This window comes from Mus musculus, chromosome 13 (assembly GCF_000001635.26).
Source record: "Mus musculus strain C57BL/6J chromosome 13, GRCm38.p6 C57BL/6J".
NCBI lineage: Eukaryota > Metazoa > Chordata > Mammalia > Rodentia > Muridae > Mus > Mus musculus.
This window is the reverse complement of record NC_000079.6, coordinates 60,452,259-60,524,347: the sequence shown is the minus strand read 5'-3', so window position 1 is coordinate 60,524,347 and position 72,089 is coordinate 60,452,259. Positions and strand designations below refer to the sequence as shown.

Here is a 72,089-nt window from a genome sequence, read left to right as displayed (position 1 = left end):
AATGTCTGGTCTTGTTTTCCCTGTTACAGCACCTTTGCCACACACCCCACAGCTAACGCTACCATTGGCAATGTTACCGCAATATCTCATGGATGTCCCCACATTTGCTTTTGCCTTTCATTTCTTTTTACATTAACCTCCTTGAAGCTTATGAGGATGCTAGCAATATTTCTCAGTGTTCCAAGTTTTATGTTCTACTGTCTTTTATTCCTTGTATCTGTACCTAGCTTTTCATTTTTAAAAAAGTTAATAAACTGGGATCCTGAGATCATATAAGACTTAAGAGTGCTCAGTTGATACATCTGCTCCTGGTCCCAAGTGACATGGAACTTGAAACTACTGAGATGCTTCTGGAAAAAGTCATTTATTTAGTGGATCTTTTAGACAGTGGAGTTTTAATGCAGAGGTTAGATGTTCCCTATAGAAGTACTCCCCCATCTCCTAGCCTACTGAGTTTCAGACTGCTGAGTTCTTTTACACAGTAAACTTCTCTCTCTCTCTCTCTCTCTCTCTCTCTGTCTCTCTGTCTGTCTCTGTCTGTCTGTCTGTCTGTCTCTCTCTCTCTTTCCCTTTTTGAGACAAGCCCTCATTATGTAGCCCTGGCTATCCTAGAACTCACTATGCAGACCAGACTGGCCTCAGACTGGAAGATATCTCTTTACCTCTGCCTTCCAGTAGCTGGGACTAAAGACTTTGTACCACCATGCATGGCGTATACAGATAATTTCAACCAAAGTGCTGAAAATTACACATTTGAGTCCAAGGAAAGTCAGGAGGCACAAGAAACTTCTATCACGACTCTGTGTTTGGAATCTCTGGTTTCTATAGAATAAGATTCCCGGTGGGGACATGAATGTGTCACACATTAAACCACTGCTTGGAAATTTCAGAGCAGCCTTCAGTAATGAAGCTGTGTCACAGGGATAATTTGGCTGGTTCTTAGGAACAGTTAGTTACGTGGTACAGCCAAAACTGGTGTTTGTCTTCTAACAGATCATAACACCAGGTGGCACAGGGAAGGGAGGAAAGCAGTGTGTTTCAGAGAGGGTGGTTGTGTTATGCAAAAGGCATGGATCCCAGAGGAGGGCACGTGTCTTCCCTACTGTTCAACTGGGACTTGTCTGGCGCTTGGTAGCAGTAACTGGGGGAAATAACAGATTGGAAGAACCTACTTGTAGGGAAAGGACGGTCCGGTTCCATTTAAGAATCCATCCCCAAAGATAAAAATGCCTGTGGGATACAAAGTAACTCAGACCTGGTTGCAACATTGTTGCACGTCTGGACAGAGCCCTGGGATTTCTGTATCAGCAACTCTGGATTAGAATGTGAGACTTTACATCCTGAACAACTTCCCTGGTGAAGCTGCTCTGTCATCCAGAAGCTACTAGACTGCATCTGCTCCTCTTTGTTCACATCTTGCGACAAGGGAGTTGGCCACTATCACTTGCATTTTGGCAGAGACCGAAAGGCAGACAGAGAAATAGAAAAGCAATAAATAGAACAGGCTTGCTTCTGGAGAGGTCTCATCAGAGGCTCCTGCTGGCAGGGGGGGGGGGGGTGAATTAGCTGACATCCTGTATGGGATCTGGGGTACACATGGCTTTCTTGGGTTCTCAATCAGAATTGGGAACAAAAATAGAGAAACTGTGAGCTGCTATTCAAGTCTAGATATTTGGTACCAATTATCATAAGGTTGTTGGGCTTCAGCTGATTGCTAGAGATCGTGATTTGACTTCCTGGTAAGTTGATTGACATAGTTTTCAACTTTTTTTTTTTTTTTTTTTTTTTTTTTTTTTAGATGGTGGATTGTTCTGCTGTGAATGGTATTTTTACGTATGGTTTATCTACTGGTTCATTTGCATATGGAGTTTCTCAAATTTCCCTTAAAGAAAGCCTCGTCTCTTAAAAAAAAGGACAATCAGGCTGGAGAGATGGCCCAACAGTTAAGAGCACTGGCTGGTCTTCCGGGGGACCTGGGTCTTGATTCCCAGTGCCCACACGGTGGTCCACAACTGTCTGTACCCCAGTTCCAGTGAGCTCAACGTCCTCTCCTGGCCTCTGAGGACACCAGGAAGACACAACGCACAAACATGTATATAAGCAAAATACTCAAATACATAAAATTAAATAATAAAAGAAACACAAATAAGAAAATCATATTGGCAACTACAATGGCTAAAACTCAGTCCCTTTTTTGTTTATTCAGTCTCAAATATTGGCTTAGGATGTGTTTGATGCACATGCCATGCTAGCATTGGGGGTGTAGTGGGGCAGGGGGTGGGGTGGGGAGGAAAGCTTAGCCCCTATGAAGCTTTTCTGAGGTTTAGGATAGGATAAAGTGCCGTAGCTGAGACATTTTAATGGACTATGCTGAGTGAATTCAGTGACATATGAACCCTTCTGTGAAAGAAAATGGATCCCAGAGATTTCTACCACAGGAATTCAGTGAGGAAGTGTCAGCAAGGTGACCCGTGGTTGTGGTACACTTGTGCAGACCCTGGGTCACTGGAGAACATCCTGCCATAGTGAGCAAGCTCTCCCAGGTTTCAGGGAGGACAAGACAGCTTTCCTACATAACTCTCTTGCACAGGGTGTCTCTAGGACTCATGTGGCTTCAACTGTGAACCCTGTAGCACTTTACTTCTAAGTATACAGATAGTGTGTGTGGTGTGGTGGGGGATGGGAGAGACAGACTATAAACCTCATACCATAGGGAACCCATATGCCTGGGAACAGAGACAGGTGGAGCATAATAGACAGGTGGTAAACACTGAATTTTTTTTTCTTTCTGAATTTATTTTTATGTGTAAGAGTGTTTTGCCTGAATGTTTGTCTGTGTACCATGTGTGTGAGGTATAGGCAGAGGCCAGAAGAGGGCATCAGATCTCCTGGGACTGCCATTACAAATGGTTGTGAGCCACCTCATTGGTGGGAATTGAACCTGGGCCCTTGCCAGAATACCCAGTGGTCTTAACTACAGAGCCATCTCATTAGACCTAGCACTGGCTGGTTCTGAAGCTGTTAACGTTGAAGCAGGAATTGCTAGAGCATTTGGATAAGCAGCTAAGTGTCCCAGGATATGAAGGGTCGACGACATACATTGTAGCTGAGGAGGTAGACAGGAGGCCAGATAATTTGGTAACAGTCATGTGGAGGCATTGGGCTTTGTTTGGAGGACATTGGGAACAACTGACAAGTTAATGGAAGACCTTCTGGAGGCTTATTAGTGACTTCTAGAAGATTTTGATAGTTTCATTCTGGGTCATGGGTTGGAGTCAGTCGAGAATAGGGAAAGAGAGAACAAAATAATTCATAGTTTTATAAAATAGTCTGTTTGTCCATGTGCTTGTTTCGAGACAAGATCTCACTATATAGCACTGGCTGTCCTGGAACTCACAGTTAGACCAGGCTGGCCTCAAACCCACAGAGATTCATTGGCTTCTGTCTCCCAAGTGCAGGGATTAAAGGTGTGTGCCACCATGCCTGCCTTAAAAATACAGTGTTAATGGGTTCATTTTTAGCTGACAGCACATGCTTAGTGTTCAACATGAACACAGTATTAAGCAATTTAAAATTAGCTTCTTTATTTACTAATTCTTTTGATTGTTTAATCATGGTTCTTACAAATCCTCAAACACACACACACACACACACACACACACACACACACACACAATTAAACCTTGCTTTGAGGGTAAATGCATGAGCACTGTGATGTCCCCTACTCCCTTTTCTTGTGACACAGGATCTCTCTCTCTTTGTAGCCCTAGCTGTCCTGGAACACTCTATGTAAACCACAGAGGCTGGACTCATCTGCCTCCCTGAGTGATGGGATTGAAGGCATGTGCCATTACTCCTGGCCTGAAAAACTTTTCACAGGGAAAAGATGGGACCAGGGCACTCACTAGGCAACACCATCAGAAATGTAGCATAACCCAACATCAAATTTGTTCTGCAGACATAGGAAGGGAGAGAAGGGGAGAGGGGAGGAGGAAGGAGGGAGGGAGGGGGAAGGGAAGGTCATGGTAGATATTACTGGAAGTCAGTGCAATCTAAGACATGTTTGCTACAGAATCCAGGGAACATAATCAGACCAGGGTCTGAGAGTTTAGGGTGAAGGTCTGGCTTGTTTGCCTGCCCCTCCCTCCATAGTAACCTCATGCAGGATGTTGGCTTATCCTTCCTTAAGCACAGAGCATCTTGCTGCACTGTAGAGCCTGGTGCTTTGCCACATTTGTGAGTTCGGACAGCTTAACTTCCTGTATTCCACTGCCTTGGCATGAAGTTGCTCATGTAGGAACTTATTTAGGAAATAGTTAGAACGAAGACAGCAAGCAGACACCAGCTCTCTGCACCCTCCTTTGAAATCTCCTCAGAGCTTTTCAATATGCAAAGAAAAGAAGCTCTGAGTATCTGTATTTTGTCTTTTAAGTCAGAGCAGCCAGAGGAAATCCAATCTGTGGAGAAATCTGGATAAGCCCCGTTGTAGTCCCTTATGCCATCTCACTGTCAGATCTTGGGAGGATCAGATTCCTTTAAAAATGCCTTTTCTGGATTGTTTTAAGAATTCTTGATCTTGGGAGGATCACATTCCTTTAAAACTGCCTTTTCCGAATTGCTTTAAGACTTTTTGAAAAGCACAAGCTCACACATGGATAGATTATGCCTGGGATGTAGCTTATAGGGGGTGCTTGCTCAGTCAGCCCAAGACCTAGGTTCAGCCCCCAGGACAAGAACCAAATACGCAAAGAACCAATCAAAACAGACCAAACAGCAGTAAGAAAACCCCACAAACTCCAAACCAACACTAAGAATAAATATGTGAGAATTACTCTTCCTTACCCTCGAGAGGCAGTCCTCTGAGGGTGCTCAGCGGGGAATATGTCTGAGATTAAAGTCACATGTTAGCAGAACTTATAGCTGCTATTCAAAAGCCTCAGTATAAAAGCACTATGGGTTAATATCCACAAAGACAAATAAAAGCAAGCAGTTGTATTTGGAATTAGTTTTCAGACTGTTTTTTTATTTGGTGTTTCCCCGAAATCTCTTTCTTTGTGTCAGTAATGTTGCCCTGAAAGACTCTGCTACCACCTAGCATTCTGGTTTATGAAATTCCCATACTTTGCCATAAAATGTATCTATTGGTTGATGCTAAGATTGCTTTGAGCTTTAATCAGTTAAATACAATTTTGAGGTATCCATCTTTAATCTCTGTAATTTCCATACATCCTATAGATTTCTATATATCTGTAATGGCTGGTTTTATGTCACCTTGACACAAAATAGAGTCATTAGAGAGGAAGGAACCTCAGTTAAGGAAATGCCTCCATAAGATCCTCCATAGGATATACCTAGAAGCCCAGTGTGGGTGGAGCTACTTCTGGGTTGGTGGTCCTGGGTTCTGTAAGAAGGCATGCTGAGCAAGCCATGGGAAGCAAGCCAGTAAGCAGCGCAGCGTCTACATCAGCTCCTGCCTCCAGGTTCCTGCCCTACTTGAGTTCTTGTCCTGACTTCCCTTGGTGATGAACAGTGATGTGGAAGTGTAAGCTGAATAAACCCTTTTGCTCCCAATTTGCATTTTGGTCATGATGTTTCATTGCAGGAATAGAAACCCTAACTAAGACAATATTCTATGTGGTCTCAGGAATCGTCAAAGTCAAAAAACATGAACATTTTTCAGGGCCTCTTTTCTGTAAAAGTGAGGAAGAAGTTTTGCTTATTTAAGTTGCTGATAAAATTAAACTTGTTTTAAAAATAATGACAGGAAGGGGAGGAGATGTGGCTCAGAGGTAGAGTGCTTGTTTAGCATGTATGAGACCATGGGCATACATACACAGACACAAACACATATACACAAACATGCACATATACATACACAGACACACATGCATACACACACATATACATATACACACATAGATACATGCATGCACACATACATACATCTATGCACATGTGCACAAATTCATGCTTGTATATAGACACACATATACACACGAGAGAGAGAGAGAGAGAGAGAGAGAGAGAGAGAATGTGCAAGCTCTGCCCCCAACATGTTCAGAAAGTTAACCTATGCTGGGTACTGGTTAACTCTAGAAGACTCAAGTTTGTGTGGTGAGCATTAACAGTTCTTACCTCAGGCAAGTATGGTTCAAAGTCCAAGGGCAGAAATGACTTGATTCCGCACAGTGTAAGGGTAAGGAACACCCCTCCCCTTGACCCCACTTTCTGTCCTTCAGCTGGGGTCTTACTTTACCTTTTCCTGGTGCCATGACTCCTATGTTCACCCATCTGAGATCTGACACTCTATGCTTGATTTGATTTTTTTACTCTATTACCACAGATCAGTGTACTAGAAGTTTCAGGGCAGAAAATGCTAAAAGTTAACCTAATCCACCTCCTGGATTGTAGGCAGATTGTTCTTAATTTTCCAGTCACAGCATCCGAGTGTCTCCTCATCAGTATAAAGACCTCTCTGCTTATGAGGTCAAGCGTGCAGTGACGTCAGAATGCCCCTGCAAAGGTCTCAGCTCCTAACTGAACAAAACAGACCTGACACCAGGATCCCTGCTAGAAGGGTGTTTCCTTTGAGTGTTAGGACCTCTGAACTACTTGATTCTGAGACTTGAATGGGAAAATTAATTTCTGCCATCAATTATCTGGTATAAAGCTGAAAGGTTCAGGTATGGAGGTGCATGGCTATGATCTCAGTGCTCTGAAAGTTGATCCAAGGGGAGCGTGAGGTTGAGCCAAGACTGGGCTATACCATAAGACTCTACCTCAGAAAAAGTGAGAGAAGCCATTTGTGTTCCCATGTCTGGTTTCCCAAACATGGGGAAAGAATTCTTCAGGATAAAATTTGAATTTTATCTCCTCTAAATCATACATTTAATCTCCACTATGAGTTGTTAAGAGCTGGGGCCAGGGAGGACCTTTAAGGCTTGATTAGGGGTTTGTGTTCATAGACTGATGTCTCCATACAAGAGAGTAATAGATTAATAGGTTGTGTCTAGACTGGGTCTATCAGGAAAGCCGGATTGTCTGGGTCTCTTTTCCTTCTTCCTGTCTCTTGCTCTGAGATGCCCTGTGTTACCTCTGGACTCTGACAGCAAGAAGACATCACAGTATAGTTTCTTAATTCTGGTCCAGAGCTCTGAGTTGCATTAACCTTTCTTTCTTTGTTACTTAGTTTGTGGTATTGTACTACCGGCAAACAAAAACACGGTAAGACAACAGAAGACAACAGACTTCCTTTTCACATGCTTCCTTATTAAGTAGAGTACTTCCATCCTCACGTTCTATAGGTTAAAGTTCAGTGCATGCCAAAGACCATGGCAAAGGAGTCTTGGAATTGTATTTTGGCTCTGTGTGAAGCCTGGCAAGAAACAATACGATGAATTTGTAACAACTCCACTAAGGCCTCTCCTGCCTTCAATTTATTTGCTGCGGTGGTCCATTTCCCTTTACTATGTTTCCTTGGATATGATGACATGGTTCTGGTTTTATTAAAGATACATTGCACTCATTGGGGAAAGATGAAACATTTAGAACCCACTGTGGAGGGAGGTTCCTGGTTTCTGTTTTAAAGACCATTTTCTAGGCTGCTGTAGGTCCATGCAGTTGAAGTTCTGCGATTTTGTTCTCAGCATCTAGAATCACTTGTTTCTAGGCAACGGAATAGAACTCAGTACCTGGGTGTGATGCACACCCAGGGAAGAGGCAGGAGGATTGAAAGTTAGGGGCCAACACAGGCAACGTATGAAGAGTTTGAATTAACTGATTCACACACACACACACACACACACACACACACACACACACACACACAAAATTCTGTGCTGTCAGCTATTCTCTGAAACTATCTTAGAAATGATTTTCTTTTCTTTGTGAATCTAAACATGGAACACTGAGCTCAATAATATGTTTTGAATGACAACCTGTATTGATAAGAAGGTAAGAAGGTTTTTTTTCTTTCTTTCTTTTATTATTAGGTATTTTCCTCGTTTACATTTTCAATGCTATCCCAAAAGTCCCCCATACCCACCCTCCCCCAATCCCCTACCCACCCACTCCCCCTTTTTGGCCCTGGCATTCCCCTGTACTGGGGCATATAAAGTTTGCAAGTCCAATGGGCCTCTCTTTGCAGTGATGGCTGACTAGGCCATCTTTTGATACATATGCAGCTAGAGACAAGAGCTCCGGGGTACTGGTTAGTTCATATTGTTGTTCCACTTATAGGGTTGCAGTTCCCTTTAGCTCCTTGGGTAATTTCTCTAGCTCCTCCATTGGAGGACTAATGTGTGACCCATCCAATAGCTGACTGTGATCATCCACTTCTGTGTTTGCTAGGCCCCGGCATAGTCTCACAAGAGACAGCCCATTAAAAAACCCAAACCACAAATAATTGTTCTCTGAGTGCATTCTTGACTTCATTCTGGGTAAGAACTTGCAGGCAACTCATTGGGTGGACAGAGCTCCTCAGCAGGCTCACACCTGAGCCAGAGAAGCCAGAGCCTCAGCTCTCTGCAGAAGGCTGAGCCAGATGGACATTGTCAGGTGTCAATCAACACCTGTTCATTCCATGCTTTCAGGGGCTCAGGTCTGTCCGGGAGACCGGAATACCTACATCCTATGATGACAGCCAGTGTTACGGACAGGATTAAAGGCATTTGAAAGGTGAGTAGTCTTTGGTGCAGAAGAAGCTTAGGAAGTCTTCAGTATCAAATAAAGAGGCTGTTTTAGAAAAAAAGCATTTAGCTCCAAGACAGGGCTTCTAAGAACTAGGAAACTGCTGAGCCGATGTATAAGTGCATGAAGCAAGTGGAGGAACAAACTAGACCAGGAGGGAGAGGCGTTCCAATTATATCACTTAAAAATGTGCTTAAAAGAAAATGTTTTCGGGGGGAGAGTATAGGAGACTTTCGGGATAGCATTTGAAAAAAATAAAAGAAAATGAAAAATTAAAAGAAAAGAAAAAGAAAATGTTTTCAGGGTGGAAGAGATGGCTCAGTGGTTAAGAGCATTGGCTGCTCTTTCAGAGGGTTCCGTTCCCAGCACCCACACGGCAGCTTACTAGCATCTGTAACTCCAGTTTCGGGGACCCGATGGTCTCCTTTAACCTCTGCAGCACTTCATGCCTGTCAGAAATACATATACTATACTTAGCCACAGATGCATGTATATAAAACAAATCTTTAAAACAGAAAATATTTTTCACAACAACCATTCTTTAATCGGATGCGCTCATGGGAGTCTTTATAATCAGGCAAGTTGTTTGCCATACTTCATATGAACAGGCTTTCCCCTGATGACGTGCCAGAGGCGATCACTGAGAGATTCCAGCAGGCTAAGCATGAGCTCTCCCCAGGTCTATTCCCCATGCCGTGACGAGGTATCTGTTTATTCATTCTAAGGATCAGTTTTGGAATGATTTGTCTGGGTCCTGTGCTTAGTGCTCTGTTTTCTCCGTGCACGTTGTACACTCAAACCCTTTCTTTTGGTGCCTCTGGAAATACCACAATGACTGTTGCGCACTGTCTGGGAAGACCTTTCCCTAAGTCCTGGGCAGCTTTAGTTGTCACAACTGTCTAACCCCATGAAAGAGTACTGATTGAATAATTGTCTTTATCAGATCATTCGAGGATGTGTCTGTAAGGGATGGTCTTCTCTGTCTTTAGTGAGGTAGGAGGACTCAGTTCACACTGGGCAATGCCCTTCCCAGGGCTGAGTAAGAAGGCTGAACATGAGCCTGTGCGTGAGCCAGAGGGCAAGCCATCAGGCAGCATGTTTTCACGGGTCCTGCCTCCAGGCTCCTGTCTTATGGGCTTACTTCAGTGATGGACTGGGACCTGAAGTACAAGCCAGATAAACCCTTTCTCTTCCAGTTACTTTTAGCCAGCTCTCATCACAACAACAGACTGAAACTACATCGTCTTAGGAACATTCTTAGAGACACAAGTCTAGGCACCCCGAGCCTGACATGTGGTGTTTGGTGGATGACCCACCTTTCCTCCTTTTCTCCCGATCTCCTTCCCAATTTCTAAATGCCACTCATTTATGAATACACAAACCTCCATTGCTGGTTACAAGGACATTGTTTTCTTGAGAAGACGGGGGACCTATTTTCGGTTACCAAGAGCACGATAGAAGTCTTGTAATAGCCTAACTCTCAGCATGGAATGAAGAGAATTTTTTTTTTAAGTTTTAAGCTTCTAGAAAGAGCTTGGGGCTAGGGCAGTGGCGGGGCAGGTGAAAGTGGCTTTACCTTGAGCTCCTCCTTCACGCTTGATCCTCTGCTAGAAATAGCCTGCCTCTGTGTGCCTCCTCCACACTCCTGCCTCCACACCGCTGCCTCGCCTCCTCTGTGCTCCTGCATAGCACACCCCCACGCTTTCTATAGGCCCCTGTTCCAATGGTGCTATATCAGGGGCCTTCTCGGTTGTCCTGTGCAGAACAACCCCCCCCTCCACTCCCGAGTTCTGCCTCCCCTTCACTTGATTTTTTTCTTCACAGCACTCCTTAGTCAGCCCACACATAAACCATTTGTCTCATCTCTCTAGGACATAATCTCCCCAGGAGAAAGACTTTGCTTTGTTTGTCTCTGTACCCGGGGCATCTGAATAGTGCCTGAGCACAATGGGTACTCCACAGATATTTACCAAAGGAAAAATGGCGGACTGTGTTGCTGAGATTTCAAAGGTACTGCCCCTGCTGGGACCTCTATTGGTGAGTGCTTGAGCAGTGAAGGAAATTCCAGTAGCCAGTCCTCTCTAAATGGATTATATGGGCACATTCTCCTTAGACTATGAGCCTGTCATTCTTCTAGGGTCTGAACTGGAATCCCTTTATCATTCCGCATTCCCTTAGCTTCTGCAATGGGTCCAGGAAGACCCTTAAAGAGCGTAAGCCACTCCTCACTTCCGACTTCCTAGAGGTAGCCCACATGCACAACTAACACAGCTATCCTTCTTCATATCCAGTTGGCAATTTGTCTGGGAGTTCCAGTATGAAGGAGCTGGGCTGGATCAGATGAAGCAAGGTCTTCTGTGTGCACAACACCTCACCATAGGTTGTCAATCGTCGGGCAATGTTTAGGGGTGAGAGGCCAAACATGGAGATAAATTGAGGCATCAGGTCCATGCATACGCTACTAGGTGACAGGATCAACGGAAGGAAGTCACGAGAAATTCTGTGGTAATTCCTAGCTGCGCATGTGCCATCCTCTAGTTTCTTAGCTGACCGACTCAAGCCAGACAAGTTCACACTGCGGCTGCATGTGAGACCTCTAAGCCTGAGGCTGTGAACCTTCCTAGTCTTCCTGGGACGCCCCTGTCAGGTGTGGACTAACACCACGGCTTTAGTTGTAAGACGCTTTCTGCCCTTGGTGGGATTTGGGGTGAGAACCCTCAGCTGTGTAAGCTCCAGTGTGTGCTGCCTCTGGGGTCCTCAGATACTGTGGTTCTCTTATGTTGACTATTGGATCGGCAAACAGATGTGAAACTCTTCGCAGTGGCCTCTTTGTTATCACCATCTTCAAAGAGAGACAATCTCCTTGGCCACCATTTCTCAGGGAAGATCATTGTGCTCTTCATTGCCACTGGAGTCCACTTGCTCACTCAGGGAAGAAGCAGAAGATGGGACCACTCAAGAGGGCAGCATAGCTCAGCTGGTAGAGGTTTGCCTGGTATGCACAGGATGGGTTTATCCCTAGCACTGCTTACAGTGGGAATGGTGGTATGTAGCCTAAAGATCAACATGCCAGGGTCATCCTCAGCTATACAGAGAATTCCAAAATAGTCTGGGCAACAAGTGACCTTGTCCTAAAACAAATCAAAAGGAGGAGAGGACATTCTTTTATTATTATTATTATTGTTATTATTATTATTTTGGCTATTTTCTTTATTTACATTTCAAATGTTTTCCCCTTTCCAGCTCTCCCCTTCAAAAACCCCCTGTCCCATATCCCCACCCCCTGGCCTCTATGAGAGTGCTCCCCCACCCACCCACTCACTCCTGTCTTCCCGCCTTGGCATTCCCCTACACTGTTGCTCCGTCCATGGAGCTGCAAACTCCCTCAGCTCCTTCAGTCCCTTCTCCAACTCCTCCATTGGGGACCCCGTGCTCAGTCCAATGGTTGACTGCGAGCATCAGCCTCTGTATTTGTCAGGCTCTGGCAGAGCTTCTCAGGAAAGAGCCATATCAGGCAAGCACTTCCTGGCATCCGCAATAGCGTCTGGGTTTGGTGACTGCATATGGGATAGGTCCTCAGGTGGGGCAGTCTCTGGATGGCCTTTTTCCTTCAGTGGAGAGGACACTCACTGTCACAGTGTTCCAGTGACCTTATTGAATACCATATCTAAAGGTTTATAACACTGGGACTTGGGCTTTTGCTTCTAAATCAAGAAAACTGACGTGGGTTGGCAGGTAACAAGCACAGTCGAGCTGTAGAATCACTTGTCAACGAGTGTGAGTGTGGAGACGGAGCCGTAAAGAGCTACCCGATACACAGTGAGGGATGTGAGCAGGAGGAGGTGGAGAGGGACTTGATTTCTTGGGAGCAGGAGAGCATGTGTGGGTTGGAATCCATAACCACGAATGTGAGTAGAGCTGTCACAGAGCTGCTGCGACTGGGGAAGGCCAGAGGTTCTAGAGAGGGGGCAGAGGCAGGAGTGAGGTGGACAGCCAGGTAGAAACCCAGGGAAGGGCTGTGAACTCCAGCTTCAAATTAAGATCTATGCAGTGTGAATAGCACTGGTGGCATGTGCAGGATGAACACTGGGGCTAGTGATTGTCAGGATGTGAGCAATCTCAGAAAAGACAGGAAGGTGACCAGCTACGATGTGGCCATGAGGTGCAAGCTATGTAACACGCCCGGTCAGGAATCTAGTCCACTTTTCTTGCTCTTTTATAGTAAGTAGAAGTGTCAGGATGATACTATAGAGACTGATCCTCAAGGGCGGCACGGGGTGATGTGCTGTTGGAACCGAGCTGTCCTGCCCGAAGAAAGCCCAGAGCACACAGAGACCCACATGTAGATGCCCTGGCCAGCAGCCCAGCTGAATATCCAAGACCACAGCTGGTATCACTGCTAGAAGGCTCCATGAGACAGCCACAGCATGAGTACTCTCAGTGGGGGCTGGCTATTCTCCCATCTCCCCTTCCCCACTCCCTTTCCTTCCTCCTTGACCAAAATCATAGCAGTCTTATACGCTGCTGGGTTTGGGCTTCCTCAGAAGCAGGTACAGGAATAGGCAAAGGAAGCTGTAACTGATGGCAGAGCTTTGGAAACTTATAGAGAGCCCTTTAATTCCCTCTTATCGTTCTGTTACTTTCCCTTTCAGCTCACTGGTTTCTATAGGAAAATACACCAATGTACAAGAGAGATGGGGCTGTCACCATTGAGACAGCCCGGAAGGAGACTTTATCAACAGCCTCCAAGGTCAGGTTAGGGAGCCGATATTTCAAGACGACCCGTATCACCCCGCATCCTCATAGGGCAGCTCTCCAGTAAGGGTCGGGTCATAGGCAGCTCGTAGGCATTCTACTTTAGTTTTTAAACACATTCTGATTTGTGCGCTCTTGGTGCGGTTCTCCACATGACTATTGGACTCCGGGTCGGGTTGTGGGTATCACTCGGCAGTGTGCAAACATGTGGGGGAGGTTTGTGTGTGTGAGAGGAGCCTTCTAGATAGCAAGGGCAAGAGAAAAAGCGAGACCAAGGCTGGAAGGAGAAATGGTAATTAACTCCCATTGTACCCTGTGTCAAGCTATTATTCTAACATAATGTATATTTTACCTCGTGAGTAGGAATCGGGATTTTTGTTCAAAACCACTTTTCTTATTTTAAATGGTGAATTTTATGTATCATTAAATCCATTCTTGTATAAAATCAGAGCTATTTTAAGTTTTTTTTTTTAATTTTTTTATTTCTTCCTGAGTTCTGAGGAAAGGGAGAACTGAACACCAGCAACATCTTTTTAGAACACTGGTTCTCAACCTTCCTAAAGCTGTGACCCTTTTGTATAGTTCCTCATGCTGTGGTGACCACCCTCAACCATAAAATTATTTTCATTGCTACTCCATAAATTTGCTACTGTTTGAAACAGAATGTAAACATCTCTGTTTCCTGATGGTCATCGGTGACTTGTGAAAGGGTCATTCAACCCCAAAGGGGTCGGGACACACAGGTTGAGAACTGCTGTTCTTGAAGCACCAAGCCATGGAGGGAGGTGCTAGCAGCACAGGATGTTTGAGAAGAGCGGACTAGGGGCTGCAGAACTGGCTCTGCTGTCAGGAACACTCGCTGTTCTCGAGGAGGACCCAGATTCAGTTCCTAGCACCCACACAGCAGCTCACAACAATCCATAGCTTCAGTTGGAGGGATCAAATGTCATCTGACCTTGCCAGGCACTGTACTCTATGGTCCACACAAACCTTCACAGGCAAACAAACACACATACACCTAAATGGATGCTTTTTTTTTTTTTTTTAAGTGAAAGCGGAACAGATTAGCTCCCTCTTTCCCAGGCCCCTTTTCATCGTACCTCATTGACAGATTCTACCAGGCAAGGATAGACTGTGTATGGGGCCCTAGTATGCCTGCATTGGTGCTAAGCACATGGGGGGGGGGGGGGTGTTTCTGATCATTATTTCCTCAAATCGTCAGTATGGCAACTTTTTTGCACAGAGTTTACGTTGCATTTGGTATTGAAGGTAACTTAGAGAGTACACTGGAAAGTCAGGGTCGGGGGGAGGGCATATGAGGATTCTTCACCATCCTAGGAGGCATGTTAATGATCTCAAATTTTGGTATCTGTGGGGAGCCTTGGAACACACACATACACACACACACACACACACACACACACCGTATCAACCAGCTGGAGAGATGTCTTGGAAACAATTCTAAAAGCTAGCTGTTACACACGGTTCTGTGACCACCTGTGCCTTTCACCCCTTATTTCTTTTCTTTTCTTTGCTTGTTTGTTTGTTTGTTTTGTTTTGTTTTTTGCATGTCTGTCTCATCGCCTCTTCGGGTGGTTTCTATGTTGTCACAGAAGAGATGCGTCCACGGAATTAAATGGAGAGAGTCTGATGTAGATATCATTTACTAAGATCTTTAATCAATATTTTCTGATTCAAGTTTTTGTAAAGGCCACGCAAGAGACGTTTTATCATAGCCTTCCCTTGATCATGTGATCGTCAAAGAGCTGAGAGGGCTGGCAACTCGATGAAGGGCATACAGCTGGCAGAAGGCTGAGCCAAGATTTGCATCTGATTCTAGAGCTCGTGTTCCACCCATTGGTCATAGGCCAAACACTGCTGTCTTTCCTTTGTAAATTGTTTCTTTCTATATATTTGTCTATTATTGAGGTATCTATTCTAATTATGAGATTACTGGAGTAATGATCTCATGGCCCAGTGACCCATTATGGTTTGCAATGAAGTGCACTTAAATCCTTCACCCAATAGAAAGCTCAGCATCTCCTGAGACCCTGCCTTCTAGGGAGCTCTCAAGGCAGCTGGGCAGGAAGCTGGGTAAGCCTTCGTGCCTCCTGGCAGAGCCTGCACCTCGTCGGAAACGGAACAGCACGGTTCAGATTTGGGGTGAGCACTTTTCCTTAACAGCTATATCAGGGCTTAATTGATCTTGTCTTATTGGTCACCAGTTGCAATCGGTTAGATTCGGATCCTTCACATGGAAATCCTATGGAGCCTGGTCTTCAGAAACAAACAAACAAACGAACAAACGAAACCAAAACAAGAAAGCCCAAGACAATTAAAAGTCTAAGATAGAAAGTGGGGATTTCCAAGTGTCCCACCAGAATTGGATTGACATTCACATATCTGAGCTCCTCTGCCCGTTCCCACAACAATTAGTAGCTATTTACTGTGTTGTGTGATATTTTTATGGTTCTCTTAAAATCTGTTTCAGGCTTAGGTTCAGACTGGTTTCCAAGGACTTGCCTAACCTCTGCAGTTTGTGGATGATTGTGTAATACTGACTTGGTCACGATTGTGAAATAATATGAAATATTAGCCAAATATTTCTTTTCTTTTTTTTTAAATAAATAACTTGCCCTAATTAAGGGCTTTCAAGTTTTTTAAGCTCACTATGAATTAGAATCATCTGGGAAGCCGAACAGGCTCGCCCTATGCCCTCAGCCCAGATGGAATCCATCAGTGCTTCTGGGACCTGTCTGAGCATCTTGTTTGTGTGGGATTTTCGTGCAAAGGATACAAAGGCAAAGAGTAAAGAGAAATATTGGGGTTTGAGTTTGAACAGGCTGGCAGAGCAGAGGAGAGGACGCAGACAGGAGATCCATCACGAGACAGTCTGAGGGGGCAGTGGGGGAACTCAGAGGGCAAAGGAGAAAGCCAGAGAGAAATGATGAAGACAAATGATGAAGACTACTTATCTCAGGCTCCTGGAGAGTCTCCTAGACTAATGCGCACAAACTCGTGCTTCTGAGATTAGTGGCCACATAGAACACTGGATAGCTTTACAGATGTCTTTATGGTGTGATAGATATAGAATGTCTGCCTCCACTGTCCTCCTTTGCCCAAATCCTTGACACTTCATTCAACTCCCCAGAGCGTAGATGACATTCTTAGCAAGCAAGCAAGGGAGGGAAGGAGAGTCCTGAGTTTTGGTGGTGGGAAGGGAATGTTCAGAAGAGAAAACAGGCCTCCAGCATTTGCTTACTCTGTGAATTTTGATGAATGTCTCTATCAAGATTATTTAATGCCCAGCAAAGTGGAGTGAGAAACTGTAGAGACCATATCTAGAGGTTAGGCAAGGCCCCTGGTTAGGGGATGGGGCCATCCACTCATCTCCAAATTTTTAACCCAGAATTGTTCCTGTCTAAAGGAAATACAGGGGCAAAGTGTGGAGCAGAGGCTGAAGGAAAGGTCATCCAGAGACTGTCCCACCAGGGGATCCATCCATATACAGACACCAAACCTAGTAACTATTGCTGATACCAGGAAGTGCTTGCTAACAGGAGCCTGATATAGCTCTTTCCTGAGAGGCTCTGCCAGAGCTTGACAAATACAGATGTTGATGCCCAAAACCAACGATTGGACTGAGCAAGGGGACCCCAATGGAGGAGTTAGGGAAAGGACTAAAGGAGCTGAAGGTGTTTGAAACCCCATAAGAAGAACAACAGTGTCAACCAACCAGACCCCCCCCCCCCAGAGCTCCCAGTGACTAAACCACCAACCAAAGAGTATGCATGGAGGAACCCATGGCTCCAGCTGCACCTGTAGCAGAGGGAGGCCTTATCTAATCAATGGGAGGAGAGGCCCTTGGTCCTGTGAAGGCTGGTACCTCAGTGTAGGGGATGCCATGGAAGAGAGATGAGAGTGCGTGGGTGGATGGGAAGGGGAGCACCCTCATAGAAGCAGAGGGAGGGGAGGTGGGATAGGGGGTTTGAGGAAGGGAAACCAGAAAAGGGGATAACATTTGAAATGTAAATAAATAAAATATCCAATAAAAAATGGACAAAAAGACTACTTAAAAACATTTAATTTTATTTTTATGTGCACAACTGTACATATGTGCACCGTGTGCATAACAAATGTTTACAAGCTGCTATCCTGGTGTGGGAAACTGAACCCTGGTCTTCTGCAAGAGCAGCAAGTGTTCTTAGCCACTCAGCCATCTCTCCAGCTGCAGGATTTTTTTTTTTAAAAACTAGTTCTTATTAGCTTTTTTTTGGAGTTTTCGAAACAGGGTTTCTCTGTGTAGCCCTGGCTGTCCTGGAACTCACTCTGTAGATCAGGCTAGCCTCGAACTCAGAAATCCACCTGCCTCTGCCTCCCAAGTGCTTTAAGTGTTCTTCAATCTTTAAACATTTGAAAACCTTTTGAAGACCTAGTAGCTTTAAGAGTTTTGACTCCTCATTCTCTTGATCTTTGACCACTAAAGAAACATATGTCTCCATAGCTGCAAATTCTGTCTGCATTTCAGTTCGTTTAGAATGGGTTCTTATCGCTTCTCCACCTTTTGGCTAAGATCAAGTGTGGAATGGATTCTTAATTTTACCCATTAAAAGGTACTTCATCATTAAACCATTATACTTACATTCTTAACAAGTTTCTGAACCTTCCCTTTATGACTTTGATGATCTCATCCATCTTCTATGTTCCCCATTCATTTTTACTTGTCTTGAATGATATCTGCTTCAGAACAATTGCTGGTCTACTTCAGTAAGCCATCCTGCAGTTCTGTTCCAACAGAGCCATAGAGATAAGGATTTAGATGCAGCGTTGACGAGTAAGTTGTTTTTCGAGTAAAAATCTTTGCTTCGGCTGAATCATTGGCAACAAGCACTCAAGGATGTGGCCAAAAATGACAACCTATCTTGTGAGAAAGGCATCTTGTTTTCAGTACTTTACAGTCTTCACAGATCCAACCTACCCATCTCCCGTGGCATTAAATGAGGTTGGTTATACCTTCTGAAATGCATGGCCTTGTCTCTGACTATTTCTTATGCTTTGAGAACCTTCATGGTGACAGGGGTTGGGGAGTGGGGTTATTCAGTCACAGAAGCTCAACCTGGAAATGGACTGGAAGGCAGCACGACCCACATGTTATTTTATTATTATTTTTAATTGGCATGTATGTATTCATTACATATAATAGTGGGTTTCATAAGAACATTTTCATTTCTAAAATATCATTTTATTTATCCTTTGAGAATTTTATAGAGGTATACAATGCATCTGGATAACATCCTGAAAATAGCATGAATACTCTTCTTTATGGCTGAATAGATACACGTTGTGTGCATGTCTAACATTTTTTTTTAAATCCGTTTCCATCCCGTCATTCCTCCTGATAGACATGGAGGGAGATTCTGAAACTTAGCCATTGTGAACAGTAGTGAGATGCAGTAACGTTTTCTCCTGCTTTAACTAAAACAACACAGATTGACTCCTTCCCCCACATTGGACTGAGCTAAAAGCAAATGACAGACCAGAAAAACCAACATTATTCCCATGACATCTGTTTCTTTAACCCTGCTTCTCATTCTGTGGGTCAATAAACATCAGCAAACTCCAATTTAATCTAAATTAACTTGGTCTCATTTGGTTGTTTGAGACCAAAAGAATGAAAACAGGGTCTTTCCTACCTGCGAGCTAGAGATCCCTAGATGACAGCAGTGCCAGTGATCCTTTCTTTTATAAAGATTTTCAAGTCAGCGAAGATGAATTACTAGGGTGGGCAAGATGGTTTGGTGGGTTAAGGTGCTTGTCTCCAAAGTTGACAACCTGAGTTTAATCCCCAGGACCCGCAAAGTTGAAGGAGAAAACCAACTCCTGAAAGTTTGCAGGACATGAACAGCCTCCCAGCTTCACATAGACAGACAGACAGACAGACAGATAGATAGATAGATAGATACATACATACATACATACATACATACATACATACATGGATATATGGATACATAGATACATATATACATAGGTAGATACATAGATATATATATAGATAGACAGATAGACAGGCAGATAGATAGATACATAGATAGATAGATGTTATAGATGATACATAGGCAAACAGTTAAAATAGATAGATGATAGGTAGATAGATAGATAGGCAATATAGATGATAGATAGGCAGACAATTAAGATAGGTAGATAGATGATAGATGACATAGATGATAGATAGATGATATACATGATAGATTGATGATGTAGATGATAGATGGATGGATAGATAGATAGATAGGTAGATAGACTGGTTGAAGATTAATTATGTATCTTACACAGCAAATTGAGTTGGAAAAAGCCATATTAGTGAGCAGCTTGAGATTGCTGGACTCACACAAATATTGTGACAGGTCTATCCTTCTTGGAATTTATCCTGTCCTTGAAATGAGTGATCCAAGCTGTTGGTAGTGGTGCTGTGGCTGGGTGATAAGAAGGGCTGTCTGGACGATGGCAGATTTCACAATGAGGAGCTGTCCTCCCAGCCGCATGTTGTGTTGCTGTGGTCTCAACCATTTGTGCTTCTGATGTCACAAATCTTTGTCAAAGTCTTTACCAAGATCCACAGATGGACTCAATCAGATTTCAGAGACAATATAAATGTCTGCTTGCAATTTTAATTCCAGAAAATACACAATTTTTTAAATAGGTGAGAAGGCTGATCTACTGCTTCCTGTCTCCCAAATCCTGCTAACTCTTCAAACACTACAGAAATCCCATAATGCTTTTCCACTTGAGCACATCTACAGACCAGTGGAGTGTCCTACCTGTGGCAGGCTTATTGGCCTTGAACTTTCACTGTTTTACAACCTCATTTACAAACTTTGTCTCCCTAGCTTATAGAGGGAAGTCTGGAACCCTGGCATCTCCTGTGGCAGTGGGCATGAAGGAATAACAGTTTTTGTATCCTCCCTTAGTAGATCCAACAAAGGCTTATGAACCCTGATAATTATTGGGTGACCTGCTCTGGTAGTATGGATGAGAATTGCTTCCATAGTCTTATACTTTTTAACACTTGGTTCCCAGCCAGTGGAACCATTTGGGAAGGATTAAAAGGTGTGGCCTGTGGGAGGAGATGGGAATGAGATTGGAAATTTCAAAACCCCATGCCATTTCCATATTGCCAGTTAACTCTCTCCTTGCCTCCTAATTCCAGATAAGGATGTGAGCTCTCAGCTACTATGCTAGCACCATGCCTGCCTGACTGCGTGCTGCCATGCTCCCTGCCATGATGGTCATGGACTCACTGTCTGGAGGGGCAAGCCCCCAGTAAACTCTTTCTTCTATAAGTTGATTTGGCCATAGTATTTTTTAGTCACAGTGGTGGAAAAGCAACTAAGATACCTATAAAGCTTTAAAGGAAACAGTGTTCTAATGGCATGACAGAGCCAGGAAGTCCCAGGCTTTGACCCTCAGAGCACTGTGGTCTGTAGTTGTACCTCAGATTATATTTTTAAAATAACTAGAATTTGAAGATTATTGCCACATTTCTACGGGTTCTGCCCCTCCCTGTTCATCACTGCTCCTGACTTGTCTGTATATTTATGTTCCTTGACAGACTAGGAAGACACCCGAGTCTGAAGCCTGAGTCATGTTTCAACTCTGTTGTTGTTATATCTCCAAATATTCTGTCTATTTGCTCACATCTCTCCACTTTTCTCCAGTATGTATGTTTTAAAACACTTTGGAGAATATGATGCTGGCACAAATACCATTACAAAGACAGGCCTTCCCTATACACTGTGTGGTTGATCTTAAACTTTAGGTTGGCATAAGAGCAGAGCACATTGCACTCCAGCTCTGAAGACATACTCTGCCTTGGGTACCTCTCTGTACCCCACCAATGGTCCTCTCTCTTGAGCATGTGCTTGTTTCTAAGCAAAAGACAAATAGAATTTGCACAGGTGAGATGAAGAAACGGGTCAGTGTGTGGATGGAGAGATGGGTCAGTGTGTGGATGGAGAGATTGGGTCAGTGTGTGGATGGAGAGATGTGTCAGTGTGTGGATAGAGAGATGTGTCAGTGTGTGGATAGAGAGATGTGTCAGTGTGTGGATGGAGAGATGGGTCAGTGTGTGGATGGAGAGATGGGTCAGTGTGTGGATGGCTCACTGTTTAAAGGTGATTTTGATCCCAGAACCCAGTTAAGAAGGTGGATGCAGTAGCCCACATTTGTAAAACCAGCACTTCTACAGCAGCAGTGGGAGGTCTATCCTGGAGTACAAAGAACATCAGAAACAAGAGAGACCCGTCTTAACCCTGTGAGGGAGAAAAAAAATTACAAGTTATACTCTTGACATGATCCCTGTGAAATAGTGATTGACAACCATGCTGAGTAAGCCGGTTAACAGTTTCAAATCCTTTTTATTGATGGTTAAATCAAGAGTGGGCTTGTGTCTCTGGAAAGTCTCTTGGTGGCCAAGCTCAAGAGTAAAGAGTTTCTAGAGGCAAAAAACATAAAAGACAGTAATTCCCATCAAAGTTAGATGAAGGTCAGAGTTACTTTGAAATGCTCATTCCTGGCAGAACATAGTGATTATTTTCTATATAACATGCCAATTATTTTTTACTTTTTTTGCTGTTGTTATTTTAGTTTACTTTAATTATTTTGTAGTACATCAGGATCTTGGTCAAGGCCATGGAAATCTCAAATGTTTTGTAAAGACAGATGTGACCATTGTGAGAAAGGGGGTACAGGGTTGTGAATTGTACAGGGAAAAATAGTCAGAATAAGATGACATTATCTTAGTTATTTCACTCTGACCTCCATACATAAAGACACAAGCAAAACAAATAAAAAGCAAATAAGACTAGAGAAATATCTCTGTTGATAAAACACTCGCTGGGACGAACACTCCTCCACGTCTGGTGGGAGTGTAAACTCATATAAGCACTGTGGAAATCAATGTGGCGGTTCCTCAGAAAACTGGGAATTGATCTACTTCAAGACTCGCCTATACCACTCTTGGTGTACACCCAGAGGATGCTCCGTCCTACCACAACATCACTTGCTCAACCTTGTTCATAGTTGATTTACTCATAATATCAAGAAACTGGAAACAATCTAGATGCCCTTCAACCAAAGAATGGTTAAAGAAAATGTGGTTCACTTATACAATGAATATTACTCAGTTGATAAAAAAAATGACATCATAAAATTTGCAGGTATGTGGATGGAACTATTAAAAAAATCATCCTGAGTGTAGAAATCCAGATCCAGAAAGACAAACATTGTATTTACTCACTTGTTATAAGTGGACATTAGCTGTTAAGTAAAGGATAATCATGATACAGTCCCCAGACCCAGAAACACCAACTAACAAGAAAGGCTGTAAGGGGATGTATGGATCTTCCTGGAAGAGTAGATAGAATTGATTTTGTGAGTAGACTGGAAGCAGGTGGGAATGGAAAAGTAGGGATCAGGTCGGGAGGGATGGAGGGAGAGAGCACAGGGAGCAAATGCCAGGAATTGGAGGGCATTTGGCAGAGGTTTGTGTGTGTGTGTGTGTGTGTGTGTGTGTGTGAGAGAGAGAGAGAGAGAGAGAGAGAGAGAGCGAGAGAGAGAGAGAGAGAGAGAGGACAGGGAGGGGGAGGAGGAGGGGAAGGGGGAGGGAGAGAGGGAGAGGGAGAGAGGGGAGGGGGAGGGGAAGGGAGAGAGGGAGAGAGGGGGGAAGGGGGAGGGGGAGAGGGAGAGGGAAACAGACAGACATAGACACAGAGAGACAGAGAGATAGAAACCTAGGGCAGGAGAAACTCCCAGGATTCTAGGAGAGTGACCCAAGCAATGACTCCTAGCAATGGAGCATATAGAGCCCAAACAGATCATCTTCTGTAACCAGGCAAGGCTTCCAGTGGGCTGGGACATCAACCCAACCACAAAACCTTCAACCTACAATCTAGCCTGTCTGAAAGATGTGCAGGGCAATAGATTCCAGAGCATGTGGAGGCGGCCAACCAGTGACTGATCTAATGTGAGGCCCGTGCCTCAAAAGGGAGTCTATGTCCAACCCTGCCTGGATGACCAGGAACCTGAAGCTGGATAGTCCAGAGACCTAGAATAGGAAAAAAAAATCAATAAAATGATTTCTAATAATTTTCTGCTAAATTCAGATTGGTGCCTAATCCAATCATCATCAGATAAGCTTCCTTAAGCAGCTGATGAGAGCAGAAGCAGAGACCCACAGCCAGACATTAGGTGAGAGAAGTTCTGAATTAGAGATCGCCATCAGGTTCCTCTCCATGGAGCTCAGGGAAACCTGAGGATGAGAAGAAGGAATAATTGTAACAGCCAGAGGGTTCAAAGACACCAAGAGAACACAGCACATAGGATTAACTAAGCAAGGCTCATAGGGGCTCACAGAGACTGAAGTGGGCAACCCGCATAGGATTCACTATGTCCTCTGCATATATGTTATGGTTGTTAGCTTGGTGTTATTGCAGCACTCCTACCAGTAGAAGTTGGGATGTCTCTAACTCTCTCACCTACTTTTGGGACCCCTTTTCTTCTACTGGGTTTCATTGCCCAGCCTTGAAATGAGTGTTTATATCTAGTCTTATTGTATTTTGTTATGCTGCATTTGGTTGATATGTCTGGGAGGGAAATAGAGAAGAAGTAGATCTGGGGGAAAGGTGAGGTTGGAGGGATAGAGTGAGGGAAACTGCTGTCAGGATGTATTGTGTGAGAGAAGAACAACAAAACATACTTGCTGTTATCCTGGAGAACCTGAGTTTGCTTCCCAGCACCCCTATCAGGTGGCTTTCTCCCATCTGTAGCTCCAGTTTGAGGGGATCCAATGCCTTTGGTTCTTGGCCATCTTCACATTGTCAGATATAGGTTCTATCTTATGGAGTGGGCTTAAATCTAACCAGAAAGTAGGTGGATACCCCCATAGCCTTTGAGTCACTACTGCACCAGTAAATCTCCAGGCAGCTCAGTGTTGTAGGTTACCGGGTTCATAGCTGGTAGACATTAGTGATTACTTTTCTCCTCTGATAGCATATAATGAACCTTCTAGTACCACAAGGGTTCCAGAGCCAGTAAGGGTGAAGCTTCTAGTTATGCGCCATCTTGACTTTTCTATGTCTGGTGACATACGTGCTGTCTTCAGCAATGGGGCCCTATCATAGGTGTGAAGAGTAAAGATTAGCCTGTAATGTTTGTGAATTTCCATGGGACCCCTTTGACCAAAGACTCAACAGGATGCAACTCATTTCGACATGGGAGAAGGTTTTATTTTGTGGCATAAGATGTCTAGGTCAGGCAATTCTCCCATCCTATTTGGTGACTCCATTCAGGTTCCTTTCATATATGTATATATTTTAGGAAGGTTCTACAATAGTAGATTTCCATATCTACTACTGTCAGAGATACCCCCATTTTCCATTTTCCAATGGCCTTTAGTGTAGTTGTCTATGGTGGTTTGAATAGGAATGGCCCCCAATGACCCATGTGTTTGAATGCTTGGCCCATAGGGAGTGGCACTTTTAGGAGGTGTGGCTTTGTTGGAGTAGGTGTGGACTTGCTGGAGTAAGTGTGTCACTCACTGTGAGGGTGAGCTTTGAGGCCTCCTCCTACACTCAGGCTCAGCCCAGTGTAGATGATAGACATTCCTTCTGACTTTCTTCAGATCAAGATGTAAAACTCTCAGCTCCTTCTCCAGCACCATGTCTTCTTGCACACTGCCATGTTTCCCACCGTGATGATTCTGGACTGAGCCTCTGAAACCAGAAGCCAGCCCCAATTAAATGTTGTCCTTTAGAAGAGTTGCTACGGTCATGGTGTCTCTTCACAGCAATGGAACCCTAACTAAGACATTGATCCTCCCCATATCTCCTCCTCGACCCTTTCCTCCCATTTCCTTCCATGTTAATCTTCCCATTCTAGTTTTGCCTTTATCTCTTCATAACAACATAATCTATTTCTCCTATCTTGGAAGATCCTCCTCTCTCCCTCCGCAGCCCACTATTAGCTACCCAACCTCTGTGTTTACTTGATCGAAACACACATATCACACATCAACAGCTTAAAAGCTAACATCTACATTTAAGAGAAGACATACATTGTCTTTCCAGGTTTGGGTTACTCCACTCAGGATGATTTTTCTAGCTCTCTCCATTTACTTGAAAATTTCATAATTTGATTTTTCTTACTAGCTGAATAATATTTTATTGTGTAAATTACCATATTTTCATAGCCATTTGATGGGCATTTCCAACTTCTATTATGAGCAGAGCAGCAGTGAACACAACTGAGCAAGAATCTCTGTAATAGGATGAAGAGTCCTCAGGGAGTATGGCCAAGAGCTGCCCAGCTTGATATTCAGGTGGATCTATTATGGCTTCCTGACCCAACCCTTCTGATCTTCAAAGTCAGATACTGTGTTACATGCTGTGCTGGTGGTTAGTTTTGTCAGCTAGATACAAAGTGGAGTCAGTCACCTAGGCAGAGACATCAGTTCAGGAATTACCACAATCAGATTAGTTCATGAGGTAGCTTTTCTATTTGCTATCAGATGCAGAAGGGCTGGGAGGGTGGGCCTGGGCTGTATCCAAAAAGCAGGCTGAGCAAGTCATGGAGAGTAAGCCAGTAAGCAGAACTCCTCCACAGTCTCTGCATCAGCTCCTGCCTCCAGGTTCCCGCTGCATGCTCCTGTCCCATCTCACTGGCTGCAGTTTTCCTCATAGTCCCCTCTCGAGGATCATGTGATTTCTGTTCCGGAGATGGACTTGCGATTCCCTCCTTCATAGAACACCCCCGGCTCAAACCGAAGCTCTCCGTGTCCCTTCCAGAGTGAGCTTCTTCATTCTGAAATCTTTTCCAGTCATTTCCCAGCGGAGGCTAACGACTCAAGGCAGGCCCATTGTTCACATCTGACTTCGGATCTTCCTCTCTGCATTTATGGGGCCCGGGGTAGAATGCAGACCGCTCGGCTGGGCTTGTCTCTGAGGAATGCACTCCGTGGCCTGGATGCCAGACAAATCTGGGGTCATGACCTCCTTTTACTCTCCCTGCTTTCATTAGGGCCACCTCGGGCCAGTGTGTGCTGTTTGTAGGTCACCAGAGTTATACTTTATCCAGCACTGGCTCTCTCTCGGGCACGTTGTTTATTAACTACATCTGTCCTTGCCCACATCCCCGGAGAGCAATGGGTGAAGTGAAAATGTAAAATTTCTGAAAACACCAGAGCTCGGTTACGGAGGCTCTTTCTCTGGGGGAGGTGCTCATAAAACACACGAGGAACATTCTAGAATGTGAAGAGCGATCTGTGCCACCGATCTGGCCCACCGCAGTCCTTTCTGTCACTTGCGGGTGACTTTCTGTACCCCGTTGGACTGTGCAAGCTGGCTTTCTTCCTGTGGATGATTTGTTACTTTGTACCCTTTGCCTAAGATTAAGAACAGATGAGGAGGCTACAAGATGGTTCAGCAGATGAGTGAGCTTGTGACAGCGCTTGATGACTCTTGAATAGGACCCCCAAATCCCGCAGCGGACGGAAAGAACCAGCTCCCAAAAGTTGTCCTAAACACCCCACTAAATAAATAGAATAAGTAAGTAAATAAATGAAAGAACAGACGACTGCATTGCAGGAATACACCCAGGTGGGAGATGCTCTGATGTTTCTACCTGTGCCCCTCCTCAAGTGCTGAGGGCCTGGCAAGAGCTGGCAAAGTGAACTATGAACCAGCCCAGTCCCTTGTGACAACCTTGCTTTGGAAACCAGCTACTTTCTTTTTCTTTTTTTTTTTTATTACGTATTTTCTTCAATTACATTTCCAATGCTATCCCAAAAGTTCCCCCCTCCACTCCCCTACCCACCCATTCCCATTTTTTGGCCCTGGCATTCCCCTGTACTGGGGCATATAACGTTTGCCTGACCAATGGGCCTCTCTTTCCAGTGATGGCCGACTAGGTCATCTTTTGATACATATGCAGCTAGAGTCAAGAGCTCTGGGGTACTGGTTAGTTCATAATGTTGTTCCTCCGATAGGGTTGCAGATCTCTTTAGCTCCTTGGATACTTTCTCTAGCTCCTCCATTGGGGGTCCTGTGATCCATCCAATAGTTGACTGTGAGCATCCACTTCTGTGTTTGCTAGGCCCCGGCCTAGTCTCACAAGGGACAGCTATATCACGGTCCTTGCAACAAAGGCTTGCTAGTGTATACAATGGTGTCATCGCTTGGAGGCTAATTATGGGATGGATCCCTGGATATGGCAGTCTCTAGATGGACCATCCTTTTGTCTCAGCTCCAAACTTTGTCTCTGTAACTCCTTCCATGGGTGATTGTTTCCAATTCTAAGAATGAGCAAAGTGTCCACACTTTGGTCTTCGTTCTTCTTCAGTTTCATATGTTTTACATATTGTACCTTATATCTCGCTATACTAAGTGTCTGGGTTAATATCCACTTATCAGTGAGTACATTTCATTTGAGTTCTTTTGTGATTGGGTTACCTCACTCAGGATGATGCCCTCCAGGTCCAGCCATTTGCCTAGGAATTTCGTAAATTCATTCTTTTTAATAGCTGAGTAGTACTCCATTGTGTAAATGTACCACATTTTTTGTATCCATTCCTCTGTTGAGGGACATCTGGGTTCTTTCCAGCTTCTGGCTATTATAAATAAGGCTGCTATGAACATAGTGGAGCATGTGTCCTTCTTACCGGTTGGGACATCTTCTGGATATATGCCCAGGAGAGGTATTGCGGGATCCTCCGGTAGTACTATGTTCAATTTTCTGAGGAACCGCCAGACTGATTTCCAGAGTGGTTGTACAAGCTTGCAATCCCACCAACAATGGAGGAGTGTTCCTCTTTCTCCACATCCTCGCCAGCATCTGCTGTCACCTGAATTTTTGATCTTAGCCATTCTGACTGGTGTGAGATGGAATCTCAGGGTTGTTTTGATTTGCATTTCTCTGATGATTAAGGATGTTGAACATTTTTTCAGGTGTTTCTCAGCCTTTCGGTATTCCTCGGGTGAGAATTCTTTGTTCAGCTCTGAGCCCCGTCTTTTAAGGGGGCTATTTGATTTTCTGGAGTCCACCCTCTTGAGTTCTTTATATTGGATATTAGTCCCCTATCTGATTTAAGATAGGTAAAGATCCTTTCCCAATCTGTTGGTGGTCTTTTTGTTTTATTGACGGTGTCTTTTGCCTTGCAGAAGCTTTGCAGTTTCATGAGGTCCCATTTGTCAATCCTAGATCTTAAAGCACAAGCCATTGCTGTTCTATTCAGGAATTTTTTCCCTGTGCCCATATCTTCGAGACTTTTCCCCACTTTCTCCTCTATAAGTTTCAGTGTCTCTGGTTTTATGTGAAGTTCCTTGATCCACTTAGATTTGACCTTAGTACAAGGAGAGAGGGATAGGTCGATTCATATTCTTCTACATGATAACAACCAGTTGTGCCACCACCATTTGTTGAAAATGCTGTCTTTTTTCCACTGGATGGTTTTAGCTCCCTTGTCGAAGATCAAGTGACCATAGGTGTGTGGGTTCATTTCTGGGTCTTCAATTCTATTCCATTGGTCTATTTGTCTGTCACTATACCAGTACCATGCAGTTTTTATCACAATTTCTCTGTAGTAAAGCTTTAGGTCAGGCATGGTGATTCCACCAGAGGTTCTTTTATCCTTGAGAAGAGCTTTTGCTATCCTAGGTTTTTTGTTATTCCAGATGAATTTGCAGATTGCTCTTTCTAATTCGTTGAAGAATTGAGTTGGAATTTTGATGGGGATTGCATTGAATCTGTAGATTGCTTTTGGCAAGATAGCCATTTTTACAATGTTGATCCTGCCAATCCATGAGCATGGGAAATCTTTCCATCTTCTGAGATCTTCTTTAATTTTTTTCTTCAGGGACTTGAAGTTTTTATCATACAGATCTTTCACTTTCTTAGTTAGAGTCACGGCCAAGATATTTTATATTATTTGTGACTATTGAGAAGGGTGTATGTAAAACATGAAACTGAAGAAGAACGAAGACCAAAGTGTGGACACTTTGCTCATTCTTAGAATTGGAAACAATCACCCATGGAAGGAGTTACAGAGACAAAGTTTGGAGCTGAGACAAAAGGATGGTCCATCTAGAGACTGCCATATCCAGGGATCCATCCCATAATTAGCCTCCAAGCGATGACACCATTGTATACACTAGCAAGCCTTTGTTGCAAGGACCGTGATATAGCTGTCCCTTGTGAGACTAGGCCGGGGCCTAGCAAACACAGAAGTGGATGCTCACAGTCAACTATTGGATGGATCACAGGACCCCCAATGGAGGAGCTAGAGAAAGTATCCAAGGAGCTAAAGAGATCTGCAACCCTATCGGAGGAACAACATTATGAACTAACCAGTACCCCAGAGCTCTTGACTCTAGCTGCATATGTATCAAAAGATGACCTAGTCGGCCATCACTGGAAAGAGAGGCCCATTGGTCAGGCAAACGTTATATGCCCCAGTACAGGGGAATGCCAGGGCCAAAAAATGGGAATGGGTGGGTAGGGGAGTGGGGGGGGGTGGGGGACTTTTGGGATAGCATTGGAAATGTAATTGAAGAAAATACGTAATAAAAAAAAAGAGAGAAAAAAGCTACTTTTGTGCACCTGGTTTATCCAAAGTGACTCAAAGGTCAATTGTCTGTGTCACCAGGGCCAAGCCTGGCTTTCCCTACTCTTCCACATCTGGGTAAATTTCAAACACTTGACACAGTGAGTTAACTTATGCTTTGGGTACCTCTTGCCCAGACTGAGCAAGCTCTGAGCCCAACCCGTCTCACACACTGCTGAGTTTACAGGTCCATGCCTCCCTGTGGAGGACACACCCTTGACCTTATTTTGGTTCTCCTAGCTGTTTAATTGTGTGTCCCAAGAGCACAAGCTCAAGGCGAGTGTGTCCTGAGCAGATTCTGTCTCTCTGACCCCGGTGTTACCAGCACACTAATGCCTGAGGCAGGACTGATTAAAATCATACCTCGTTCAGATTGCTTTCTTATTGATTTTTGTAGAAGTCGACAAAAGGGGAGCTTGTTTTTCTGCTGCTGTTTATTGAGCAGCAGGAATAGCTGTGGGGACAGAGCGATGGAGCGGGTAGAGGCAAGCATTGGAGCTAACAGTGAAACCCCCATCCCCCTGGAGGCTGGCTCCTTACTTGGTCTGGAGAGAATGGGAGGCATTGCTAACAAAATGTTCTAAGCATTAAGACAAGAGATAACTGAAGGTATTCTTCGCTCTGGGAAGTACTGGTTTGTGTGTTTTGAATTCAAGTAAAGTGTAAGTTCTAACCCTTTCTATTGTTATTAAAATAAAAATTTAAAAAGATTAGGGAATTGAACAATGACAAAATCATTGCTGTTTAATTCCATTCATTTTACTTATTTTTTCTTTACAAAGAAAATAGGCTGAGCGTGTGGAGAAAACAAGGCCCCTGAGTTAGAGTCACCTCCTTCATAAAGTTAGAGGGAACGGAACCTCCAGAGCCTTTGCCAGCTTGTCTTGGACTCGATATTTATTGGTTATTCACTGTTTGCATTTGAATTGCAGGAGTTAAGAACACATTTGGATTAGAAGGCTTCTGAGACCCAGTGGAGATGGAGGTGCCCGAGTTTAGGCTATGACGGGGTGGGAGACAAGGATGGGTACTTCTTTCTAATTGAAATATTGTGGCAATTGGACGAAACATTTTAAAAACTGGAGCTTGTAAGAAGCAGATGAGGTAGTGAAGGGCAGTGTGTGCAGAAATGGGAGCAGGTACCAGAAGCCATGGTAATTCAGTCAGGAAAGCGTACCAGAGGGGCTGGAGAGATGGCTCTGTGGTTAAGAGTACTAACTGCTCTTCTTGAGGTCCTGAGTTCAATTCCCAGCAACCACATGGTGGCTCACAACCCTCTGTAATGGGATCCAATGCCCTCTTCTGGAGTGTCTGAAGACAGCTCTAGTATACTCAAATACAAAAAAATAAAGAAATCATTTAAAAAAGAAAGCATATGAGAGAGATGAGAAATACAGTATTAGAAAAGAGCCCACCATGTCTCACACAGCACGTCAGCAAATCGTTATTATGAACAAAAGGAAGGAAGGAACAACTCCCAACTGTAAAAACTACCAACAACATTTTAGGGATCCACAAATCTCCCTAAATAACCCTAGATGTAAGTTGTCCCAACTCTCGAATTAAAGGCACAGACTAAGTGACAGAATTATAAGACACATCCATCTATTTGATGTCTCCAGGAAGCACACCTCACCTTTGTCAAACGACATTCACAGACAGAAAGGACAGAGTCAATGTATCAAAAAAAGCAGAAGCTTAAAAACAAGGCACTGCTTGAACAGACATCGGAAACTTTAGGCTAAAATTAGTCAGAGGAGATAAGAAAAGCCAATACATGTTTTCAAAAGGAACAATCCATCAATAGATCATGACAGTCGTAGAGGCTGAAGAGATGGCTCGATGGTTAAGAGCATTCGTTGCTCTTGCAAAGCATCAGGACTTGGCCATCCCGACAATCCTCACTGAGCATTTTAAAGGAAGTTGAGTATTTAATGGGTGTGAGACAGTTCTAGATACTTCTGTGGTTGTCTCTCTCACATAGCCCGCTTGCTTACGAAGCACAGAGTTCTCTTTCCTCCCTGCACACATCCTCCTCCCTCCTGCACAGGCTCTCCCCTGCCACGTCTGTGCCGTCCGTCACTCGGACTGTTTGTCTGGTGAGCTGACAGGTGTCATACATTGTTAGGTAAGAGTCCTGGAGCTTGAAACTCGAAGTGACACAAGTCTCGTCGATTTAGCGCTGGTGACTTTTCCTGTGGAAACTGGGAGAAGGACAGGCATTTGCTACAACAATTTTGAACTTTCTTAGAAATTCTTGAAGAAAATGGATATGCGTCTCTTTCCCTGGCCGTGCACAGGGAAAGTGGTTTGACCTGTCACACTGTGACTTCTGCCTTGAGGAAATGAGAAAGACACACGTGACTGTCCAGCAACTTTGTGGATCAGCAGATCGATGGAGACCAAGAAGTGGCTGTGGGCTGACTCAACTTTGTTCCCAACTTTTCACAAACCCCACTAAATCCAGAATATTCATTTTCTTTTCAGTTAGTTCTTAGTTATTTAAACAAACTGACACTGAGAGCTTACTGATGCGTCATTCAACAGGAGCAGATGCCCTGACTCCCCCTATGCAACTTTCTTTGTATTGGACTTTTCAAAGTAAAGATAGATTTTTTCCCCTCCAATTCCCCAAAAGAGAAAGTGCTCTTAAGCCTTAACCTATTTTTTTTTAAATCCATTTTGAAAATATAAATAGAGTTGCCTCTTGAAGTTTTGCTAGTTTGAATCTCACAATCAATGCATGGGTTATAGCATGCACACAGACACACATCACTGGGCTAGGAGTCAGGAAGCTGTTCAGGGAGATGTAGAACCCATTGAAATGGGAAGAACATTGCTTAGGCGGTTTACAGCCACTCCGATAGAGATTTTTCTGTGTGTTACTGTCTATAGCTGTGTTCATCCCAGGTGAGCATAACGAATGAACACCATAAAATAAGTGGAATAGTAACAGATATTTATTAGTCTTCGTTCACAATCAAGCTGCTTAAGGATCTAGCTCGGCAGTGGGAGCTTCTATGCTGCTTACATGTGGCCCCCTTTCCATCGTGTCCTTGCATGCTGAAGGAAGTGCCCTTGCCTTATTCCTTCTTCTCATGAAGACTCCCACAGGCGCATGTGTCTGAACCCTCCATTGCCGGCTGGTGGGTTTTAGCTGTAGAGTCTTAGGGATTATGGTCCAGTGGCAGGAGTAGGTTACTGGGGTCAGGCCTTAAAGATACGGCCTTCTCACTCTCTGCTTCCCGATCGAGCTACCAGAATGCAATTAGCCGCAGCACAAGCCCCTGCTGCCAGGGATGGAGACAGCCTACCTGCCAGAGCTTTGCTGCCACAGTGGAGTGATAGTCTTTTAAACATTGAGCCAATTCCTCTCTCCCATTTAGTTGCTCAGTTAAGCACTGGTCACAGAGACAAATGAGAATAATTTTCATTGAAACACATATGCCATAATGGGGGATTTCGGGTTCCTTTAAATATACCCCTTCCTATGCCATCCTATTGGGAGCTGAGTCTCTGACACACAAATTACAAGGAGTAGGGGATATTTATTTAGTCTCTGATATTCCATCCTCCTCACCACCGAATTCATGTGCTTGAAAGCCAAAGACACTCCATCTATTCCAACAATTTTCAAAAGTCCTAGTTAATTCCCGTGTCAACGCCTGACCATTTGGAAACTTTAAAGTTTGAAATTCTGCATTTCACCTAAATCAGATGTGGGTGCGACTCTAGGCACAATTCATTCCTATGGCAAAAAAAAAAAAAAAATTTTTTTTTCTAGTTACGAACTCATGAAATAAGATGAGTTACATGTTTTTGGCTTATAGTGGCAGACGTGGCTTCACGTAGACAACTCCTGATTAGAAGGCAGAAACAAAATAGGAGGGAAGGTGTTAACTGGTCCAAACCACACCATTCCCATCAGACCGTAACACTCATGAGCAGTTCGCTTCTACCTTCTGGTCTTACTGGGGTGTTGCCCCCATCTCAGCCATGAGGGCTACGCAAAGCTTCAGGTGGTGATACGGGAAGTCTCTAGGAGTCATCTATTTGGAAGGTAAAACCAGGGTGATGGTTGAACCCAAGAAAGCCCAGTGTGTGTACTGACCTCTAGCTACCTCCAAGGTCATTGTCTCTTGCCCTGAAGAATGCTGTATATGTGAGGACTGGAGAGAGGGTTCAGTGACTACAAACAGTCACTGTTCTTGTGGAGGACCTGGGTTTCCATGACCAGTTCCCATATGGTAGCTGACAATGTCTATAGCTCCAGCTACGAGCCACACCTGACACAGGAAACGGGTGTGGAGACATTTATGCCTTCGATAGCCACAATGAAGAAGCCTTTCGAAACTGGTTTACAGAAGGAATTTGGAAATGTTTGGAGAGCAGGTTGAGTTCAATTCTCAGAACCCATTTGAAAATATCTGGAGCAGTGGAAAGAGTGCCTGGAAGATGGGGACAGGCAGTTCCTGGGGCTCACTGATGGGTGGTGCTCAAACAGGATTCCATCTTGGGAACACAAAGCAGTTGAAGTTGAGAACCAAGATGCAGTATTAAGGCAGGAGGAAGCCCAGTCTCCCTGGTGGGAGATCCTCTCTGTCAGCCATGCTCAGCCCCTCCACCCTCAGGCGAACATTGTGAGAAGGTGCAGTGTGTTGGCATGCTCACAGTGCACCAGGCCCTGTGCAGGGATAAAGGATGCGAAGTTGGTGAGGTGCTACGCCTCCCCTCAGGGATGTGGGCTACCCAAATACCAGGAAGAAAGTTAGTATCTATAACCAGGCAATGGTGTAATAGCTTTAGGGGGAATCTCTTGTGGTAGATACTGAAAGATGGCTTTGGGTGCTGACAAATCGCTTCTGTATAACCAAATCCTCCAGTGCCCGGAGGCCCCGTCCCCCGTCCCCCGGGTGTCTGCACAGTCTGTACGCAGCCTCCCTTGGTCTGCAGTGTGCTGCAGGATGAGACAGACCCTGGAGGGAAGTCCCTACCTAAATCCTTCCGTAGAAGCAGGGCTAGGCATTTTTGGGGTCATCCCTTTTTCATGTAATTTAAGTCTTCTAGATTGTTCTGGGCATTTAATATGATGTAAAGGACCGCACTCTTGCTCTCCCACTGTATCACATGGTACAATTTGGGGAAAATGAGAAACATCTCAAACAAAGACCTGGGCAGAGGCAGGGGCCCAGCTGGAAGAGCAGGGAGGGAGAGGAGCTGCATTGTGCAGTCTGTGAAGTGCGGGAGGGGGAAGAAAGCCTGTAATTTCTTCCTTTCTTTCTTTTCTTTTCCTTTTCTTAGCTTTGGGAAAGGAACTAGGCACCGTTTCTTGGTTCATGAGCTTTTGCTATGGTTTGAGCTTGCCCTCAGAGGGTTGACGGTGTGGGTGGATGGCAGCGTTCCACTTAAAGTAGGGCAGCAGTTGTCGAGTGGTTAATTTAAGAGTCATTGGTCTGACAGAGCAACCCATGCGTCCTCTCCCATCTGCGTGGGGGAGAGGAGCCAGCGCTGTATTTACTGCTTGGATTGAGTCCACAGAGCAGACCTTAGCAACCATATTTGGAGGGGAAGACAGAGTTGAAGCAACTTAACCAGGGTTAAAGTAGGGTCAACCTATGGATTCAAGGTTAGCGTAGGCTGGGCACTTGGCCAACAAGCATAAGTTTGATTTTCTTCAAAATAGTAACTCCTAATGCGAAGAGGAAGAGAGTCAGTGGCGTCTGGCTGAGGGAAGAAGGAGCCTGGCTGCACCGCTGTCTGTGTGAGTGGGAACCCGAGTCCCTGGGAACTCACTGTGATTCAGGGTTCCTGTGTTCCCAGGGACAAAGACCTGGACAGAAACACATGAATAGTGGTAGAAGCAGAAGCTTACTAAGGGGAGGAGAGAGCCTAGCTCTCTGTTGCTAGTAGATTCTGTCCAAAGAGGGAAGCGGGCCAAAGCAGGGAGAAACATCAGCAGTTCCAAGACAAGCACTATAGAAATGCTTGGGACTTTTATATCCCAGCATCCCCAGCTTGTGGCTCGTTAGCACAGTGCACTCTAGTTTTAGCATGTGCTCTGCTATCTGGCAGCCTGGGTGGGGAGAGTTTTCCAGTCTGGTTTCTTTTATAAACTAGTTGTAATTCACTCTTTGTCATATTGTAGGGTCTGTGGCCTAGGCCAGGTACAATTGACAGCCTCCCCACACGGAGCCACTTCTTCACGACAGGACATCAAGGTGAGTGGTACTCCCTTGTCAAACCATCCCTGACACAGAAGACTACACGTGAAGCACCTTCCGGATGCTAGCCAGTTGGCACAGCGGCCTTCTGGAAGGTTCTATTGTGCTGAGACGGAGCACATGAAGAGTCTTCTCACTGGCCTGTGTTTCAGTTTCCTTTGCTGTCCCTGTTAAGCAGTTCCGACAGGTTTGTGCTGGTCTATTACGAGAGAAACTCAGGCAGATTTTGAAGCAGCCGGTAACATCATCTCTACAATCAGGAGGTAGAGAGGGATGAACAGTCCAGGGTCCCAGCCAGGGAATAACGCTGCCCACAGTGGGCAAGTCTTTCTATCTCAGTTAATGTAGTCAAGGTTATCCCCGACAGGCACGATCACAGGCCCGGCTCTCTGTCGGTTGTAGATTCTGTTCAGGACACAACCAACATGAACCATCACACACACTGGCATGATCATTGACTTGGGATTCTTCAAGCAGCCTTTTAGACTCTTTCTGAAACATTTTCAAAGCATCACGTAAGTATTAACTGAAATGGTTCTTCAATGGTCCCTGTTACCCTCGGCCTCTTCCCTTCCCTTCTGTAGCCAATGCTGAGGAATGCGCAGAGAAATCTCTAGTCTCCACCACAGGAAGGTAAGAGCTAGCAGCAGGGAAGACAGAGGGATCCCCCAAAGCATTCATGTTTTTGCAAGTATAACAAATATAGTGAAAAATCCTCTCTTGTACGCAGTTAAAATTTGGCAGAGCACAAACCAGGACCTGGCAAGACCTGGCAGGACCAGCAAGGCTGGGCTTCCCCGGGCTCAATGGCTAACCAGAAAGCTAAACTGGTGAGTTACAGGTTCAGTGAGAAACTCTGCCTAAGAAAGTAAGGTCCAGGACTCAGCATTTAAGAGCGTTGATCCTGCTTCAGTTCTCAGCACCAAATGTCAGCCCACAACCTCCTGTAACTCCAGCTCCAGGGGACGCTGGTGTCCTCTTCTGGACTCTTTAGGCATTGCACTTGTGTGCACATACGGCTGTCCCTTTCTTCACATAATTAAAAATATATACTATATGCATATAGGAAAGGATGACTGAGGAAGACACCGGTGTTCTTTATAGTATCCACATAGGTATAGGTTCCTGTACACACACACACACACACACACACACACACACACACACACACACACACAGCCTGTCAGTCCCTGTTCCTATTTTCATGCTCCTGTCCAGCACAAAGCTTCCATAGCTGTTTTTTTTTGGGGGGGGGCGTGGATTGGATATTTACTTTATTTACATTTCAAATGTTTTCCCCTTTCCAGGTCTCCCCTTCGGAAACCCCCTATTCTACCCTCCCCACCTCTATTAGGGTGCTCCCCCACCCACCCACTCCTGCCCTCCCGCCCTGGCATTCCCCATAGCTGTTTTCTAAGGAGCCTCATCTTCCTGGCTGCCGAAACAGGTAGGCATTGTTTTGCTGAGGCACGGGGCTCATGGGTTCCTGTTTTTGCTGCGGGACCCATGGAACTCTGCTATGAAAGCTAGCTTCCTGGCACCAGCGCTCCAGTGTTTTATGTGCTTAAAATTCCATCTGTGCAAGTCCAGACATGACCTGAGTGCTTGTCAGGTCTAGTTCATCTCAGCCCTCCTGGGGCTCAGGCTTGCAGTGAGGAAGGTTTCCCTACTCTTGTTCACCCATCCTGCTGAGCCAGCAGCTCCCTCTGTCCCCAACCATGCAAGCCTTGGATTGTTGACAAACTTAGGCAATTTCATCTGCCTTGTCCAATGCATACTGCATGCCTGCCAGGAGTCCTGCTGGCTTCTAGATAAAGACAAGATTCCAGGAAAGGTTGAGCTGTGCTGGCCAAGTGTAGCCTAAGTTATTGGCCAAACACACAACCCAAGAATGACAGCCAAGCTGGTGACTTTCTAGAACGGAACTCAGAGCTTCTCTTGTTAAAAAAAAAAAAACAAAAAACCCAAAACTGAGACCCCTCCACCCACCCCCCAGGATCCAAAGCACAGAGAAGCAGCATAGTGTCTGCCTACACCCCTGTTCTGAGAGGACTACACCCCTGTTCTGAGAGGACAGGCTGCTGATGCTGCTGGGAACAGGTCACCAGACCCTTCTCAGTTCTGTTTTCTCTGGGCTGGCCAAGGCTGCAGACAGGATACCTTCCACAGCACACAGAAGAGTGTTAGTTAGCGTGTTGTCATTGCCGTGGAACGCATGAGGCTGCTAAGGTTGAAGGAGAAAACGTACACTTACCGAGTAGTTTGGAGGACAGGGATTTGTGACTTTCCTTGGGCCGATTCACCTCATGGTGGGTGGGCACTCTGGCTACAACCATCAAGTGACCAGACCAGAAGCAGAGAGGGCTGGGCTGGGGCTAAACTCAAGTTACAGTCCTTTACTCAGGAACTACTTCCAGAGAGCATAACTCTGGGGGGCCGGAGGATCTCCCCTAACCCACACATCTAAGGGTTTCCATGATTTCCTCATAGCATCACCCTGCACAATACCTCTTCAGTCACAATGCAGCACACAATTAAACGGCATTGATGCCACACAGCAGCAATACGTGCCACTTAAAACAAGCCACTCTGAGCAAATGACTACTTTGAATGCAGCGGACAGAAGAGTATTCCTGAGCACCCCATTCACCCAGAAGCAGCATGTAAGTAAATCTGTGCAAGTTTCCCCTTCCCTCTACCGGGAAGGGTAGGTGTCTGTTACTAGAAACAGCACTAGCCCTGTGTCTGCTCACAAGCTACTCCATTAGGACTACCCAGATTAGAAGGAATGGACAGGGCCTGCTCCAGTTTGGGCTCAGGGACAGAGGGGGTAAGGAAGAAGGCATTCTGAGTGGGATGCAGACAACAGGTAGCTGTGAGAAATCTAAAAGGGGTTATGGAGTGAGCAGAGAATAAAAGGTCGGCCCAAAGATGAGAACCTGAGCGAAGACAAGTGGCTTAAAGCTAAAAGGCTGGCAATAGTCAGCCATGCCCTGAGCAGACCAGACATGCCCTCAACAGGCCAAACATGCCCTGCAGACCAGCCATGCCCTGAGCAGACCTTGCCCTCCTCGGCAGTCTGCACGGCCTTGGCTGCTCCTGCTGCAGCCATCATACCTGCTCTGACAGCTGGCTCCCTCTCCATGAGTTCTGCATTCACAGATTCAGCCAAGCATGGTGTGAAAGGCATAGCTATCTGTGCTGCAAACACACAGGTTTTTGCCACCCTGGGAAGTCATGTGTGTGTGGTTTGATACTTGTGTGCACATGTGTGGATGCATAAGGGTGGAGGCCAGGGGTAGATGTGAGGTGCCTCCCTCCATGATTCCCACCTTACTTTCTGAGACAAGGTGTCTCAGGGAATCTGGAGCTCGTCTGTTTGCGAAGTTTGGCTGGCCACTGAGCTTCAGGACCCTTCCTGTCCTACCCGTGTGGTTCCACACCAGCACTGTGCCGCAGACTTGTGCCTGGCCCTGACATTGGTGCCGCAATCTGAACTCAGACTCTCATGCTTTCACGTCAGGTACCATACCAACCCAACCGCCTTCCTAAACCATGTCATTGTGTCTCACACCTGCATGATTCACATTCACACCATGTGAGGTGTTCTAAGCTGCCCAGAACTGGCTTGCAGGGCTCAGGACAGGAAAAGCTTGGGTGCAGCCTCCAGTTTTATCCCCCCAGGTCTCACAACTAACTCCTTGTAAAAAGAGGGACAACTGTCCTCTCACATCTGTCCCTTGCTTGGGATCTTCTCAGAGTGCTTGGTGTAGCCATGGTCCTGTGCATCTGTACTTGGGGAGTTCAGAAGCACCCAAGTCCTAGATTCCTCTTCATCTGCATCCCTGTTTTCATTTGCCCCTTGGTTGCCAGGAGAGTACATGTGGCCCCTGACACTACACAAACTCACCTCTCCACCCAATTAGCTCTGACCACTGCCAGCTCTTAGACTGGAAGTCTTGGGTCATTTTTGAGGTTTTTCTTTTTCTCTGGTGTTAAGAATGCCACAGGACTGTTATAATGCTACAAAAATTTTACATCTCCTTTAGTCTTTTAAAATTATTTCATAATAGAAACAGTCATTAAGTCTTCCAACCAAAAAAAAAAAAGCCCAGGACCAGATGGGTTTAGTGCAGAGTTCTATCTGATCTTCAAAGAAGACCTAATACCAATACTCTTCATACTATTCCACAAAATAGAAACAGAAAGAACACTACCCAGGTCATTCTATGAAGCCACAGTTACACTGCGTATTCCCCCTTAGAGATGGAATGGATTCTGTCCAATCAGGAACCTGTCACAATTTCCTTTCATAAAGGACTTCATAAGAGATTTTTTTTTCTACTTCTATCATGTTTAATATTCCAAATAGACTTAAAAAACTGGTAGAGTGCATATTACTTTTAGCTTCAGATGATATCATGTATATTTAAGAGGCATTTAACTATTATAAATTATTTTGATGACTTAGAGAATGTTAATACTGAGTTGTATATTTTAAAATAAATTTTATTAATTTAATAACCATTTATGTATGTATTTATTTATTTATGTGTGTGTGTGTGCAGCTCCTTCGAAGCTGGAGTTACAGATGTGTGTGCCTTCAGATATGGGTGCTGGGGAGTCAGCTCTTCTGAAGAACAGCGAGCACTCTTCACAGCTAGCCATTCCCAGCTCCTTTAACTAATTTTCATTCCTTTTTATGTTTTTTTCTCCAGACATACATAGAACCAGCCTGTCAGCAACCCCCAAGCTGGGTCTCAAACATAGTTCTTCTTTCTCTATCCCCTTATCCCGGAGCCTCATGAAATCTATGCAGGGGTCTGTGTTCCCTTTATCCATGTACAAAATTAGTTTGTGTGGCAGAGGAGTGAGAACTGGAACTCCCTACTAGGTATGCAAACACTAGTGTATAGTTAATAGTAAAGGCTGAGGCCCCATAACAACCCACCCTCAAAGCAGAGGGTTACCACAGCATCTATTGATGCTCATGCAGACTGGTACCAAGGTGGGGCAGCCTCTTGTGGCTACACCATGTAGTCTTTGGTGTGTCAAGAGCCGAGAAGAACGCTGAAGGGATTTCTCAGGGACAAGATCCTAAGCTGAACTTCCAAGGAGGGTGGATGAGAGTGCTTGGAAGTTCCCAGGAGACAGAAGCTTTGTATAAGCGCATAAAGAGGACCCTCTGAGAGCTCCCATGAGCATGGCTGTCCCAAGGGCCCTGCCACACAGGCCTTCATGCCTAGCATAAACTTTAAGGCTGAAATGTGTTTTCTAGAGAAGAGGGCTGGACACTGGTTCTTCTCCAGCAGCTGCAGGGGACAAATTTGAGAAGAGAAACATTTTTAAGAGTTTCCTGAAGGGAGATGGAAGGTGGGCTTCTGCTTTGGAAGACATACCAAAACAGAACAAAGAAGGCTTAAGGAATGTGGACCAAGTGTTGATAGCACAGTAACCCCGACGGCCATGCCCCCAACCCCCTCACTCACAGGCATTCCTGAAGACCAAACTATAGAATTAATTTTGCATTAATAGCTTATTGTTAGAACTAATGACAGATGCAAATTCTGTTGCTGCCACATGGGCAAGTTCCATTGATAAACAGAGAGATAGAAGTTGCATAAAGAGAATACAGGGAGATGCAGAAACGGCCTGGTGGGTGATAAACTGTGAGCTGCAAATGAAATATATCCCGGTCCTCCGCACCCCTCACAATGCTCCTGGTCAATGTTTTATGACAGCAACAGAGATGCAAACTAGGACCAACTTACTGCTTCTTACTCAAATGTTTTTCTGCTTAGATTATTTTATTTTTATGGGTATGAGTGTTTGCATTCACATATGCCTGCGCACCACGTGCATACAGTACCCGAGGAGGCCAGAAGAGGGTGAGACCAGAGCTATGGATGGTTATGGTTGGGAGCTATCACGTGGGTGATTGGAATTGGACCTGGGCCCTCTGCAAGAATAAGGGCTCAACCTTTCTCCAGGCCTGTTGCTTATTATTTTAAGTTTTAATTTTTAAATATAAAATTGACCTTGAACTTGTTTTTTCTTTTAGAAAAGACTCCTTTTACTTTTAATTCAGTGTGTGTGTGTGTGTGTGTGTGTGCCTGTTTTCAACCTAATGATCTACAGTACCCTTCAGCTCTTTCTTTGCTCTAATTTTGACAAATCATTTTTTACCTCCTGGACAGTGAGCTGAGGGAGAGAGAGAGAGAGAGAGAGAGAGAGAGAGAGAGAGAGAGGAGAGCAGGCGCCTTCCGAAGCCTGAGGCAGTGGATCCCCGAAGTTACAAATGATTATGAGGCACCCACGTGGGCGCAGGTCCCTGACAGCTTGCTCTTGGTTCTCCGGCTTTCCTCTCTTAAATGCTGGGATTAAAGATCTGTGTTAATCCCAGCATTCGGGAGGCAGAGGGAGGCGGATTTCTGAGTTCGAGGCCAGCCTGGTCTACAAAGTGAGCTCCAGGACAGCCAGGGCTATACAGAGAAACCCTGTCTCGAAAATTCAAAGAGGGGGAAAAAGATCTGTGTAGCTAGGCTTGGCTTAAAGTCGAATATCTTAACTTTAGTTTTTGATAGGTAACCTATAAAATCAATTTGCACAACTCTTGGCCACTGCCTTAAGAAAGACTTCCCTTTCCTGCGGTAAAGGAGCTGTAGAGGAGAAGGCTGCCCCCCTGGGGGTTGCTGGGAGACCGGAATGTTGCAGGACCGAGAAGACTGTGCAGCAGCTTTTGCATCAACTATCCACGTCTACTTAACCTCAAACTCCTACTGAACCCGTCCAAGGCCGGTGAAGTCGCTGCTTTCATCCTTCCTGCTTTCCACCTTTGGCCTTTGTTTCTTTGCTCCAGTCAAGGTGCTTCATTTAGGGCTAATTTTGTTTCCGTTTCTGAGAAACTCCTGGGAAGTAGTGGAGGCGCGCGGGCGCTGTGAGCTGGGGGTGGGGGGATGAAGTAGCCGGCAGTGGCACTGTGCCCGCCACGTGGCTTCTTTTCTTTCTTGTCCCTGAGACCGCAGGTGATCAGGGAACAGCTTGGAAAGGTACAATTTAAGACAACTGAGGTGTGTGCTGCTGTCCAATTTGCAAAGAGACAGCAGGGCGTCTGATGTTGCCCTGTATGGTGGATTAGTCCTGTATAAAGGCATGCAGGCAGGGTTGGAGTGATGGGGGTTGTCTTAAAGAGAGTCGGCTTCTGCGGTAAAACAAAGTTAGCACTGGCTAAATGAATGTACTTCCGGGGGCTAGGCTAGAACCCAGTGGCACGGTGAATCTCCATGAGGTTTTCAGGTCTTTAACCCAGCTTTTCTTTCTTCTTGTTTATAATTTTCCTGCTTGTTTATCTAAGACTTTAACTTGCCAGCTCAGCAACTCACATCTGTTAATATTTTGAGATTACAGTTAGCCTCAGCCAATTGGGCCTTCCTTCAATAACAGCAGAACTTAGAAGCTCGCTGCAATTACTCCTGATTCCAAACGACTGCAAAGTGTACCTCTCTGCCCAGTTCCACTTTCTCTCTCTCCCCGTTCTGATTACTGCAAGTTATGTAAATCGAGCTGGAGAAGACTTAATTTAATCAACCCGTGGGTCTGCTTACATTTGTTTAAATATTAACTACAGTCTATATGTAAAAGACCAGAGAGGGACAAACTAGTTGCTAAGCATCGCGGCCAATCACTGACACTGTCTTTGCATTGTCAGATCTCTTTGAGTCCGGCTCAAGGCTGTAGAAGGTTTCGTTGTGCACTCACCACGTGCCTGAGGTAACTCTAGAAACCCGCAGCTCCTTTAGAGACTGTCAGGAAGACATCTATTTCACCAACCATTTATGGAGATGAGGAGAGAGGACAGGACTGTGGGAAGTTGGAAAGGGGTTCTATTTTTCTTGCTGGACATTTCCATTCACTCCAGCTCATCTGCATTGCTTACCTTCCAGACCAGAGGTACCCCTCCCGCTGGGTGGGGGTGGGGGTGGGGGTGGGGATTGGCTGGGTGCTTGGAGTGTTAAGCAATCTGAGAGAAAAGGGAAACTTCTCTAAATTACAACCCAGGGCACTGGTCAGGGAGTAGAGGAAGCTACAAAGCAAAGCAGCTTCTCTGGGCAATAGTGGACCCCAACATAAAAACATTATCTCACGAAGATGCTACATGGCCTTTTGGTAGCAGGAAGTGCGAACTGCGGGTTCTGTAGGTTTCTAACTGCACTGCAGGTGCATCTTGAAGACGGAAAGAAAATGTCAGGCATAGAGGTTGTTTAGCATTACAAAACCAGCTAAGTCCTTCATACCAACACTGACCAGACCTGTAAGTGATTTACACCCCACCCCTCCCCACCCCACCCTACCCCACCTCAGCCAAATGAGTCAGGATAAGAATTTGGTGTCTGGCTTGTTTTTGTCACGGTGCCAGCTCAGAAGTGCAGTGATTGGCTGAGATACAGAACTCCACAATTAACATTAAACACAGGCAGCTGGCTGCATTTTGATTAAAACCGGCGATCAAGAGCTCTGGCAATCTGGGTTTTTGTGATGGCCGGAGCTTTATTCCCTCGTAAATACCACTGACAGTTGTTCGCGCATTGGAGCCTCTTCGTTTACTTTCTCTGTGGTTCTCTGTGTTTAAAAAATTGGCAGAAATCCTTCCAGGTGAAACAGTTTCCGTATCCATTTTCACCCTTGTGGACTGTCAGTTGGGTGGTAGAAACAGGAAAGACAGACAGACCCACGGGAGCCAAGTTCAGGGGTCCCCCACCCCGCCCCACCCCATCTCTGTCACATTTTTTTTTTTCCAGAAAATGGAGGGATTTAGCCCTTGAAGCAGCCTGGTTCTTCCAGAGGGGTGTTACGCTTTGTGGCTCTTTGGCCCCATCTTATGGACAACAGTATTATAAATCGGAGATGGACGATGGTCCTGCAGAGCAGGTGCCCCAGAAGTTTGATTTCTTATTATAAAGTCAAAGTGTAATGATGACTCGGTTTCTCCCAGACTACATTCAGGAATACCCTTAGAGTTCACCGATGTTCAGAAAATCAGTGGCGAGTATGGAAATCTTACATGTGAACATGTGAACAGAACCGTTGCGCATGGTAACTCGAAGACTGTGGTAAGGAGTATGGTGTGTCCAACTATTGTTACTGGCATTTGGGAAGCCTCTCTTTGGTTACCAGATGGTACTTTGGGGCGTTTAGTCTCTTTAATAAAATAATTTAAAAGGGGGCCGAGGAAGTGGCTCTGTGGTTAAGAGCACTGGGAGCTGAGGATCCAGGTTTGAGTCTCAGTACGTGTATAATGGCTCACAACTGTCTGTAACTCAGATTCCAAGGGCTCTGACCCCTCTTCTAGCCCCTGTGCGTACCAAACGCTGAAGTGAGACAGAGACACAGATCCAGGCAAAATAGCCCTGCGCATGGTTTTCAAAACCTTTAAAACTTTAAGAATGGATGAACACATACGGCTTTGAGACAGTTTTACCAGGGTTTAAGAGAGCATCCCTTTCGAGCAGGCAAGCTGTCACCTCTGCATCTTCAGAGAGGAGAAGACTTGAGGAGAGAAAGGGAAAACCACGGTTGGCCATGTGGACAAGCAGCCACATGGCAGAGAGGGAGGCTTTAGAAAAAGAGTAAGGCAGACCACAATGTTGAAGAAGCCCAAAGTGCTGGCAAAGCATCCTAAGACATGAGACAGAAATGAGGAGGGGAAGCTAGGATTTTCTGAATGATTCAGAAAGCAGATAGACTTATAAAGCGACATGCAGCTAGGGGTGGGATCTTGGGAATCCCAGGGGTGACATGGCCTTCCTGAAGGGTGGTCCCTTGGCTAGGTGATTGACACAGGCTAACCGAAATGTTAGGTCTCCACGCAGGCCAGAGATGCCCCCCTTGTAACCAGAAGGAGCCCTCCTTTAGTGGGTTTGTACTACCTTACCTGGACAACATTCTGTTCTCAGTTCTTGACCCTGGAACTAAGAATACGCTAAGCAAATGTTTTGCCATGGAGTCATACCCAGCTCTGTAATGTGTTCTTGGAAAATGCTAAGGAACCCGTGTGTTACATGTTCTCGCCACAAATAGAAAGCAACACAAGGCACACTATATATGTTAATTAGCCAGGTGAGTCACGCCACAAGATACTCTTTAAAACATTATGTTACAGGCAGCAGGTACATTCAGTTTTGTAAAACAAAGATGATGACGGTTTTTCTCATGAGGCACAGGAATCAAACACAAGAATTAAAGAAGGAGCTGCCCAGTGGTCTGTCTCATTTACAAGTCTGCAGTCCTCATCATCCCGATATTGTCTTATCTCTTTCAAGAGACTGGGGTCATATTAATGTAAGTTTCATGAATGGGCGATAGTACTGTTCTATTTAAGCTTTGTACATGTGTGTATATATAGAGGGAAACCTGGTATGTAAGGGTTTGGTAGCATTCAAGGTTTGGGGCATCCACTGGGAATCTTGGAACATCTGTCTGATGAGTACAGTCTATGGTATGAAGAAGATCCAGGTTTTATAGTTTCAAGTCACTGAATTTTTTTTTTACAAGCCTTCCAAGTGCTAGAGATGAGAAAGAAGCCAGAGGCACCTGTGTCCAACCGCCTTTGTGTCATAATGAGGCTGTCTCCCCTAGGTATCAGGAGCCCTCTTGAGTAGAGAGGCTGTAGACATGCACAGGACACCCGGCTCCACAGTCACGGTGACAGAATAAACCAGAGAATATAGTGAAAGCACAAGATGTCGTTTTCCTCACAGTTGTGGACAAAGGGAGGAAGGGTTTATTTCAGCTCAGGGTTTGAGGGTGCAGTCGATGTTGGGGGGCCTTCTCTAATCTGTAGTGACGGGAACATAAAGCTTCATCGCATTCACCTTTTGGTGGATCAGGAACCAGAAAGTAGTAAACCCTTGCACAGATCCTACGTTCTCCCAGAAGTTGTCTTCCCAGGAAGGGTAACACACCACCAGAAGTGTCCTTCACCTTCCTGATGATTCTAAATCTAGTTATGTTGGCAATGCCAACTCACCATTGCATTGGGTCTACAGTGTCAGTGTCGGGAATGTTAATATTCACTAGTTCAAACACACAAACAAATGTGGCTGTCCATGGGCCCCTACCTGAGATGCTAGCTACCACTCCTGTCTTGTTCTCCAAGGATGGTGCTAAAATAGACAGGAGATGGAAGACACTGGTTGGAAGGGGCAGAACACCAGTGAGGTTGTGTTTGTGTGAGACGTTATCCAAGCTTGGGTGGGACTTTTCAGTGATGAAGTTTTGAGTCACTTGGTGCTCTTATAAATGACCTCCATCCATCTGTCTGCATTTCTCCCTACTGCGACTCCCATAAGCTCATTCTTTCACCACTTTGGACTTGTGTCATTGGCCTCAGTGACTGCTACAGAACTTGTCTTCCCAGGAAGGGTAACACACCACTCAGCATTTCAGATTCCTTCTTGAGGCTCCTCCATCCCCAGAGGGCTTCCTGCTAACTAAGGGAAGAGCCGAAACCTTGGCACAGAAGGGAAGACCTGGAGTCCCTTGCCCTCCCTCCACATCTTTAATTGCAGGTGGGGATGCTATTGTCTGAGCTTGCTCATGGGATTCAAGCATCCAGTGGATTCCATGATCTCATGCCAAGCCATGCATAGAAAATGTAGGTCAGCACAGGTTTTCTCAGAAGCACTGAATCCTTCTGTGGAAGGAGAGATGAATTCCTGGCTCCTCTACAGCTGTACACAGTAAGGGGTTCTCACTATCTACAGATGTTCTACTGTGTCGGATGCAGCAGTACCTAATGAACGAATCCCTCAAACATGGCTGGTAACACTATTCCCATGTCCACCCACAGCTAGGATGCAATGCAGGACAGACAGCCGAGAAACTGTGATGGGCTTCTTCATTCTGTCTTCAACATTTCCTGCTTCAGTTCCATTTTGCTGCTGTCACAAAATATCCCGAGTAAAAGCATCTTAGGGGAGAAAGAGTTTCCAGTCACATGTTAGGTCACAGGTCATCACTGTGGCAGAATCTAGGCAGGAGCCTGAAGCAGCCAGACACATCCACAGTCGAGAGTAGAGAGAAAGCAGGGACCCAGGTCTTCTGCTAAGCTTGCTTTCTCTGCTCTTACACAATTCAGGACTCAAACCCTCCTTTGAGGTCTAGTTTTCTCACGTTAATTAACACAAACAAAAGATAACCTCCCACAGATAAACTCAGGAGGGGCAATCTAGACAGCCCCCTTTTGAGACTCTTTGCATGTGTTTCTAGATCGACAGTTAAACCAAACAATCACATTCCCCACTCCATGGGCTCTCAGAGCCCAAAGAAGCCCTTCTCTTTTGTGCACACCAGATCCCCCCTCGAAGTATCTCCCATTCTTTGTATAACGGGAATTCGGAATCTGTCTTGCCAAGTCTGGCTTAGACACTCACAGAAGTGTCAAAACCATCCTATTTCTAGGGAACTAAAAAATGCATTTCTTTTCCTAGTTTAAAGAGTTGAAAATCAACTCTTTCTTTTCATGCTTCCCTGATGTAATTATTTAAATCCTCTTACAAGAAAATGGAGGCTTTTGGAAGAAATGAGGAGAGTGTGTACTTTGAAATACTGATGGAGAAGGACGCCAAATGTTTCTCAATCAATTAAATATTGAAATACAGTGATAATGAAGATACCATCTTTATCCTGTTGTACTATTGTTGTTAGTCTTAGGGATGCAGACAACTCATTGTCTAGATATGAACTTGGGACGTTGAGCATGCTATCTCTGTTATGTCCTCTTGATGGCTTTCCCTGGTTCTGCCAACTGACATTGGCTGATGTTTGGTTTTTCAGTAATGATTGGCTGGAGGATGACTCAGTGGATAAAGTGACTGCCACACAAGCGTAGGACCCAAGTTCTAATCTTCAGCACCTGTGTGAACAGCTAGGGATGGCAGTACATTTGTGTGACCTCAGGAATGGGGAGGCAGAGACAGGAGGGACCTAGAGAATTGCTGGCTGCAAGTCTAGCCAAGAGGGGACGCTCCGGCTCCACTGTGAGATCCTGTCACAAAATATAACAAGCAGAAAAACAGAAGAAACTCAACCTCTGACCTCCAGATGTGTCCACAACAGCACACACAAGTGCATGCATGAGTGTGCCCATTTGTATATTAATCATACCCATCACCCCCACACATAAATGAAAAGATTTGGGAAAAATGCGGAAGCTGGTGCATAGCAACATGTTGAACCCTTGTGTAGACAGCTCTCCCGCCCATCAGCCCCTTCAGGAAAACCACGTTGACCCTTCCATACAAAATGGCCTTTGTGGTGTAATCCTGACTTAATAATAATAATAAGAGCCCCAAACAAAGCAATAGACTTTCCACAGGTTTTTGCCCATCTAAGATCAGTGGAAAATTCTAGTCTCCGGCTTGGTGAGTGTGTGCGTGTTTGTGTGTGATAGGTGGGAATTCGAGAGGAGTTTAGATGCAGCCTGAGAGAGTTGTTGCCTTTCACCAGACAGAGGAGATCATGAGCAGCTGCTCCTCTCAGGCCCATGCTGACACTATCCCCTCCACTTTAAGCAGTGTGGCATGGTGGCATGGTGGCATGGTGGCATGGTGGCGTGGTGGCATGGTGGCATGGTTGGGGATGACATTTTAGATTCCGTTCTGTCTCTTCATGCGTCATTCTAGTAATTACAGGTTATCATCAGGTACCACGGTTGCTTTTCTTGCTGTCTCAGGGGTGGGACGATTGCAGTCCCGTGAGGGCAGGAACCGATGGACTTCAGACTGTCTGTCCCCTGATGGCCAGCAAGATCGAAGCATCAAAATCCCAGAGGAAAACTCTGCAGAAAGACGCAGCAGTGGCTTAGCCATGTACTTTCAGGGAAGCTACAATCTTACATGATGATGGAGGTTTGAGATAACATACAAGCTGCCTCACCATCTCCGTGGCCCGGGAGCTGCGAGGACAACAGGTGACTAAAACGCAGGAGGCGGTTTCACAGAGCAAGGGTCTCTCCTCCGAATGGAAGGTGTGCAGGACAAAGCAGCAGGAACCAGGATGGAGGTGAGAGGCCAGGGTTTTCTTGTACCAGGGGCTGTAGCTTCCTGATGTGTGACATCAATCACCCTTGGTTTAGGGGTATGAAGAAGAGATGGTGTTCTCAAGTACCCACACAGCGGGACTATGGAATTTTCTGAAAAAGCACAGCAGGGATGGGCAGAAGCCCTCAGGCTGGAAATATGAACAGTCTAATGCCAGGATAGTGACTACAGGCCCCGAGAGGGTACTGAGCACGAAAGACTTGCAGCATTAGAACCACAGGGCCCTCAGCACTCAAGCCCTCAAAGAAGTGATGTGCAGAGTGTGAAGACTTAGTCCAACTCACCAGCCCCAGAGCCTGGCCTGCTGCTTCTCTTTACTGTGAAAACAGTGTGACCCCTTGGTCTAAGCATCCCTGACTATAGGAAGTCACTATAGGAAAAACTAACTCAATATTTGTTAGGTTCTCTTTGATCCTTTTGACCTTGGGCCTTGTGGTTTTGTTCCCTCCCCGTCCGAGGAAGCATTAAAATAAAGGCTGACGCGTGAATCCGATTGATGTGGGTAAATCAGTGGTTAATCAAATTAAGATCATTTCTCCCCTGAAAGCATGGCTCGGATAATTTGCAATTATATCCAAGAGGGTATTAGACAATTAGTGCAAGCAAGCTTAAAATCACGCTCTTTGAGATCAAATGCACAAGGCTGCTTCCTTGCCAGGGTCCTGTCCAGTGTTGTATTTTACTCAGTTCTCATCATCTGATGTTAGCAGCAAAGCGCCACAAGACTGGGAAATGCAACAGTGCAGCCATCTTGTCATCTTTCCCAGTTCTAGAAGAAATCGAGGAGACCCCGTTGGGAGAAGCACCCAGTCTATATCATTTTGGCTAAGCTGCAGTCATGTGGACGAGAATGTCCAACATGGGGCTTCACTGACATGTGTGGTACGGGCCACCAGCCGGGGCCCTGGCTAGGTGTGATGACTGGTGACTGAGATTTCTGCACGGGCCTCTGGAGTAGGGGTTGGTCTTCCTCACAGAATGGCATCCCCTCCATTCTAACAGGAGGTGTCCAGAAAGAAGGATGTGGAAGTGGTCAGCCTTCCAAAAGCTAGACTCACCTTGATCACATTTTGTTGGGGCACAGATGGGGCCAGCTCATTAGAGAAGAGGAGAAATAAACTCTGCTCAGCCTGAAAGTGGCACGGGTGAGTGCAGGCTTTGTCGTGGCCACCATGATTTCCACCTGCCAGTAACACACCGAGGGACCCTGCCCCCAGTTGGTTCTGATTGGTAAAGATGCCCAAAGCCAATAGCTGGGTAGGGCAGACAGACTTTTAGAATTCCCAGGCTTGGGAGAAGGAGAAGAAGATCCACCATACTGGGAGAGGTGGAGGAGAGGAGATGCCATGCCTGAGAAGAATACAGAACAGAGAGGCCTAGCTGCCATGTAGGAGCCGGGAGAGTGTGGCCAGAAGGGCTGCCCAGCTGGGTCCAGGGCAGCCAAGGTAGAATGTAGAGTTTAATAAGTGGTAACTAGTTATCAGCAGGAGGTGGATGAACCACTCGGAGGTTGGGAAGTGGCCCAGCTATTGTGCTGCTTAAGGCATATCAAGTATAAGGCTGTGTGTGTGTGTGTCTTTTATTCAGGAGCATAAAGCATTGAGGTGGGTAGTGAGAATGCGCCGTAGGGATTTACATGTAAAAAATATTGCTACAAGTGTACCAATCTTTTTTATTAAAAAAACGAAGTATTATGGTTTTGATTACACGTGAATAGGCTCAGCCATGGGTAGGATCCTTGGGTACGGCTTTCTGATATGGCTCTTTGGGGGTGGAGCCCCATAAGCTGTAAAGGTAAGGTATGTGCTGTGCTAGTTGGGTGTTTTATTCTTGTAACAAAACTCCTAACAAAAGTAACTCAGGGAAGTATTTTGCTCACAGTTCCTGGTGTTGCCCACCATGGTGGGGAAGCGATAGAGATAGGAGCCGGAGGGAATGGATACACTCAGGACACACAAAGAAATGTCATCCTGTGCTCAGCTCACTCTCTCCTTTTTATTCAGTCTAGGACCCGGGCCATGGGATGGTACTGTCCATGTTTAGGGTGGGTCTTCCTAGCTCCATTAGCCTAATAGAGAGGATGCCTCACAGACACTCACGGAGATCCGTTCCCATGGTGACCCTAAATCCCACCATGTTGACTCTCAAGATTAACCACACCATCTGCCCTGTACACAGTTTCTTGCGTACCATGGGATGTGAGAGATGAACCCAAGTATAATAAGAGATCCCACACTAATGGTTTCCCCTCCCTCGTTACTGTGAGATGCAGCCAAGTGTGTGTTTCCAGTTTTATTTATTACATTCTGTCAGGGTCTAGTGATGCCCTGAGAGTGGGTCTCTCTCTGCTGGACTTTTGAGTTGTCCTTCATTTTATACAAAAATCCTCTGTGCTCAGAGGGTGCGGTCATCTCAGCCTCGGTTTCCCCAGATGAGCCAGAGACCTAGAGATGTGCATCCCTTTTAGAATGCTTTCTGTCACACCCTGCTGTGCGGGCTTAGCCCAAACCTTTTACCTGCCTGCACAGGCTCCTCTCAACTGCATTGTCCAGTCCTCCCTGCATGGCAGATGCTCCTGTGAGGCAGGCGCCTCTATTCTTTGGGCTGAGAGTCAGCTTTATAGCACATCTCCTTCGAGATGCTAAGGCTGGTCCGAGGCACTGTTTTAAATCATGCTGCCTCTTACATTCAGTTCTTATTTGGCCTTTGCTTGGAGACCACATTTGTCGTTCAGCAACCCGAGGGTAGTGTTGGAGGATAGCTCTTCTTCTGAAAGCTTTTCCTGGGCTCTCCATAGTTTGAACAGTCATCGCTCGTGCCTCCCACACCCTCCCTCTTGTTTCTCCTTCGCTCCTACGTAGGAATTCAGCAGTAAAATTCCACGACAGGTTTTTCTTGTAGCCCATGAGGGTTTTCTTTTCCAAGGTACACCAGGGAGTGCAATCTCTAGGTCACAGAAACTCAGAAACCTTTATGCACAATTCATAAATGGGCTTGACCTGCTTTTCCCTCGGTTGCCATGGCAGCCAGGTACAGCCAGCTCCCAGGGCTCCCCTAGGCTCCTCCGGTTTGTGAAACTTATAACTTAGCCAGGGAGAGAAGGGGGGGGGGGCACAGCAGGCAGTACTTAGAGTCTAGGTGAGCACGGTTGTGATGTTCAACGAGTGAGCATTCTCTGGGCAAAATGCTGGGCCCTGCACCACTGCAGGTAGATAGATGCTCCTTCATCATCCTGCCCCTGCTTTATTTGGGCCACGAATTCCCTAGGCATCCCAACAGCTTGCACAGCCCTCCCTCTGTTGGATGTTCCTCATGCTGCCTAGCTGGTTCATACACAGAGGCTGCAAGCTCACCCCGCTGCTGCAGGGAAGCAGCCCTGAAGATTCACAAGTATGTGGACAGAAGGAGTGTGGGAAGACCCCAAGCGATTTGCTCAACAAAGTGGCAGGTACAGAATTAACCAACACAAACCACTAGCCTTTCTATTATACACCAATGACAAGTGAATTCGGGGAAAATGAAAGAAATAGTTCCTTTCTTAACAGTCACAGATAGCACACCAACTGGGAAGAAATCTAAGTGTCTTAGGGTTTTACTGCTGTGAACAGACACCATGACCAAGGCAACTCTTATAAGAACAACATTTAATTGGGGCAGGCTTACAGGTTCAGAGGTTCAGTCTATTATCATCAAGGTGTGAGCATGGCAGCATCCAGGCAGGCATGGTGCAGGAGGAGCTGAGAGTTCTACACCTTCATCTGAAGGCTGCTAGGAGAAGACTGATTCCCATGAGGTTAGGAGGAGGATCTCAAAGCCCATCCCCCACAATGATACACTTCCTCCAACAAGTCCACACCTCCCAGTGGTGTCACTTCCTGGGCCAAGCACATTCAAACCACCACACCAAGGAAACAAAAGATGCCTGCAATGAAAACTTTAAAGTGCTCGATGAACACCTGGAGAGACGGCTCAGTGGTTGTTAAGAGCAGTTGTTGGTCTTGCAGAAGATCTGAATTCAGTCCCCAACATCTCACATGACACAACCATCTGTAACTACAATTCCAGGAGATCCAATGGCTTCTTCTGATCTCTGTAAGAATCAGTCACTCACACGGTACAGATACATACATGTAAGCAAACATTCACACCCACAAAATAATGATGAAAATCACAGCTGTTATGAGGGTAACCAACTGAGTTTTAAAGTTGGATACAAGGCCCACTTTGTAGGTGGGAGCTCGTGTCCAACAGTGTGGGCCTGGTCAAAGACCCATGGCTAGGGGAGCCATTGGCTCTAGGGATGAGCCTTCTAGGTTTATTTTGCTAAGCTTATTTGTTAAGCTGCATCTTAATAGTTATGCTTGCTCTGTAGTCTAGCAATATCCTCAAGTTTGTTCAAAGAAGTTTATCTTTGCAGGGAGCATTTGCTAATACAAACTCGCGGTTGGTGACAAGGTTGAGAACCAATCACTATACATGCTCAGCATTACACAAACCCCCCTTATTGTCTCCTCCACAGCTTGGAGAACATTGTGGAGGAAGCAGGAGAAAGAACTTAAGATCTGAGGGACATAAGGTGCTGTCATGAGGGCATGACATGGCTGCCACGCTCATGAACTCACAATGGCTAGAGCTGTCTGCACAAGTCTGAGCCCCCAAAACATTCAGCCATAGATGGGAAAGAGTTTCATAGGATCCCCTCCGCCCAGGGGGTGAATGGTGGTGGATGACTGCGGTGGGGGGCGGGGGGGGGGAAATAATTTTCTTCAGTGATGTAGCCACTTCTGCGTTATCCACAATTCAATGGACTCTCCACACTCTAGCCCAAGCTAATGGCGGTCACTAGAGCTGGTGGATCACAAAACAGAAACAAGAGGGATGGGGCTTGGTGGAATAGGAGGAGGGTAAGAAAGAGTGAAGGAATGAGTGTGAACAGAATGCATTATACACACGTATCAAATTGTCAAAGAATAGATTAGTAAAAATAAATTAGATCTCAGAGTCTCTCTCTCTCTCTCCCTCTCTCTCTCTCTCTCTCACACACACACACACACTTCTAGGAGGTGAATACACTTCAGTTTAAATGATAGAAACCTGGCTTTGACTTTTCTTCCTATAACTTTGGCTCCCAACCTTCTTGATGCTGCGACACTTTAATGACTTTAACGGAGCCCCTCATGTTGTGGTGACCCACAACCATACAATTATTTTAGTTGCTATTTCATAACTGTAATTTTTCTACTGTTATTAATTGTGATGCAAGTATTTTTGGAGATAAGAGGTTTGCCAAAGTGGTTGAGAACCGCTGCTTTAACTCAATATTGACTCTTCCCTGTTAAGAGAGACATCATGATGTTTATCGAAGACTCTAATGGAGTTTGGGTTGGGGGAGAGAATCTCGGTGATAATAAATTTTCATACAAATCAATTACTTTAATGCTATGAAATATTTAGTAACTCACGTCTGTCTGCCTAAAGCGGGGACAGTTAAATTATGACGAATGTGACATGTAATTCCTTGGGGACACCACTGGGTGGAGCCATTTCCACAGCAAAGATACAACAAAGATAAAATGGAAAATCGTGTTCAAGGCACAAAAGTAGCTTACTAATAAATTCTCTATGCTTCCGGTCATCTGGCCCACAAGTCTCCAAGCCGGCAATGAATGAATGAATCAATGAATGAATGAATCAATGAATGAATGAATCAATGAGTGAGTGAGTGGCTGAAAGAGGAAGCAATACAATGTAGCCAAAAGTTTAGCCAGTGGATCCTGTCTGTGGCTTTGGCTGTTTTTTGTTTTGTTTTTTGGTTTTGTTTTGTTTTGTTTTTTACACAGGGGCTGTAACAGCAGTCTAGTGGGCTGGCTGCATGGAGGGACGCAGCCCTCTGGGCCAGCTGATGTGATGAGGGAGCCAAGCTACTCCTCAGCAGGAAAAGGTCTTACACTTACATCTCAGAGCATGTCTTGGGCTGCCTAATGGAGCTGCTTCTCTTTTGTTCTTCCTTTTGCAGCTGTTTTCAAGCCTTGCATTTTAGGTGCGTGGGTGTTTGGTCTGACACATGTCTGTGCAGCATGTGCAGTGCCCGTGGAAGCTTGCAGAAGATGTTGAATTTCCTAGAACTGGAGTTATAGACACTTCGGAGCCACCTTAACAGTGCTGGGAGTCGAACTCCGGTCCTCTGGAGGAGCAGCCAGTCCTCTTACCCTCCAGGTACCTCTCGTAGGTTTTTTTTTTTTTTTTTTTTTTTTGACATATCAAATTTGACAAGTCAAATTTGTCTCCTGATTGAAAAGTTTTCACAGAGACATCATGGAGTTGGCTGGCTTACCCCAGAGTTTTCCACATTAAAATCATTTAACACAGAAACTATCAAAGATGACCAAATGAAAGGTGTCATTTATAATCCCAAGAGAGGGGTTCCCTTTGCTTAGAAGGCATTCTTTTTGGCTCTGAGAAAGGGCAGCTGAGGTCAGCTCAGGCTGCTGTACAGCCTGCTCCAGAGGCCCACACAGCCCACAGACAGAGGCCCACCCGGCCCACGGACAGAAACCCACTACCTCTGCTCATCAACTGCCACAGTGCTCTCTTTCTGATTATTTTCTTGGCTAAAAAACAGCACCAAAAGAGAGGTAATTAAAAAAAATTGACTTCTGGCAATGGTTTCCTATGCCAAGGGAAGCGAGAGAGCCCAATTTTATTGCCCCATGAGTCAGTTTTGTCTGTTACTGTAAAAAGATTGTTATGAAACTCATCAAATATTACTTCAGAGGAGAGCCAGTGTTTGTGATCTGTTCAGAAAACAAATTAATCAAGACACTTCCGGACGGGTCCTGGCTTCACTGGCTGAAGTGGTATTTACGTAGCCACCTTCCAGAACCTTCTCCCACACTTCCTTGGAAGGAAAGTTCAGGAAAACAGACTGTCTGGGACTAGAGTCAGTGCTGAATGACATGAAGAAAGCAGCCTGCCTTTCTCCAAGTTCAGCTTAGCTCAAGAGGGGACTGAGCAGCCAGATGAAGGTGCAGGCTGGGCACAGAGAACCCTGGTAGTCTGCAGGCCACACATAGATGACAGGGTCCCCAGAAGGCAAAGGCTTAGTACACAGCCCTAAGAATCAATGAAGAACCACATTTGCCAGCAAGTCCCAGAGGCCTGAGGCCTAGGAGGGGAGATAAAACCACCCTGAGCAGGATCTCTATACACCAGACAAACCGGGCCACTGTGGGTGGGGCTGTGCAGGTCATGACCCTCACTAGGTCAGGGTGAAAGTATATGCCTGACTTCAAGGACAACAAATAAAGAGAACTTTTCTATCCTTAAGTCTATATGTATCTGTGCTAGGGAGACAGCCCAGCTTGTGAAGTGTTTTCCTTGCAAGGACCTGAGTTTGAATCCTAGAACCTACACACACACACACACACACACACACAAAAGGTATGAGTTTGTGTGGACTTAGGAGGTGAGGCAGGTAGATCCCTGGGGCTCACTGGCCAGAAAGACTAGCATATATTGTAAGCTTCAGGCCAGTGAGAGAACTGATTCAAAATACACACAAACAGCAAAGTGGTTGAATCCCGAAAAATGGTACTAGAGGTTGGATTCCACGTGCACACACCCTAGCATGTGTATCTGAACACACGTGGGCCCACATAAACAGGTAGCCACACACACAACTGGAAAAAACAAAAACAAACCACCAACAAAAAACCCAAACCCAAACACCAAGAAACAAATCAAGCACATGAACCTGGTGCTTGGTAAAGGGCGTGTTCCTGAAAGCACACGTCTTAGAAGTGCACTGTGACTTAGGAAAGGAGAGGGAACTGACCCCAACCCTGTTCTATGCCGAGGACAAAAAAATTCTGCCCATAGTTGGCCTGTGCCCTCCGGCTGCTCATTCCTGTGCCGGCTGCTCCTGAGCGTCTGGTAGCCTCTCCATTGGCCTTGTCTTCAACAACCGTCTACCATCAAGTGAGCTAGTTCCTAGAAACAACTCTGTGTGTTTGTGTTCTACTGGTTGTTTCTCTGAAGGGCACGTAGCACCAACACCATGAGTCTTGGGAGCATTCTTTAAGATGATTCTTTTTAGAATTTATTCATCTCATTTCATGTGTGAGTGCTTCGCCAGCATGGATGTCAGTCTTCTGTGACCTTGGCGAAGCTAGCCACCTTTCCTAGCCATCAGTTTCATGATGGCAATAGCTCTAAAATTTTTTTTTTTAAGTAATTTCATCATAATTATTAAGGCAAAAACAATGGACTTACTGTTAAGTAATAATGAGCCTTTAATCACGGCCCAGGTGGGAGAGATACTATAATAAGCTTTTTAAATATTTAATAAAGAGCTTGAAAAAGTTCTTTCATTTTGTTCTCTCTGCAGTTAAGTTGCATAAACTGAATTCTTGGAACTGACCACACTTATACAATTATCCAGCAACATCAGTGGGCGCACTGTCCACCTGCCTTTTTATTATCTGGCCTCGGAGCAAATAAAATTACCGAGGGCCCAGTTCCCTTCTTGCAAAGCACTGGTTTCTTTTAATTATATTTTTTTCCCCAAGTGCCAGAATGGATAGAGAGTAGCCACCTAAGCATCAAGTGTATGACCACAGGGAAGCTCAAGCAGATGCTTCTGACAATGCCTCATCTTTCCAAGTGGCCTAGGAGTGTCTGCGAGCATTCCTGTTGTAGCTCATGTTTGCTGGAGCAGTTGTTATGGGTCTGTGTAGGAAGAATTCTGGTGAGGAACCGGGTTTCAGTACTCCCAGAACTGTGCCCCATGTCCTTAAGTGCATGGTGACATGTGCAAGCTCAGGCCTGTTGTACAAGAAGGCTGCTATGACTCAGTGCTTGGGAACAGAGGAACTCTCCAGCATGGTACAGATGTCAAGATTCATGCTGTAAAGGGCCTTCTGATTCTAGATCGACCTTAGTAGCTGTTCTCCAGCATGGCATGTGGAGGAGTTTCCCTGAGAGTCTCCTCCGGAGAGCACAGCCTGCAGTGTTGTTCCCTACTCTCTTAGTTAGGGTTTTACTGCTGTGAACAGACACCATGACGAAGGCAACTCTTATACGGACAACATTTAATTGGGTCTGGCTTACAGGTCAGAAGTTCAATCCATTATCATCGAGGCAGGAACATGGCAGTGTCCAGGCAGGCATGGTGCAGGAGGAGCTGAGAGTTCTACATCTTCGTCTGAAGGCTGCTAGGATGGGGGACTTAAAGCCCATACCCACAGTGACACACCTACTCCAGCAAGGCCACACCTACTCCAACAGGGCCACACCTTCTAATAGTGCCACTCCCTGGACTGAGCATATACAAACCATGACACCTACTTTCCCTGTCCAGACACAATTTGCCTTAGGTTCTGGTTCATCCTTTCTGTTGTTAGTCATGGGGAGTAGCTTCCCAGGATTTTCTGGGGGACATTTTGTTGCCATTTCTTCCTGGATGTGCTTGAATGGAAGGACAGAGCCTGGGCCCTGGCATTGGCTGCCCCTGTTTCTGGTCTGAGCTCCACATACCCCATCTTTGCACTGTTGGGGAAACTCATCTCCTGCACGTCTAGTGAAAGGAGGCGTTTGAGTGAGTCCCAGTGGCTTCCTAATCTGACTCCTGGAACAAAAGACCACAAACGTGGCTTCAGCTTTCACAAGGAAATTTATTCTCTCCTGGTTCTAGAGGACAGCTCTTTTCTGGACTAAACTGAGGTTCTGGCAGACCCACCTTCCCCCTGGAGCTCCGGGAGAGAACGCATCCTTGCTTCTGGGTGCAGCTATACTCCCCACCTCTGTCACCTCTTCTCCATGTGTATCGAGTCACACACTTAAAGGACTCTGTGGTTGCATTTAGGGACCATCTCCCTACTCGCAGGTCCTTAATTTAAGTCCATGCACCTGCAGTCTTTGTCATGTAAGGTGGCATCTCACAAGTCAGAGGGATGAGGACATGATGTAGCCGGTATCATTACTCAGACCTTCACCCTCATCAGCCACAAGAGCTCATTGTGACACTCCAGGGACACGATATATGTGAAAATACCTTCTGTGTTTTCAGAGGTTTATCTACTTTCATTTTATATGTGTGATTCTTTTGCCTGCATGTGTGTATCTGTAGCAAGTGCATGCCTGATGCCAATAGAGGCCCAAGGAGGGCATCAGATTTTCTGGAATTGGAGTTATGGATAATTGCAAGCTGTCATAGTGTCTGCAGGAGCATCAAATACTCTTAACCCTGGAGCCAACTCTCCAGCCCCAGGACAACACCATGTTGATGACAGCCAGCTAAGATGTTCAGATACCATTTGTACTGGCTAGTTTTGTGTCAACTTGACACAGCTGAAGTTATCACAGAGAAAGGAGCTTCAGTTGAGGAAATGCCTCCATGAGATCCAACTCTAAGGCATTTTCTCAATTAGTGATCAAGGGGGAAAGGCCCCTTGTGGGTGGGACCATCTCTGGGCTGGTAGTCTTGGGTTCTATAAGAGAACAGGCTGAGCAAGCCAGGGGAGGCAAGCCAGTAAAGAACATCCCTCCATGGCCTCTGCATCAGCTCCTGCTTTCTGACCTGATTGAGTTCCAGTCCTGACTTCTTTGGTGATGAACAGCAGTATGGAAGTGTAAGCCGAATAAACCCTTTCCTCCCCAACTTGCTTCTTGGTCATAATGTTTGTGCAGGAATAGAAACCCTGACTAAGACAAATTGGTACCAGCAGAGTGGGGTATTCCTGTGACAACCTGACCATGTTTTGGGGAGGTCTGTGGAAGGACTTTGGAACTTTGGGCTTGAAGATCCATTCGTTGTTAAGAGCTCTGTCAGATGTTTTGTAGGAGCTTGGAAGATAATGTTGAGAACAGTGCAGAAGATGGAGGCCTGGCTTGTGAAATTTCAGAGGGAAAATTAAACACTCTTTTCAGGACCATTGCTGTTTTGATTGTGAAGATTCTGTAGTTCTGGTTAGCTGGGGCTGAAGAATCAGCTGTGATTAACAAGATACCAGAACTACTAAAGCAAAAACTTTGCATTACTGGGTCTATTGATGCTGGTTAGCTGGAGCTAAGAAATTAGCGGTGATTAAGAAGAGACCAGCATCATTGAGGTGACATCTTCTGGGAAGTGTTTTCTGAAAGCACAAAGAGGCTGTGTTCCAGAGATAGCCAAGGTTGTACTCCTGCTGCAGTGGGACTTGGTAATATGTAAGGGTCACCCAGGTGGTACTGGTTTTGAAGGCATGAAAGGGTCATGCAGAGCAGCTGAGGCTCGGCACTGTGAGAGGCCATGGAAGGCCATTGGTGAAGGTGCAGCCTCAGTTGCAATTGACAGCCCAGGACTGAAGGGGTCATGCAGTGTTTTGGAGATGCCAGTACCATGAGATGACCACCAAGAGCAGCAGCAGCAGTGGAGTACAGGCATCTGGAGCCTAGAGGACGACGTGTGTGCTACAAAGGGCATGGCTGGAGAAGTGACCCAAGCCCTTGGAGGAGCCCAGAAGATCGTGAGTTGGATCCCAGACAGTGGACGGTTGGAGATTGATTTTTGCTTTTGATTGTGACTGTGGCCTGATATTTTCCCTCTTGAAGGAAGAAACTGTTTTAATGGAGCCCACAGTTAAGAGACTTTTAATTGTAAAAAGACTTTGAATTTTAAAAGAAATGGATATTTTAAAGCGATTGAAAATTTAAGAATGTGTAAAGACTGTGGGACTTTTAAAGTTACTTAGATCTTGGGGATGAATAAAAATGTAAGGGTTGAGGCTTACTAGTGATGTGTTTGTGTGTCAAGTTGACAAGGGGTCAATTGTACTGGCTAGTTTTGTGTCAACTTGACACAGCTGAAGTTATCACAGAGAAAGGAGCTTCAGTTGAGGAAATGCCTCCATGAGATCCAACTCTAAGGCATTTTCTCAATTAGTGATCAAGGGGGAAAGGCCCCTTGTGGGTGGGACCATCTCTGGGCTGGTAGTCTTGGGTTCTATAAGAGAGCAGGCTGAGCAAGCCAGGGGAGGCAAGCCAGTAAAGAACATCCCTCCATGGCCTCTGCATCAGCTCCTGCTTTCTGACCTGATTGAGTTCCAGTCCTGACTTTCTTGGTGATGAACAGCAGTATGGAAGTGTAAGCCGAATAAACCCTTTCCTCCCCAACTTGCTTCTTGGTCATGATGTTTGTGCAGGAATAGAAACCCTGACTAAGACACTGTTATTGGGATAAAGGCAATATCTCACATGCAGAGTTTATGTAACGGCAAAACAGACTAAGTTTTGCTAAACTTAGTTCTCTTGCTAGTCAAATAGGAGACAGTCAGCCATTCATTCATGGAGGATGATTGAGCACCTACTGTGTGCCGGGGATTTTATAAACTGTTGAGTCACATTGGTAAGAAAGTAGCATGGATCCTTGGCTTCCAGGAACTTATGTTCAAGTCGAGCTGATGGCGCGGATTTTAAACAGGATAAGAGTAGAGAATCCATCAGCTAGGACATTGGGTGAGGGGGAAGGGGGGGGGGGAGTTGGTCATTTTCTCAGTCCCTGTGGAGTGAGTGCTGTAAGGCAGTCAGTTCACTGAGAGCACTGTTTGGCCTGACTTACAGGAGCAAGGAGTTACACCCTGTGAAATAGACATGTACAGGTTGAGAAGAGCTGTAGTGACAACCAGATGAAGTGCTGATGAAAGAGAAATCTTAAGAATATGCTCGTGTGTGTGTGTGTGTGTGTGTGTTTGCGTGCGCGCGCGCGCATGTGAACATTTGAGTGTGTGTGTGTTTACCTGCACACAAAGGACCATGTGGTGTGTTTATGTGTTACCTCTGTGTGCACATGCAAGTCTAGGCACATGCCTTCACATGACTGTGGAGGCCAGAGGTTGGTGTCGAGTGTTTTTCTCTGTTATTCTTACTCGGCATGGAGTTTACCTATCTCACTAGGTGGGCTGGCCGTGAATTCCAGGGATCCACTTGTGCCTGTTTCTCCAGTGCTGGGGTCACGGGTTCAGGTATCCCCCACAGCTCTGTGCATGGGTACTGGGATGTGAACTCACATCCTCATGCTTGCAAAGCAAGCAAGCTCTTTACGGACTGAGCTGTCTCTCCACTCCTCAGTGGTTTGCACTGTTGTCATCCTGTCTCGGTTGCTATGAGTACAAAAGCTTGTGGTTAAACAAATGTCCACAAAACAGACCCAGGGTGAAGCCACTAGAATGACAGAGATGGCAGGGAACTACATCCAGCAGAACAGCATATGCATATCCATGGCCCTGCATGATCTGCAGGGTAGAGACCTGGGCAGCTGGGTGAGCCAGCTTTGAAAGCAGCCTTAGAAATCCATAATGTTCCTGTGTTATTCTCATTTCCTACATGCCAGTGGCCACTCATTTATTAAAATATGTTCCAAATTAAGCATGTTGTGAGCTAGATTCAGCTTATAGGCAGGGCATCATTTTCAACTTTTATTTTATGAGTTAAACATAATACCAAGCCAATAGTCTGCCTGCCTGCTCTGATCCAAGATGTCTTGGATATTGGGTTTCATGTGTTGGACATTGGATCCCCTGTACCCCACTTTGGGAGATGATTGGATTGTGAGAATATGCCATATGTGGATTATTAGATTACTAGGTTGTCAAGGGAGTGGAGTTATTATAAGAGTGAGCTGCACTTGGAATGCTGATTCTGCCTTGCTAAGTGATGTCATCTGCCATATATATGTCTGGCAATAAGACCCCAAGAAGCAGAGGATATGCCCACCCCTTCCTGGACATCCCATTCTCCACAATTGCAAGAAACAAATGTCTTTATATAGAATATTAAGCCATCTATGGCTTCCCCATCTCACAAACAAGAAAACTGAGTCATGATAATATATTTCCTGATTGTATATTATTATATATAATATGTTTATATAATATACACAATTGCTCCTGATGTATATCAATATGTGTGTGTGTGTGTGCATTCTCAAGTATTTTGTATAGCAAGAGAAAGGGACAGAGTCAGTAGAGAGAGCACAGACTATAACAGGTGAACAATGTCTACATACAATTCTTGAGGGATACAAGGCTCACCCCATAGTGTAGGCTCCTGCTGTCCTCCCATGAAGCTCTCTGTGGTGCCAGGTCTGAAGAGGAGCATTCTTTGCAGCAAGCTCTCTTTGTTATAGAGCTCACATCTTTCTATAGCGGATGAATGGGTTGCACCATTTTATTTAACCACACAATGCAAAACTGAGGGAAGCGGATACTTCCATAACCCCCTTTTGGACATTTTCACATTTCATAGAGAGAAGATATAAATGAAAATGTCATGCAAATTGCAAAGCACTCCATAAGTGCTGGCTGTGGTTTTCCTCGTGGTTACAGGAACACAACTTGCTGCTATTGTCAGAATTAAGTGGTGGGTGAAGTCTGGAAACCCACTGCAATCAGTCCCTGGTGTTTCCTTGTATTAGTGAAAGATGGCAGATTAAGGGGATAGCAACCTTAGTTGTGTCTGCTTTGAGACTCAGCCCTGAACTACTCACCACCATTGACCGACTGGCTCATGTCCACTTCTTGCCAGGGTCTAAAAGAGTGGCCATCCCTGTCTCCCCATGAAGTTAGTTGTGGCCGTGGTTTGCTTTGACCTGTAAAACACAACGAAACACACACTGTTGTCCAGAGTTGAGTCTGTTCATCCACGGTGGACAAGTGCCCAGTCTCCTGTCCCTACTTTGGCAGCTGTAGGAATGTATGTTACTGCAAAGCAGCTGCTTGCTATCTGAGCCCTCCCAGAGGATGCTGCCCTGCAGAGTGGCTCTCACTTCTAGGAGCCATTTCGTCACAAAGATCTGGGAGTTGTTTGTTTCCATAATCAACCCAACCCAACCCATGTTGACTGACAAAAACTATACACAGGTGGGTACATGTGTGTGAGATGATTAGTTATCAGTGGGGCATCTCGTGCCACAGAAAGAGTGCAGGTTTATGGGGGTATTGCGTGTTTTTACCCTAGCCCTGTTGCTTGTTAGCCTTATGACCTTGGTAACCTTGTTTGTGATGTGGGGAAGCAATGACCAGGAAGAACCGTTTCTCTTGGCTGCAACCTGCAGTGCACCTATAGTGTGTGCAGGGTGTAGAAACCAATATCCAGGGGAGGCAGGCAGGTGCCTGAAGTGCACAGCAAAGGAAGGTATTGCGCTCCTACACCTGAGGGAATCCAGTGCCCTCCCGCAGGCTTCTAGACCAGGCCTTGAAGAAGCTGAAGCACACACACTCTGACCACCAGAAGCTTAGCTCTCCTGAGGGAGAAGGGTGGCACGGGATTCCCATAGGGCTGGGAGTCCCATGGTAATGTGCAGATACTCTGAGGGAGCAGCCACAGCAGTGTGGGGACGATCAGACGGCCTTTCACTGAGCACAAGACTTTGTGGACATTCTCTAGGTGGGAAAGGAAGCCTTTCAGCTGGAACAACAACAACAACAACAACAACAACAACAACAAAATAAAGTCATAAAGTCGCAAAGGTGTGGGGACAGGTAGAAACTCAGGGCATCTGAAAGCAAGGACCACCAGTTAGGGTGAGATCAGCTGAGTATAACAACGTTTGAGTTTCAGAGCGTTCAGTCACAGGAATTAATAGTTACTTTATTGTTACTCTTAGAATTGCTTTTATTTATTCAGTTATTTAACTTTTAAATTACACTCACTTTGGTGCACGTGTGGGTACATGCACGGTGCATATGTATAGATGAGAGGACAACTCCTAGAGAATAGTTATGTCCACCACATGGGCTCTGGGGATCAAACTCAGCAGTCAGGTTTGGGGGCATATGCCTTTAGCCACTATGCCACTTGCTGCTGTCTTCTGGTCTTTACCGCTATGTACCACCCCACACTAGCACTCAAGAGCTAAGTTTAACCATCATGGGATGCTTGTGGTCCCCATGGGCCACGGATTAAGCAAGGATGCTGCGAGGACAGTTTATTTTTGCACTGAGAAACTCCTTCACTCACTGGTGTGGTATGTGAGGCATAGTTAAGATACTAGGTTTGTAGGCTGGAGTGTATGCAAGTTGTCAGGCTTCTCGCATGGTGGCTCCAGCCTTCTATGTCCTAGCTGGTGAAGTCACCTTGCCATGATCCAGCCTGTAAAGCCATACAGCACAACCTCCCTACCTTCAGTGGATTACGCATAACTTTCAAGCCTTTTTATATTAAAAGGGATGTGGGAAGACTCCCATCTCCTCATGGTAGCACTGTCAGAGGCACAGCATAGAAAAGCAAGTGAGGTAGATTCATTGACTGCGGACTTTGGAAGATTCAGTCTCCTCGGTACTTCGGCAATCATATGCAAGTTGCTTTGTGTTCCCGAAACCCCAGTAGACCAGCTGCATGGGTGTGTGCTCACGCGCCTCAGCACTGATTCAAGGCAAGCAAGATCGGGTCTCAGTGCTGGCAGATATGGTCTCGGGCTTTAGCCCCAGCTTCCGGAGGGTGACCTGGAGATAGCTTTGCTGTTGGAACCCAGCCAATGAAACTGCCCTGCCAGTTTTTATATTAAAGATGAATGTCTAGGAACGGTCATCTCCCTGCCAGTTTTTATATTAAAGATAAAAACTAGGCATACTCATCTCTGAGGGTGGATGTCAGACTCCTTGGTAGATGTCTATCTCTGTCATTTTCAAGTGTTTCCCACCCACCCCCGCCCCCTTGTGGTTAGTGTGAAACTGTAATAAAATGTGCTGCTAGCCAGAACCACCAACACTCACCAAAGTGAATGCAAGCCTGTCCTTTATAGTTTGCTATAGCTGTGATGTATTGAAACATCAGGGATGGGGTGGGATCTGAGGGTCAAAGGTTAGGTTGGCTGTTAGAGTGTTTTAGTGCCCTTTCATTAAATTCACTATTCTTGGCTGACTCCAGATCTGCTTTGGACTGCCGTCCAAAGAGGAGCTACAGGCAACATTTGACAACCAGGCAGGGTTCTCAATTATTGGCTGATGTAGACCAAACTTGAAGTCATGAAAAACCTCACCAGTGCCTTCATAGCAGAGTCCATTTAAAGGTCTGGATTCAAGGTTATCAGTGCCCAGATGCTACCCCTAGGAGCACTCCTGACTTAGGAGGAACGTTTACAAGTAGTTGACAGAACTACTTATCTGTCCTGCCTTGTCTTCCCCAGGCTTTTGTCATTCTCTGTGCAGTAAAAGGAAAGGGAAACATAGCACACATTCATTTCTGGCCTTGGGAAGGGGCCAGTGATTTGGTTTAGCTAATCTGTGTAGACCCTTAAGGCATCAAACAAAATAACACAGCACATGGAGCCTGGATACCAAGATGCTGGTGTGTAGCGTTGAACCCTGTTGGAATGATTGGCACTTTACTACATCTGATGTGAGCACACCAGGATGAACCACCTGCCACTTTAAGAATTCATTGGTTTTACCTTCAAGTTCTCCACAATATATTCACCATGTATGAAATAGTTCACTGTAGCAGGAGGCGCTGCAGCAGCTGACAGGTGAGTTGTGTGTTCAGGCATAAACCGGTCAGGGTGGAGTCCAGAGGAATTCACAAAGACTGTGGGGGAGTCCAATACTGACAGAAGGTTTTTTTCCCCCCCTTTTTCTTCTAATTCCAACGTCATTTTCTCCTCTTTCCTAGAAGAGGCACTTAGCGACCTTTTGAATGGACTTATATTTAGTACCACTTCATAGAACATTTCTTAAAAAAAAAAAAAAAAAAAAAAAAAAGAGATCCATTGAACTGGTAGGCAAGTGCCTGCCTTAAATATGGCTGGGTGGGAAGTTTCCCAGTAACTGAATCCAGATTGAACTATGCGGAGAGCTGCCGATGCCTCCTGGTTTAGTCACCACTGGCAGGGGAAATTATCCTAAGGCATCTAGATATTTTTGGAAGAATGAAATCTTAAGCTTTTTTTTTTAAAGCCGTTTTGAGGTCTGGAAGAACCCCAGACATGTTTGCTGTTTTCAGTTTAACGTTTGCTGAGCATCTTTCTATTAACTTAGGACACTAAGTGCAGTTCAAGGGTGGCTGAGTCCGCAAAATGTGTTTCCGATTATTTGCATACAATCCAGCAAAGTAGCTTTGGGAGGGATTTTTTTTTTTTTTCATCTCTTTAATTTTCATTAAGCCTCACGCTTTTTCCTCCCCATTTCCTTTCTCTGGCTTTAGTTTACTGAATGACCTTTTTTGTGGACAATAAAATATCTGCATTTTAAAAGGCTCAGATTTTGTCAGACTACAGAGATGCCTCAGTAGGACGAGATGTGTTTCCCCAGAGAAATGGAAGTTGGGGCTGTCTGGAAGCTGGGCTGGGGTTCGGGGCTCTTACGGTCTCTTTTATTTCTCAAAACCCTTTGGTTGGTAATTCTTGAAGCTAATAGGGTTAGTGAACACGTGGCAACGTGAGGAGAAGAACAAAGGAGAAGTCTTCCGTGCTCACTGGCCCCTGTGCCTTTGCAGCTGCCTCGTGGCTGCTCGTGAGAACGGCTCCTTTAAGGGGAAGTGGCTCCAGGGCAACCTGTTGGAGGAATCTGAACTATGCTTCCCGAGCCAAGAATGTTCCGGGAAGGCAGGGGAGTATTTGCAAGCCCTCAGCTGTGAGATAGCCTTGAAGAGCTGAGCAGAAGGCTCATGTGTCTCCTTAATTCTTCTTGTCTCTTATCGCCTGCTTAAGTTGCCTTGCTTGTCTATATTTGTGACTGTAACAACATGCCAGGGGCAGTTCGGCTCTCAGACCAACCGCTAGGCTGGGGTGCTGTCCTCAGTGGGGAGCCAGAAGGAGGACAGCTGGTAACCGAGGAATCCAGGAATTAGGGCAGGTCCAGGGTCTTCTCTGCTGTCCACAGGCCTATGATGCTGCCGGGCTGGCAGCCTTTGTCTGCATCAGGAAGGGTTCCAGCATTTTCAGCTCCCCTCTGTCATCTAGCACTCACACAATCCTAGCTGATTCAGGTGGGAATCCGGATGGAGAGACCATTGCAAACTAAGAAGGCAAGAACATAGGGAGCCAGCTCTGCTCAAAACGATTAAATTCTCTGCATTTAAAACAGGTCTGTTTTCCTCACCCAGGGAACATGTCTGCTCTGAAAACACCTCTGAGAAGCCGAGGTCTTTCATCATGACTGGTGCCGTTTACATGCCCTTTCTAGCTTTAATTCATGATATATATGTTCTGCTCAGGGCTTAAGCTGTGTTTCCTTCAGCCCTCGGCAACACAGCTTACTTCAACTTTATAAAATTAATAACTTGTTTGGCTTCCAGGTTCACTGCCTGGGGTAGATGGGAAGGTCGGAAAAGTTGGGGAAAGGCAGTTTCGTAGAATCCAACCGAAGAGCAGGACCGGGTACAGCAACATTTCCACGGAGATTGATCTTACACAGTAACATTGGCCTGGTAAAAACGAACAGTTCAGTCTTTGTGATCTGGTCACAAGGTTGGGCAGCCATCACTGCTGTTCAATTCTGAATATTTCATCACCGTAAAAGAAACCCTTTAAGACTGTCCGTTTTCAGCCCCTGTCCACTACTAATCTGCTCCCACAGCCAGTTCTTATAGACTCTCTCGTGTATGATGTGTGGCCATCTGTGGTCAGATCTCTGTTGTATGACTCAGCCCTTTATTCCTTTTGCTGAGTCATATTCAACTGTATGGTCCAGCCCACTTACTCATTGAGTAGCTGCTGGATATTTGGGGATTTGTACAAGTGCTTGTGTGAACACGTGTTTAACACACCCCAAGGAGTGGCATTGCTCGGCCCTGTGGTAATTTTGAATAATTTTCTGATTGTTTTCCAAAATTGTTGCACGAATGTTAAAGTCCCTGAAGATGGAGAACGAGGATTCTAATCTCTGGCCACCATGCTCACAGGCCCTTGTTTGTCTTATCTTTGCTGTTGAGTGAGCTTTCGGTGGCCTCTGTGGTTTGGTTTGCATTTCTCTCTATGCCTGGCCGTGTGGAGCATGGTTCTATGGGCTCACAGGCCATCAGCATGTCTTCTTCTGAAAAATATTCCCTCAACTCCTTTACTCATTTAAAACTGGTATATCAGGTGTGGCAGCTCTTACCTACAATCCCAGCACTCAGGAGGCAGAAGCAAATGGATCTCTGTAAGTTCAAGGCCAGCCTGGTCTACATAGTGAGTTCCAAGCCAACACAAGCTACACAGTAAGACTGTCTAAACTAACAAGCAAATGAGCATATATACAATGACACCCCCCACCCTTGGCAATTTGTCTGTACATTGTTGAGTTGTTTATATTGTTGGGTCACGTAAGCTCCTTATCTATTCCAGAAATAAGTCCTTTATTTGCAAATAGTCTCTCTTGTCATGTGGGTTCTCAGTGGAATCCTTTAAAACACAAAGATTTTTCCTATCAATAAAGTCTAATTTATCTGTCGCTTGTGCTTTCGGTATCAAATCAAAGAATCTGATGCTGTAATTGTTTTGTAGTCTTTTGCTATTGTTCTTGTTTTTGTTTTCTGGGTTTTTTTGTTTGTTTGTTTGTTTTGGGGGGTTGTTTATTTGTTTGGGGGGTTGTGGTTTTTTTTGTTTTTGTTTTGTTGTTGTTGTTGTTTTGTTTTATTTTTGAGACAGGATTTCTCTGTATAGCCCTGTCTACCCTGGAACTTGCTTTGTAGACCAGACAGGCCTGGAACTCACAGAGATCTGCCTGCCTCTGCTTCTCAAAGATATGTGCCACCATGCCAGGCTGGTTTTGCAGTTTTATTTTGGGTCTTAGATTTATTTTCAGATAAGTTTTGTTGAAGCGAGTACTTGAATATTTGGAATGTGTGTTTCCCCTGCTCTCTGCTGGGAGACTGTTCTTCTACATGCTTGGTCCTGGAGACTTTGTTTATGCACAGACCCTTGGTCCATTCAATCTGCCAGTGTATCTGCCTTCATGTCACGGTCCCCTTTTATTTAAAAAAGTATTTATTCATTTCAATTGTATGGGTGGGAGTGTTTTGCCTTCATGTATGTTTAGGCACCATGTGGGTGCAGTACCAGAAGAGGTCCTCTTCAGAGGCCAGAAGAGGACGATGGATCATCTGGAACTAGAATTATAGATGGTTCTTAGCTACCATGTGTGTGTGCAGAGAATACAGTCCTAATCCTCTATGAGAACAGTCAGTCCTCATAACCACCCAGCTACCACCCAGTCTTGATTACTGTAGCTGAATAGAAAGTTTTGAAATTTAGATCTGTGATCCCTCTGATTTATGATCTGTGTTTTTTGTTTGTTTGTTTGTTTGTTTGTTTTTTGGTAACAGTTTTAATTATTCAGAATCTGTTACCTCATATGCATTTGAGGAACATGTTGCTAATTTCCTCAAATATCTTAATTAATAAAATGGTACTGTGAGGAGACAGAGTGATGGTTCAGGAGTCTAGAGCACTGGCTGCTTGGGCAGAGGACCAGGGTTTGGTTTCTAGTACCCACGTGGTGACTCTTAATCTCTGAAACTCTAGCTTCAGATGATCTGATGTCCTCTTCTGGACGTCATGGGTACCAGGCACACATACACAGTGCACATACATATGTGCAGAAAAACACTCATATACACAAAATAAAAGTAACATAAGACACAAGAATCCTTTAAAAAGGACCTCATGATTGTGGAGTGAATATCGTGAGTTAGGAAGCATAAGTTGTGGAGCATGTTCCA

The 72,089-nt window shown here is 45.4% G+C and overlaps 1 long non-coding RNA gene across 6 annotated transcripts; it reads left to right on the top strand.

The window, feature by feature from the left end:
* The first annotated feature begins 15,507 nt into the window (after nt 1–15,507).
* Nucleotides 15,508–40,427, top strand: A530001N23Rik. 6 transcript variants are annotated; one of them, XR_873556.3, is made up of 6 exons: nt 15,508–15,606; nt 35,781–35,858; nt 36,243–37,148; nt 37,626–37,765; nt 38,809–38,981; nt 39,340–40,427. It is a non-coding gene; the product is annotated as an RIKEN cDNA A530001N23 gene (long non-coding RNA). The 6 variants fall into 6 exon arrangements; XR_873559.3 differs by lacking the exon at nt 15,508–15,606 and having other exon boundaries at nt 35,418–35,858; nt 36,243–36,833; nt 37,049–37,148; XR_382545.4 differs by lacking the exon at nt 15,508–15,606 and having other exon boundaries at nt 35,419–35,858; nt 36,243–36,315; nt 36,721–37,148.
* Nucleotides 40,428–72,089: the final 31,662 nt, after the last annotated feature.